The 63,456-nt window shown below is 40.8% G+C and overlaps 2 protein-coding genes across 2 annotated transcripts; one reads left to right on the top strand and one right to left on the bottom strand.

Moving 5' to 3' along the window:
- The first annotated feature begins 5,875 nt into the window (after positions 1 to 5,875).
- On the top strand, positions 5,876 to 6,490 carry LOC134629831 (exosome complex component RRP45-like). The gene is made up of 3 exons (XM_063477342.1): positions 5,876 to 6,089; positions 6,192 to 6,267; positions 6,367 to 6,490. The coding sequence occupies exons 1-3, from the start codon at positions 5,876 to 5,878 to the stop codon at positions 6,488 to 6,490; spliced, it is 414 nt and encodes a 137-aa protein (XP_063333412.1).
- Positions 6,491 to 20,844: 14,354 nt separating this feature from the next.
- LOC134629830 (high affinity choline transporter 1-like) lies at positions 20,845 to 29,676 on the bottom strand. Its single transcript, XM_063477341.1, has 8 exons — positions 29,493 to 29,676; positions 29,260 to 29,373; positions 27,982 to 28,137; positions 24,322 to 24,470; positions 23,256 to 23,399; positions 22,913 to 23,066; positions 22,566 to 22,783; positions 20,845 to 21,387 (listed from the first exon to the last, which is right to left on the bottom strand). The coding sequence occupies exons 1-8, from the start codon at positions 29,674 to 29,676 to the stop codon at positions 20,845 to 20,847; spliced, it is 1,662 nt and encodes a 553-aa protein (XP_063333411.1).
- Positions 29,677 to 63,456: the final 33,780 nt, after the last annotated feature.

The following is a 63,456-nucleotide window of genomic DNA, read 5'->3' as shown; positions in this document are numbered from 1 at the left end:
GTTCCACCTCTGACACCTCAGACACTTCACACCTCCTCTATTCACCCTGCTCACTCCTCCCCACCCCCAACAACAGCATCCAATACACAATCAACACAAGGCTCCAGCCTGTCTCTCTCAACCACCCAGGTTAGGAGGGAACTGAGGAGGATTAATGGCAAGAAGGCAGCAGGCCCAGATGGCATCAGCTCGAGGGTCGTCAGGTCCTGCGCGGACCAACTGTGTGGGGTGATGGAGCACCTCTTCAACCTGAGCCTGAGGCTGGGAAGAGTCCCACAGCTGTGGAAAACCTCCTGTGTTGTACCAGTGCCAAAGACTTCACGCCCCAAGGACCTCAACAGCTACAGGCCGGTGGCTCTGACATCCCACCTGATGAAGACCCTGGAGCGGCTGGTCCTGGCTCAGCTTCGGCGCCTTGTGAGCTCATCACTGGACCCACTTCAGTTTGCCTACCAGCCTGGCATTGGAGCGGATGATGCCGTCATTCACCTCCTACATCGCTCCCTCGCTCACCTGGAGACCGCTGGAAGCACTGTGAGAATCATGTTCTTTGATTTCTCCAGTGCCTTCAACACTATTCTTCCCTCGGTTCTGAAGGACAAGCTGGAGAACTCAGGAGTGGACCATCACCTCACTACCTGGATTTTGGACTACCTCACCGACCGACCACAGTATGTGAGGACTCAGGGCTGTGTGTCGGACAGGGTCGTCTGCAGTACGGGGGCCCAACAGGGAACGGTTCTGGCTCCGTTCCAGTGCTTCCTGCAGAAGTTCTCTGATGACTCTGCTATAGTCGGCCTCATCACTGATGGGGACGACAAGGAGTACAGAGGACTGACTCAGGACTTTGTGGACTGGTGCCAGCTGAACTACCTCCAGATCAATGCCAGTAAAACCAAGGAGCTGGTGGTAGACTTCCGCAGGCACAAACATCCTCCACTGCAACCACTGAACATCCAAGGTATGGACATTGAGGCTGTGGACAGCTACAGGTACCTTGGTGTTCATCTGAACAGCAAACTGGACTGGACTCATAACTCAGACGCCCTCTACAGGAAAGGGCAGAGCAGACTGTACCTGCTGCGGAGACTCAGGTCGTTTGGAGTGGAGGGCCCACTCCTGAAGACCTTCTATGACTCTGTGGTGGCCTCAGCCATCTTTTATGGTGTGGTCTGCTGGGGCGGCAGCATCTCTTCTGGGGACAGGAAGAGACTGAACAGGCTTATCCGAAGGGCCAGCTCTGTTCTAGGATGCCCTCTGGACCCAGTGGAGGTGGTGAGTGACAGGAGAATGGTGGCTAAGCTGTCATCCCTGTTGGACAACATCTCCCACCCCATGCATGAGACTGTGACAGCACTGAGCAGCTCCTTCAGTGGGAGACTGCGGCACCCACGGTGTGGGACGGAGAGATTTCGCAGGTCTTTCCTCCCCACTGCTGTCAGACTCCACAACAAAGACTTTAACTGATCAAACACACACATCCACAAATGTGCAATAACACTAATGTGCAATAATCTTTCTGGCACCGTTGTATTTTTCACTCTGTTGTATATAGCATTTTTATCTTATTGTATATTTTATTCTATTTTATTCTAGTGTATATAGTATTCTATTTTATTCTATTCTGTACAGTTGTGTATTGTATTTATTCTTATTTTATTTTATTCTAATTTTTGCTTCATAACTTTTGCACTGTCCACTTCCTGCTGTGACAAAACAAATTTCCCACGTGTGGGACTAATAAAGGTTATTTTATCTTATCTTATCTTATCTGTCAGTACTGAAATCCAGGCTTTCAAGGAGGGCAAATTCTTTCCCTTCCATAGCAGGAGAATCAGTCTATTTTCACACATTAGGCCATAGGACAAGAGAGAGGTCTGTGCACTCTCAAGTTTTTTAGATTGTTCCAACAGTCCAATAAAAATCAAAATAGAGTCAGGGTCTAACTGCACATCAAAAAGTTTGGAAAAAAACAAAAAACCTTCTAGCTTAGTACACCATTACCAGTGGCGGTTTTTGATAAGGGCGACATGAGTTGTTGCTCAGGGCGGCATCGTGGTGGGGGCAGCATCTGGCATCGGCAAAACAAAAGTTGCTTGCACCCGTGCTGCCCCAGCATCATGCCAGAGCATTTAGGGGATTGCACAGGCACTGAACAGTGTTCTACTGCCCATTTGCGAGGAGTAAGGGCGGCATCTATTTATGAGGTGCGCCTGCTGCTTGCTGCACAGGGAGGAGAGGTGTGGGGGATTCTCTGGCTGGCTGGAGCGGCACCTAATAACCAGCTCGCAAAATAAAACTAATAAAAACAAAACCAACAAACTAGGGCTGTCAACTTTAACGCGATAAATTTTTTTTAATCAATTATATGGGCAGAACTCTGATGGCAGAACGTTCTGCCCATACAATTAATCCATCTGGAGCGCAGAATGACTCAAAATTCCTGAAATGTCTCTGTCAATGCATTTCGGGCTGTTTGTCCATTCTGCGCTCCAGATGGGTTGATTGCGTTAAAAATTGTAATAGCGTTAATCGTGATGACAGCGTTGACAGCCCTACAACAAACACAAAAACAGAAGACATCATGATATAGACTTATAATATGCACCGATGTGTGCGAGGGCCCTCGGTGCGCCTGCTTGCTGCTGCTGCTGCTTACACGGAACCTGTTGAAAGGGGAGAGGGCGTGTTGCTTCCAAATAGTGCACATTTCATTCATAATATTGTCAGTCCAAGCCCATTATGTGTTAATTATCTTTCCTGAGTTGTGTGAAATCTCAGAAAAAAAACCCCTCTACAAACCTAATCTGTGCACTGAAGTGTAGGTCTGTTAGGTTATGTTGTGGGGTTGGGTGTTGATACTGGAGTGCAAAATTACTAATGGAAGATGGACAAGAAAAGGTCAAAGCCATCAGGTCCTCAGTTTAGAAAAAAAGAGGAAAGAATCCATTTGGATACTCTCTCTCACTATGTAAAATATTTATCTGGTTAAATTCAGTATGGTTTTTGTCTCACAGTTTTCACAATAAAATATGTCAATGTACAATCCTTAATATGTTTTGTGTGTGTGTGTGTGTCGGGGGGTAGGGGGGCAGGGGACGACAGAGGGAGTGTGTGGGCACCAAACAGGCTAGGACCACCCCTGGCTGTATGCATTTTGTCCATTCCTAAGTTGTGAGTCTTCACCAGCCAAATATATGAATCACTCAGACTAATGTAAAATTTTCAGTTTCTTTCTTTATTGAATAAACTCTGGCCAAGGGAACCAGTGAGACAAAATCCAAAATACTGTTTTTAGTTATCAACATTTGAAATGATGAAGGCAATTGAAAAGTAACACAAAATTAGATGCCTTGTGAGTTTTGTCCAAGCGGCCTCCACTTTTGGAAGCACTGGTCTAATGGTTCTCAGACACACCCACGTCAGGGTCGGGGAAAGCCTGTAATCATGGAAAGTGGGTGTTTGTGTCTGTAGACCAACTATTAGTGAGACCGGAGAAGAAGACGACACCATGTGTCTGAGTGAGACCTTTTCTGTCTCGCTCAGACATTATTTAAAGAGCCAACAGCCAACTAAAGCTCGGGGTACAGGGGTCCTGGGATGTGGTAGTTCCTGTATAACCAACTGTTTGCCCGTCTGGAGATTCACTTTCACAAGACGGACACTTCCAAACTTTTAATTGTCGGATAATGAGAGGGTAGCTTGCAGAACGCCAAGCTGCCTTTCTGCTTTCTGTCAACATCCATATATCATGTTACACTAACAGTGGAATAGTTGAACGCTCATTTACATATTAAACACTTCTGAAGGGTTCTTAATTGTGCACCAACTGTTATAATGGGCAGGGAAGACAGTATACTGTATATAAATGTTTCACAGCAGACAGACGCATTTATCTCCTTAAAGTAAAGCTGAACACAATGAAGTTATTTATTAACTCCTCTTTCAGCCTCCAAGAAGAATGAATAAAGTTTTGATTTTGTCACTTACCATGGCTATCAGTACAACATATTCATGCTTAGTTAATATTAAACTGGACCTATTACACACTGTCAAGATTCAAATAAAGCCAGAATCTCAGGTTTAATACTGCTCTGAACACTTTTTTCTGCTTTTGGATTTTGCATGATGTCGCTGAAGGCAGAGATCCCTAATATGGTAATCTTTGGGATCAGATGACCATATGCCCCACCCACCTTCGGTTTTTGTTTTTGTTTTTTTTAAAAAACCATGATTTATTGATTTTTTGGAACAACACAAACAGCAACAAATCAGCACAGCCAAATACAAATAAGAAAAAGAGAAGAAAAAAAAACAAATACAGGTACATGAGTTACAGATGTACATGTCTGGGTCAAAATATGTACAGCGTTTCACGTTTGAAGTCAAGGGAAAGAAAAAAAAGGGGGATAAAAAAAAGAGGGAATACAGACAAAATGTGATCCCCTTTATGTAATAGCACAGCAAGGTCACGAGGTAGGTGATCAAGCAAAGGCCGCCATATCCTACAGAATGCATCACAATTGCCCTTTATGATGGCACTAAGGCGCTCCATTGGCAGCACCTTGAACATTTCTCTGTACCATTGTGTAACAGTAGGGGGCTGTCTCTGAATCCACTGAAACAGTACACATCGCCTCGCTAAATGTAAAAGTTTACCTAACAAAAGCATCTGTACAGAAGACAGAGGGAGCCCTTCTATAGATAGACCCAGAACGAACAGCACAGGGTTCAGTGGGATCGTCTGGTGAAAGATTGAGCGAAGCTCTATAGCAATATTTTTCAAAAATCTAGTAATTAAAGGACATTGCCATATGCAATGGTAGTAGGTCCCCACATCCGTATTGAACTTTACACAAAGAGGAGAAATCTGAGGATGAATTTTATTTAGAAACTCTGGCGTACGCTGCAGTCTATGTAAGATTCTGTAATGGCGTTCCTGGAGTCTGTTACAGGAAAACAATTTCTTGGCAGATCTAAAAGTTTTGGACCATGCTTCTGCACTAAGCTGAACTTCGAGGTCGGTTTCCCACCGAACCCTGGCCTTATCAGTGGTTACAAAATTCAAAGACAATAATTTCCCATAACAAGGAGACATAAATTTCTTTTTTGTGATTATTTCCTCATTAAATTTAAGAAGAAAGCTTTCAATAGGATTCAAAACAGGTTGATTGGCTGGAAATGTAAGGGAATTTACAAAATGCCTTACTTGCAGGAACCCAAAGAAGTGTTTCTGTGGTAAATTATATTTAATTTGAATTTGATTAAAAGCCATAAAACTACCCCTTTCAAACAGATTGCAAATAAATCTTGTATTTTTAGAACACCAATCATCAAATATACTAATGCCAATACCTGGAAGGAAAGCTTTATTCCTAATTAGAGGCTGTAGTGCACTAGAAAAACCTCTTCTTCCAACGTGGGCAGCAATATTATGCCAAACCTTAAGTGTAGGCATCAAAATGAAATTATTTCTGACACCAAGAGGAAGGTCAGCCAGATCAATAGATAAAAGACTAAGAGGCGAACGAGGGTCACAGCACCAAGTATCTACCGGTGGCTCGCCTTGGTATAGAAAGGAATGTAACCACACTGAGATTATTTGTGCATGGCAAGCCCAGTAATAATATAAAGGGTTAGGAAGTGCCTGGCCCCCCTCATCTGTAGGCAGTTGTAAAATCTGTATCTTTAGTCTAGATTTATTCTCATGCAATATAAATTTAGAAAGATATCGCTCAATACCTTCTGTTTAAATCTTTTGTTTACAAGGAGCAGCCAATCAGAAGCTAACAAGCTATAGGCATTTTGTTCTTGTGTTTGATTTTTAGGCTAGGCTATGCTAATGCTGAGAAAAAAATTGATAGCAACAAAGAAAATGTGTTTCACGTCCTCGTTCTTAGTCTCCTTAACCACACATGCTAGGGTGCCATCCCCAGTGGTGCCAGTCCCTGGTGTTGGACAGGTGGGACAGGGGTTGCAGAACAGCTGGGGACTGGAGGAGGATGATGAAGATGACTATGAAGAGGAAAAAAATGACATCAATGGTGACGAGCAAGTGGAAGAAGTGACAAAGATGGACGTGGGCGAAGGTGGTTTATTAATTTATTTGGACAGTTTAATGTAAAAGTGATGTTTGCTGATTAGAGGAAAAGATTAAAATGTGCTTGAACTGAGAGTTTGTTGTCTTACAGGAGATGTGGTTGAGATATCAGACAGTGAAGAGGAGGAGGTGGTCATACTAAACCCAGAGGTGCCAGAAAAACCAAAGTAAGCACAGCTGTTATTTTCTAATGAATACAGTCAACAGACAAAGGGCTATGCACATATTGATGTGGTTGTTCTTAATTCATTTTTTATTGCTCTCAGAAATACAGGCTCCAAGTCTCACCAGAAGGGGGCAGCAGCATCCAAGAAACGGCAGAGAAAACGAGGAAAGGCTGCAGATGGAGATTTGTTCCAAAACGTCAAAACATTTTATTATAAACACTGAGCTGGATTTAAATGAGACTGCAACTCATTAACAAAACATTAACATGCTGTTTCTAACTGTACTGAATACAGATTTTTGGTTATTTGCTTCATGATCAAACCTTTAAACCATTTAAAGCTTCATATGCTCCTGTTCTTCTGCTTCCAGTTGCTCCCATTAGGGGTCACCACAGGTCATCTGCTCCCAATCTCACCTTGTCCTCCTCTGTCACACTAGCCTTCTACATCTCCTCTACTTGTCACTTCCTGGTCATTCCCAATGAAAAACTTAGCATCCTCACCTACACCTCAACTTCCTGTCTACTGTCAGTGCCATCGTCTCCAATCCATACATCACAGCAGGTCTCACTACCATCTTGCCAAACTTACCTTTTACTTTTGCTCCCATCCATCTTCACTTCCTCTGCTCTTTTAATCCTCACTGCATAACCTCCTGCAAATCCTGCTCATGAAAACACTCATAAAACTGAATTAAATAGATATGAAACTGGCATAACACACTTGTTTGTGCAATGAATAAAAGTAGACATGAACAGCAAACCTCAGATAATCAGCACAGGCAGCAATGGGACATACATAGTTTAAATCAGTAAGGAAATTGCACAGATCCTAGAAGAGGATAACCGGCGAGGTGTGAGGTTTAAATCTAAAATATGATTTTACTTACTTTTTAAGGATGATGTAATAATTGTAAGAAATTTATGAAGCTTGCAGCTGACATCTGACAAGATGAAACATGGCACTTTCACTTATTATGTAATTAGTGGGGTGGGATTCTTTTCTCTTTGAGTAACTGGTACATTGTGTGCCTAGGGCTTCTAATTGGGATAGATCACAGCCAACATTTAATACCTCAAACACAGATTCAGACTCAACCCTTTAGTTTTTGTACCCTTGTGCTTACAGACGTGTTTCTGTTATTTTCAAAGCATGACCACAAACCACAAACATTTCAGAGAGGTGCAACCTAAAAGATCCACAAAGGATCCGTTACAAACGTCAAAGCGGACACACCCAGAGGTCCGGTACCCAAGCTCTGGGAATCAGAGCAATTTTGGCTGTGCAAGGTCGCCTAATCAACATTAGGCAGGTAGTTTTAAGGTTACGTCTGATCAATTCAGCATGTGCATAGAAGATTATATAACGATGTATCTGTATGTATTTTTTATCTTAACAAAGTCACCAATCCTGTTTGCTTACTGATGGAGTGATACGTAATCACTAGAAAAACAAAAAAAAGTCTTTTAAGCCCCTGTAAAGCAGACGTGCTGTTCCTGGAAGCCTCTTGGCACCTGATGCAAATACCCTCATGACTCAAATTCTCTTTTCTTGTGCGTCTGCATGCTTTTACCCTTATCGGCTTGATCACCTGTGCAGCATCCTTTGTGTACTAGTTTATTTGATGAATCAGAGGTCAGGATTGTGAAGCAGCTCGGGACTTGTTCCCTAGTGCACCAGTACATGGTGATGAAGGATCTAAAACCCATCGCAGAGCCACACCTCTGCTTTCACTTCAGATGTCTGTGTTTCCAAAGTTATTTCCTCAAAACAGAAACACATGATTAACTGCTAACTCTGTCAGATTTGCTCTGGTAAAGTCCTGTATGACTGTGTAATCCTCTAATTACATTCTTCCTCAATTCTTCATTAAAGCCTACTCAGTTTTTTATGTCTTTTTTCTTCTGGTTGGCTGATAAGATACAGCAACGGTTCCTGTCTTTTTTTTCCCATGCAGACACACAAGGTTTACACACAAATACACGTGCACGGCCTGGTGTCTCAGTCAGTGGAAAAGTCCTGAACAAAGCAGTGACTGTGAATGCTCACCACCCCTCATCGCTGCCATCAGTGGTCTGACACACAAAGCCAAGGTGGCCTAGTGGGTGTATTCAGTGACACACAGGGATACTGTGTTAAATCAAACTCGTAATGTGACCACTCAGTGCACAAGCAGGGTCTATATTACTCCAATAGCAGACACTCCACCAGATTATTTAATAGCCAATATTGTGTTACAGTGCTGTAAGAGGTTAAGTCTCTTAACTTGGCTAGATTTATCACAGGGTTAAGTGTACCTGAGCTCACTCTCTTTGCAGCTTTTTAAATATACATAAAAAAGATGCAAAGTTGCCATGACTCTTCTGCTATTGGCTCTGTATGATGTCAGTGAGAGCAGAGATACTAAGTATGGCCATCGCAGGCACACAGTTCTGGCCGTGAGCGCAGAAGCCCCACCTACCTGCTGTTTGATCATTCTGTTTACGAGGGACAGCCAATAAGAAGAAAGTTGTTTAAAAGTAGAGGCGCTACGAGGAGCTGCATCAAGACCCAGTGTAGGGTAAATAAGGATTATTTTGGACTGTGAATAATGCAAAGCTATTCTAAGCATAAAGATATGGAGTAAAAAGCTCCCATTTTAAGTTGTGAGCTTAGGCAATACTGCAACACATCCACTGAAGCTTCCATCTCTGAATCTGTGGAAGTCCTGTTGTGATAACTTTCATTACATTAAAGATCTTTTCCAGAATTTTAAAACTCTTGAACTTAATTTCATGTTGGTGAACAAGACAAAGTTACAGGTGGGACAAATATGGCAGGTAGGGATGGTGGTAACCAATGATTGTGTGCACTTGGAGTACAGGCACCACCACCTTCACATATGCTTCAGATGTGTTTTTGTAGAGTAGTGCCTTGAAATGACTTCATGGAGGGTAAGCTGAGACATACCATAATTAAACCTGAACCCGCTTTGTAGATTTTTCATCTTTTTGTGGAGAAGGATTCATACAGTATGATGAGGAGCCCAAACACATCTCAAAGCTTCCCAAGAAGACCAGAGAAGACCAAGAATGGCCGACTGTCATTTACTTTCCTTCACAGCCACATAACAAATCCATTTATGGGGGCACTTGAAGACTGAGAAAGCCAAACATTCCTGTCATCACCAGTAGCTCTTGGGAAGTTCGTGCTGTGTTATCAGGTTTTGCATAACATTTGTTGAGTGCTGCTGCCTTGAAAACAAAAGCTGGGGAAACCAAATTTGCATATTATTCACTGCACCTTTTACTCTTAGTTGATATTAGCATTTCTGATGGGAAATGCTGTACTGACTTTAAAACAAATGCAAATTAGAAGCACCTTTTTGCAAGTTTGCAAATGAGTCTCTGCTCATACGCCAGTGTGTTTGCATGGTAAAAAAAAAAGTCATATTTAAAAATTTCTATTAAAACTTGTTGATATAAACTCCCAGTGAGTCATTTTAACACATTCAAAGAAAAATGTTGTTTAGAGCTGGAGTTTCTTTTTTACAGAGATGATCATCATGGATCAGACTTAACCAGTTTGGGAGGAAAGAAGCACAAACTCCACATGCAGTGAAGTGCTGCAGTTTAATGACATGAAGCAGTGGAGGTGGGACCTGCCAGACAGCATGTGTTTAGGCACCTGCTTATCAAAGAGGCCATGCTCTTAACTACAATATCCGTGTGGACGAGTTATAAAAAGTTCACACTACTCTGAGTTGTTATGAAGGGAAAAACTATCCATCGAGGCTAAAACATTTTTTTTGTTGGAGCTGTTGCAAGAAGGATTTTCTCCCCAACATGAAGATGGCATCAGTGTGTTTCTCTGTTATCTGTGAAGACGTTTTCACACTGGCTTCAGGAGCTGAGTGCCAGTTCTTGCATGACTGCAGTGGGAGATTTTTCAGACCCACTGCTGAAGACCAGAACTTTTCTCTGAAGTAATGACATTTGGATAAAAGCAGAAACCAGTTAACACAGAAAAGCTACTTGACACTGATTACTAACTACTACTAACTACATGAAGTGGGCCTTTTGGCAGGCTGTGACACTAAAGCAGCATAAATAACTTTCATTAGATCTTCTAGTGCTAGGTCTTACTTTGTTCGGTTTTAAAGTTAAAAGTCTAATTTTTATGAAGTTTCATGTTCAATCTTTCATGTCCCTAGAAGGAATATCATTTTTTCCAGGAAAAAAATGTCTGCAATGATTCCCCAGCTAGCAGGAAAACAGCTATTATTAACACCTACAGCATCCTTTGCTCTGAAACCTGAGCTCCTTTGTCCTAATTAGAGGAGCGTGTTGATTGCATCCACCTGCTATAGAGAGTGAGACTGAACCAAGACCTCAGCTGAACCTGAAGCTTATTTCTGTGGCAAAGAGGATTTTGCTATAAAGCACAACTTTCACGTCTTAGTAATCCATTTTGACTTGCCTTTTTTAAAAAAAAAAAAATCAATGGAGTTGTGCGACACTGGGTGGAGCTAAACTCAAACACCACCCCTTCCCCTGTTTATATGGACTAAATATAATGCAACCCATGTATTCTTATGGGCACTCCCTCTTTAGTGATTCATTTTAACCCCATCTTGCCCCATCTTTGGTAAATATATATGTAGATGTATATGGTTGATTGTTTTGTATTTTTTGTAGACTCTATTCCAATCATGTCTACAAGGATGAAGAACAGAAGCCAAAAATGTGTCTGTCAAACTATCAAAGTTGTGCTGTTGGAACCTTTCACTCACTTTACTACTCCGTGCGTGGACGTTGTGCCAGAAGCCTCCACTCTGTTAAGCAACAATATCATGGTGGGCAGAATTTGTCTGCAGTGTCCGTCAGTCACTGCTGATTTCTTTGTATAGCCCCATCCCATAATGCTTCCAGCAATTTCGTGGTGTCATTCTGCTGCCAGGCTTTTGGCAAGGGCACTTATCTTCATTTGTTTTTGGTTCAAATGAATGGAACTGGGTTTAGATTGGGCACAGGCACTGCATGAGTGAGGAAGAGATATCTGAGACTTGAGGCTCGGCCTATCAAAGAGCTCCCTTCAACTTTCCAGTCCTTAGCGAAGTCATGAAGGCGATGCGTGTGGAAGTCACTCATCATAGCTGGTGGTGTAGCTGCAAGCTCAAATGGCGTTTGAGTGGCAAACTGTTGGAGCAGCAGCGATGAAATGAAACTTGGTCACATGAGAGCGTTTGCACTTGTGCAGTCTGTATTAATAGTTCTGGTTGGGGTGCTGGTGGCCACAAGTCAAAGTGCAGGACTTTGTGTCAGGGAAGTTACAACATAGACAATTTTCTAGCTGTGCAAACGTGATGGGTCTTGTTCAAAATGATCAGGATCGTTCTGTGTGTTTACATATATACAGCTGTTTATTTCAAATATAGCCTGAATTTACTGGATTTGATAGAAATCCCCAAACTACCACTTGAACTGTTGAATGGATCACTTTTTGGATATCAAAAGAGTGTTTAACCAGCCATAGCTATGCAGAAGAACTCTCACATGTGGGGTCCAGGGCACTTCAATGCTGACATCATAAAAGAGCTATTAATGTTTTCGAATTGATCTATAAGAGTAGCTGTGTGTATAACTGAGGTATACTTCCATGTCACAAGCAGTCTGCTCCAGCAGATTTACATGGCTCTTGGGTTAAAGCCCTAAAAGAGCCAGTTTCACTAAACCATAATTGGTTCTTGAAACAACAGCTTTGACCATGTTTCCAGCTAATTCACCATTCATTCTTATAACAACAAGTCAAACAGACACTTTCAGGCAGTTGGTGACAGTGTGACGTGTAAAGCTTATGAGGCTTCAGTCTTTTAAGACCTTTACTGTTCTTCCCTTAAGGCATCTGGTCTGACTTTTACCAAACAAAAGGTAAAATAAACTGAAGTTTATTTATTTAACAGAAATTAGCAAATATTCCTCTGACACTGACACTAAAGAGAATTTTTCTAAACAACACACAGAAAGTCATTCAGTAAAAACGACTCTCTGTATTTAAAACCTCAACGTTAGGATTTGGCCATGGCTTTATGTTTTCAGAGCCAAACATAACCATATTTGCACGAGAGGCTGGAGTATTATACAGGGTGGGCCATTTATATGGATACACTGTAATAACATGGGAATGGTTGGTGATATTAAAGTCCTGTTTGTGGCACATTAGTACATGTGAGGGGGCAAACTCCTCAAGATGGGTGGTGACCATGGTGGCCATTTAGAAGTCGGCCATCTTGGATACAACTTTTGTTTTTTCAATAGGAAGAGGGTCATGTGACACATCAAACTTATTGGTAATGTCACAAGAAAAACAATGGTGTGCTTGGTTTCAATGTAACTTTATTCTTTCATGAGTTATTTACAAGTTTCTCTTTGTTCACAGCCATTGACATGTCGAAGAGGTTAACACGTGAGGAGTGGATCGAAATTGTGTTGATATCTGGTGAACACAGTAACCGGGTCATTGCAGCACATTTGAATGCAAGACACCCTACGAGATCACCCATCTCCCATGCTACAGTTAGCAAACTGCTTGCTAAGTTTTGTGAAACTGGTTCAGTGTTGGATTTGCCAAAATGTGGACGCAAGAAAACTGTCACTAATGAAGAAACATCAGTGGCTGTCCTAGCTTCATTCAGCAAGAGCCCACAGCGTAGCACTCGCCGCATGTCACTGGAGAGTGGCATTAGTCGAACATCCCTTCGGCGGATATTAGCTACTCACAAATGGCACCCTTACAAACTCCAGCTACTGCAGCATCTCAAGGAGGATGACCCAGATCGGCGCACAGAATTTGCAGAATGGGCAAAACAAAAATTGGAACAGGACCCTCAGTTCACGCAGAAGATTTTGTTCAGTGATGAGGCAAACTTTTATGTGAATGGTGAAGTTAACAAACAAAACCACCGCTATTGGTCTGACACTAACCCACATTGGATGGATCCCTCCAAGACTGTTGGAACAACAAAAGTGATGGTTTGGTGTGGTATATGGGCTACAACGATAGTGGGTCCATTCTTCATCAATGGAAACCTCAAGGCCACTGGATATTTGAAATTGCTACATGATGATGTGTTTCCCTCTTTATGCACTGAAGCTGGCACGTTCCCTGAGTTTTTCCAGCAAGATGGTGCACCACCACATTATGGGTGCCAGGTCCGAGCATTCCTAGATGAACAGTATCCTGGAAAGTGGATTGGTTGTCGTGGGCCAGTTGAATGGCCCCCAAGGTCTCCCGATCTGACCCCCTTAGACTTTTGTCTTTGGGGTCATCTGAAGGCAATTGTCTATGGTGTGAAGATACGAGATGTGCAGCACCTGAAACTACAGATACTGGATGCCTGTGCTGGCATTTCTCCTGCGGTGTTGCTATCAGTGTGTGAAGAGTGGGAGAAGAGGGTTGCATTGACAATCCAACACAATGGGCAGCACATTGAACACATTTTATAAGTGGTCAGAAACTTGTAAATAACTCATGAAAGAATAAAGTTACGTTGAAACCAAGTACACCATTGTTTTTCTTGTGACATTACCAATAAGTTTGATGTGTCACATGGCCCTCTTCCTATTGAAAAAACAAAAGTTGTATCCAAGATGGCCGACTTCTAAACGGCCACCATGGTCACCACATATCTTGAGGAGTTTGCCCCCTCACATGTACTAATGTGCCACAAACAGGACCAACCATTCCCATGTTATTACGGTGTATCCATATAAATGGCCCACCCTGTATTATCAGGTAACAAGCTAGCTTGGTTAGTAAGCTGCATTCATAAACTGAACATATGCAAAGCAGACGTGCAGATCTGATAATTGGTGCTAATAAAATCGAGATTCACTCAGCAAAAATTAAAAGCACAGACATGACCAAGAGGCTAAGTTCAGGGATTTGAACTAGCAGAGGTGAGGCCTCCCAGACGTCAGTCAGCTGCAGCTAACTGCCAGTCAGTCACACATGTAACCTTAGCAGTATTACCTTCAACAGACATTTTTTTCAGGGAGTGTCATACATGTGCATGTCTTCATGAGTGCATGCACATACAATTTGCACTTGTCTGTGCAGCGCCCGACCAAACCGGTTGTTAGTAAAACTTGAGTGGATGTGTCAGTTTCACATGTTCTTATCCATAGTGGTTAATGTTCACACAAAACTGAAGCATACCAATACACTTGGACACACACTTATTTTTCAGTATGCATGCGTTAATGATACCACAAATTTTGAAAAACAAATCTGTGGCATTGGTACTTTGTACAACACTGATGTTTCACTTGAGCACTAGCAAAAAATAGTTCAGCATAACTGTACTGTTCCATTTTTTGTAAGAAAAAATAGTTTCAGTTTATCATGATTCAGATTCAGATGTCTAACCAAAACATGATCTGTAAAGATTACAACTTTCACCAGAGTGGCACGCTTTATCTACTCACTGACAGCTCCTTGTGCGTGTACCAGAGCTCTGATCGCGAGGACGTTTCAATTTCAGAATCATTACAAGCCAACAGTAAACATGCTGCGTATGAACTGGAAACTATTACTTCAAAAATGTATTTAACCTTTACCTCAAAGACTAACGTGGCTAAAAATATTCTAAAAGAAAGAATACCGTACATATATTTGTGATTTAGGCAAGTTGTACTAGAGACCAGGGAGTATGTACCTGTTAAACTTAAACTTCTAACCTCACAGGAATATTATAATTAGACGACCACTAAAGTTCAGATTGGCAGAGGTTGAATCTAAATGTATAAATCGTAATAAAGTCAGTCAAGAGTTGAGAAAGTATTGAATCAGTTTACCTTGCTTTTTGCGAGGTCTGTTCAGCAGCTGCATTGAATTAATGACTATGAATATTGTTTATATTGTTGGTCACTTGAATTAATTAATTATTTACTTAATTACTGCTCTTCATGATTTTAAATATTTAAATTTGTTTTTGACTCGATCGGGGTTTTATCTATTGCTGTTTTTTTTTAACTCTTCTGTGTAAGGTAACCTTGAGTATTTTTGAAAAGGCGCCTAAAATAAAATGCATTATAATTACTTTTATTATTATTGCTACTTGATTTTTATTCCATTACTGTTGAGTTAACATCTGTTGTTTTGTTTCCAGCATGTATCAGCTGTGGCCTGACAATGAAGTATTTAAGCATCTATTTATTCTCAGTTTGTTAGGTCGGGGTTATTACTTGAAGTTGGTTAATATGTTATAATATGACCTCGTTTCATGGGCCTTGTCATCAGACCTTTAAAAAATTGTTCCTTTTCATCTTTTTTGAGTAAAAACTTCAAAAGTAACTGTGCTTTTCATGCTTTAAGAAAAGCCCTGACCCCAGAGGCTGTAGGGCTTAGTGCCTGATCCCGCTGATACACTGTTTGTGTATAAGAGGAATGCACAAACTGTTTGTGTGTTTCAACTTTCTTTCCCTTTTCTGTTACTATTTTATCTTTTGCAAAGCTATTTGCTCAGTGTTATCAAATGACTGTTTAATGCTCACAGCCCTCTGTGGCGAGGCCTTAACGAAATTATTATTTTACATTTATGTCATAACGTCTTCTTTCAACTTGCTCCTCTTGGGTGGTTTTCATCTCCTTCTATCTTTTTCATCTTCATCTTCCTCTGTCATGCTAGCCTCCTGTACATCCTCTCTTACCTCATCCTTAAGCCACTTTTTCTGTCCTCTTCCCCCTCTGCTGGCAGTTTCACCATCAACACCATTTTCCTGGTGTACCCAGCATCTCATAACTAAACATTTTCAAACCATCATCTATATTCAAATCTTATCTTTTTGATCCTCCTTACTTCCAACACAGGTACGAATAACAAAACCCAACGGAAGTATCCTTGGGCAAGACACTGAACCCTGAGTTGCCCCTGATGCATCGATGGATGTGTGAGGGTGTGTGTGAAGGTATAGACAAAAGCACTGTGGATGTGCGTGTGACTGCGTGGTGAGCTTGTACAAAAAATCACAAATCACATCAAAACACTGAAACAAACTTTCTGGGCAGACTTTTGCATCTTAAACAATGATGCTATTCTTTTCTTAGATGTGCTTTACCACTTTGATTTGATTTGATCCCAATAACTGGCAACAACGAGGATGAATGACCTTTTTTGTGGCATTTGCACATTTTTGTGCAGAGATTCTCTGAGAGTCCTGCGTTTTCCTTCTATCAAAACATACACCAGGGTGTTGCTGGATATCGTGGTCCAGGACTCCATCACAAAATGAGTTTTATTACCAGGAAGCAGAGCACAACTAAAGGTATCAAAAGCCTTAAGATGACAAATCCTGCCACTGACAGAGATGATTTACTTCAAAATCTTATCAGCAATTTTTTTTCCCTCTGGCCTGCGGTGCTATTTATACATCTAGATTATTTGTTGTGAGTTGCCCAGTAATGGAAATATCAGCTGTAGAACATTTGGCCTCTCTTCAGTCAGTGTCACTGTTGCTGCGTAACTCCCACGATAAACGAGGGACCACTGTATAGCGTGAAATCACAACAACAGCTGCCTCGGGATGCTTTATGTTGTAAGGTAAAGATCCTACAATAATACAAAGAAAAATACAGTCTTTGCTGTGATTTCTCCTTCACCGATACATATAGAAGCTGTTGGGTGTTGATTCTTTCTTGGATTATAATCATCTCTTGGTCTTATCTACGTTTATGAAAAGATTATTTTCATGAAACCAGGCCACAGTCCTGCCAGTTCTCTTCTGTGTGCCGTCTCCTGTTTGTCAGTGATCAGCCCAATCTCTGTAGTGTCCTCTGCAAACTTTATAATGCTGGTGTTGGTCTGGGAGGCCAGACAGTCAGAAGAGGCCAGACAGTTCTGGTTCTTGATGTCTGGTTTCTAACTCTGGCTGCTTGCAGTCTGTCTGACAGGAAGTTCAGCATCCAGTAAAAATGCACGAGTGGATAAAAGAGTGCATGAATGAAGAATGAGGAAAATAAATAACTGTCTGGGAAATAAGAGAAAGGATAGAAGACACCATTGACTTAAACTGCAACATAAATAGAACAGATGGAATATGGAAGATGGAACAGATGTAATTTAATATACACTCACTAGCCACTATTAAGTACACGTTGCTAATGGGTTGAATCCCTTTTCACCTTCAGAACTGCTTTAAATCTTCATGGCACAGATTCAGCAAGGTGCTGGTTTTGGTCCATATTTACACGATAGCATCACACATGGCATGTTAGACACTGCTGCTGAAACAAGGCTGCATTGATCACCACATACACAGTTTCAGCCATATTATTATGTTCATAAAATAATTATGAAATAAAGCATAAGAAAAGTGAAATTTAAATCCATTATATTAAAAAAAAAAAAAAAGCAACTGAAATCTACAAAACTGAGCCCCCCAAACAATCCAGATGAATAAAAAGCATTAAAGGCAAGAAGAAAATATGTATATTAGATGCTTGGTTGAAGTGTCCCTGTAAGATTTTGCCAGCAGACTTAAAAGCGTCTTTGAGCAGTCTAACATACATGAATCATTTTGTTTTGATTAGACCGTTCTGTTTCTGTTCTACATAACTGAATGTGCCGTCACACAAACTGTAAAATTATATTGTCAAGTATGAAAAGAGGACTGGAGTCAAATTCAATCTAAAGCTCCGAGACAGAAATTCTTTGACAAAACAACTGAAAAAAATAAGCGCTGTTCATTTTCTAATATTGAGGCATAACTTCTGAAATTGTGAGATACACATTGCATGTTTGCGTTGTAACTGTGCGAGCAGTTCAGGGAAGACATTCAGTGTAATGGCTCTGAATGGTTGGTATACAAACTCTTATTAAGAGTCACAGTGAACATCTACACACATGCACTCATGTTTTTTTTAACTGTGGACCTGTTGTATTCTGATTTTACCGCCTGTGTGCTTTCACATCATTAAACAGTGCAGTTGTCTAAATGTTTGCAAAATCTAACTGATATTTACTTGCTGGGAGGAGTTAACCGTTCAGGACATGTGTTGGAGAGCGGCATGTGTGTGTGTGTTGCTTCTGGCACAAAGATGAGTCAGACAGTAATTTGGTTTCATCCTTTATTCTGACAGAACATCACCCCATGGGGATTTACATTAACTGATGACAAAGTCGGACCTTGCCAAGTGGCAAGAAGAGAACAGTCTTCACAAAAGTTCAGTATACAACAACTCAGTAAATGACAGTCGACATGCATGATAGTATAAAACCAAATACATGTTTAGAGGACAAAATACAATATAGAACTCACACTGTAATACAAACACAACTGTCCCTCACTTTTAGAGCTGTCTGACCAGCCCGCAACGGAAATGAAAGCTTTAATTGCACAAATGACAAACGTACGCAGGATTTTTAAAACGTTCTTTTTGTAAGGCTGTGCCACCCTTCACTGGACCGGAGACAGCCTCCCGAGGACGGCTGCTGAGTTTCCTTTCAGATCACGTCGTGTGGACGTAATCTGAGGCTGTCGGGACAGGAGTGCTCATGTAGGCACGTACAGTTTCTCCACACGTGTTCACAATCAGTGCTCTCGAAAGTTTACCAACACCTGTTGAAATTCTATATTTATATTCATGTTCTGCAAAATCAAAGGTGAATTTATATATTATTTTGCTAACTTGAGATAAAGTTTTCTACTCTGCACATAAGCGAACAACTGATAAAAAATAGAAAGTGTAGAAATACAAATTATGATCAGAATTTACAGCACAAGAGTATAATACAAGTAGGAATCACAATCGCACGTATAAAAAGACACATGCATCATATCCTGCATGTCCTTATCTGTCTTTGCTTTTTTTCTTCTTTTTGACGGCTCGTTCACATTCACACTGTTGGATAGAAGCCAAAAAATGTAACATTTTGTATACTTGAAAAACAACAATACCACTATGAGGTATAAGAGCAGTGACTAGAGTATATGAAAGTTTTAGTCTGTGAATTACACAATCAACAATTTAGTAAAACAGGTTTCCAGTGACATTAAAGGCAACAGCATGGCAGAGGAAGGCTTCCTGATACTACCAGGCATCTAGTGCAATAAAACGCACATAAGGAAAAAGAAAAGAACCAACAAAAAACATTACACAGTCTTAAAAATCAAATCATTAATAAAAGGGAGTAGAATTTGTACTGCTGTAAAACTTTCAATTCTCTGAATCTTAGCTGCAAACATTTGCACTGCCTCAGAGAAAAAATGATCCCACAGTAAATTACAGCTTTGCATACAGTTACAAAAAACTACAGTACATTAAAAACAAAAAAAGGGAAAGGCACTTCTCCCGTACTCTTGGAGAAAAAAAAAACGTGAGAAAGAGGAATGAGCGAGGAGGAAAACGAGGGAGATGTTGGGCGACCTCTCTGCGCAGTCATGGAATAAACTGCTACACTCAGTTATTTTGTGAAATGCATTTCAGCGAAGCGGGTGTACAGTTTCATCTCCCCCTGTTTTTCTTTACAGCAAAACTCATCATTCAGCAGACAAGGAGGGGGGAGGAAAAAATGGGACGTTTAAAAAGCACGAGATAGTGTCGGTGTCACTTCCATCAGTGTTTCTGTTGCCATTTTATGAATTTTATTATTTCTCACACATCATCACCTCCAGCATTGCACTGCAGCCGAGCTTATCAGCTGACTTAAAATTAACCTAACTAGCAAGATGAGGAGAGTTGCTATTGCTGCATTATTAGACTTGAGGCAGCCTTAGTGAATAAAGGAAGGAGATGATGATGAAATGAACTGTCTAAACATCTTTCGCATATGCAGCCGTGCAAAACGTTCACTCGTTCTTTGTTCTCAGGGTGACACTTCTTTGTTCTATGTCAAAGAGCCGCGTCCTGCTGACAATCAGAGGAAAGGTAGCAGCACCCGGTGCACAGCGCTGCGAAGCAGATCATATGATTATGTGACATGTTAATAAAAAACAACATACTATTTGTGTGTTGTTATAATCGTCAACATTCTGGAGGACTGATTATTCCTTTTGTGCAAAGTCTCTTTTTTTGTGCAAGTGTCTTTTTACCACAGTGCTGGTGGTCGTTAGGAAAGGAAAATTCAGGTCTGGGCAGCAGCTCAACCTGTCAAAGTGTGCTTGTGAAAGTGAACTACTGTAAGCTTGTAGCAAAAAAAGAAAAAATGAAATGGTTTTAATGAACTGTATGTAATTTGTTTCCATTTTAAGTGATGACTAATGATTTAAATAGAATGCAGCACAAACTGCAACATTTTATTCTGGGTCTGTGTGAATGTTATTATTGTGGCTATTTATACGACACAGGCTTATGGCTTTAGCCAGGGAGCCTATTTTTTTATTTATTTTTTTACTGTATTTGCTTTAGAAGACAACAGCTCATAGGTCGGGTACCAGAGAGCTCAGCTCATATCTGCTGCTGTTGTGTCAGCAGTGCTGTACAAACTGTATAAACCACCAGCCTTTGCTGCTGTTCCCCCTCTGTGAAATCGTGCCCAGCCGGCAGACAAACATGCCTCCAGCCGGCGCCCACCCTTTCTCCCCGTCGTTGTGAGACTTCTCAGCAGCTGGTGGTGTCCAGCAGCTGCTTGGCCACGGCAGCCCCTTCCTTTTCAGAGTTGGTCCTCTTAACATGTGTAACCTTGGCTGTTGCTCTCTGCCTGCGTTTGACATTAAACACATCCCACTTCTCCGGCAGCAGGCCCTTGTTGAAAATGATGGATGCCAACAATGAAACAAGGAGAATAGACATTAGAGAGATGAGCATGATGGCGGTACGGAAGGGAAAGTACTGGGTTAGCTTTCCCTCCTTGTCCAGCCGGCAGCCGGGGAACTGGATGGCTGGTGGGAGGCCAATGAGGGGCTCGCCGCTCAGGATCCTCATGACGAGCCCCATTATGTAGCCCACGATGGCGCCGTAACCGTTGGAGACCTTGAAGAAGAGGATGCAGACCAGCTGAGGGAACATTATGGTGTAGGACATGTCCACGCCGACAAGCCAGAACACCAGGACGCTACTGTCCAGGAAGGTGAGGCCGGTGCCAGCCAGACCCACGACCACCACGGAGATACGGATGACCCACTGCATCTCACAGTCTGAAGCCTGAAGGAGCAGAGGAAATGACAAGACAGACAAACAGAGTTAAATAATACATTACATAAACATACAGCTTGTTGAGCCCTCCAAGGTGAGAGATCCACTTACAAAGACGCTGTATATCTAAGCCACAGTACGAGACGCCAGCAGTGAACAGTCTCACTGTATGAAACACTGGGTGTAGTTGAAATAATGAAACAGGTCGTTGCTTTCAAATAATTCTTTCTGCACAGTTAAGAACTTTTTTTCATGCTGTCTGTTTCTTTAAATGCTAATGTAAATGAAGGGATTATTACGGCTTAAGTACAGATCTCTGGCTGCACATTGTGTTCCATGCCTTTTCAAAGGAAATTGATGATTAATCCTGGTGAATCATCATTTGCATCTCCGCAGTATGCCAGAAAATGAAATCTCTTATGAAGTGAAATTGCCACTGGCACATAAAAAACAATGTTTTACGTCAACCAGTAACAGTGTTTTATCTACACTGACCGTTATAGTGATGACAGTGCAAGATTGGGGGATGTTTTTACCATCTGAGAAGCATAAATGAAGACAGTTTGCTGAATTAAAGTCGGGGAATTCAGCAAAACCAAAAGATGGTGAGCACTACAGCTGCTGATCTATGACTAACAAGATGGCATTGTCAGTTGAATTGATGGAGCCTCCTTATTGGATGATTCATCAGCATTTTCGCAGTTGTCCATACCACTGGGATGATTCATTTAGGAACAAAATGTTCTTGAGCAGCAGACGCTGACACGCCTTTTCTGGAAGATCATATTTGATCCCTAACGGATCTTTTCCTTCACATAAACAAAAATGGCATTGTATTACACCTGAAGGTGGCAGCACAATGGACCTTCAGACTAGGATCAAGTAGTAATAGGACACTGCAAACTGGTGCTGTGGTGTCGTCTCACAGTAAGAAGGTTCTAAGTTTAAATATCCCCACCACCTCTGTGCAAGGGTGAGGTTTCCTGCATAGTACAAAACCACATGCTTGTTCGGTAAACTGTCCACGGTTGATATGATGCTACGATGGCTCCAGTTCCCATGTCCTGGAGTTAAGATAGCTAGTTAAAAGAAAAGGATGCAGAGACATTATAATGCTGCTTCAATGCAACAGAGCAGAACACACTGCTGCTTTTACAGTCCGATTAGTGCTGCTAAAAAACACTCACCTGCTTCCTGATGATGTTCTTGTAGATATTTGAGGAGAACAACGAGGCAGAGGATAGCAGGGCCGAGTCCATGGAGGACATGACAGCGGCAGCTACGGCCCCAATGCCAATGACAGAGATGTAGGGGGGTGTGAGGTACTGCAGAGCGATGGGGAGGATGGATCCTGCCTGGTCGCGCTCGTACGGGGTGGGCAATCCATAAGAGGTTGAGTTCCAATCTAGCAGGAAGCAGGGGAAATCAAATTACCCCATTAAGGAGATGGACACAATCATATCAGTAAGAAATTTGTGCTAAGGCGAAAAGCTGATGAAGGAATTTTCCACAGGTGTAAGTTTAGAGGCTTTACCTGTAGATGCAGCCACGGCCCCGATCAGGACTGAGGGGATACCGAGCACCAGGCAGCAGGCCGAAGAGGCGAAGCAGGTCACTTGAGCCTGGGTGTAAGATGAGGAGGACAGGATCCTTTGGTAGAACGCCTGGTAGGCCAAACCGCCCAGAGCCTGGCACAAACACACACAGTTCAGACACGATGACAGGAATCGGCTTGGATTGTGAAACAGGACAAGATCAATCCTGCAGTGAAGCCACTGCTGTTATTCTTGGCCAAGTTTAATTTAACTCGTTTGCTTTGCTGAAAAACAATGTTGAGTACCATTTCCACGTGTGGCTTTTATAACATTCACACTCACCAGCAGCATGAAGTCATCGAACCACTTGCCCGCCTCATCGAGCTCCACGGTGCCGACCCAAGGAGCCTGGAAAGTTGCGTTGTATGCCGTCAGCGAGATGTCCACAGAGTGAGGGTTGGTCATCATGAAAGGGACGCACACCCACTGTTTACACAAGCAAGAACACAGATGATCTGATTATTAGCTCAGCAGGGAATATTTTTCATCAAACACTGAGGAAATGAGGCTTTAACGTCAACTCATTTTATTCTGAGTGAAATACAGTCAACTAAAAACAGTCAATTCATTTGCTGTTCTGGACATTCTTAATCACATAAAATCTTCTCTGTCTGCAAACTTAAATGGTTTAACGTCTAAGTCAACACAGATGGGAAGTTCTTTGTAGAATGGAAAATTCTGTAACCTCTGAAAACGCCACTGGCAGCAGAAGATCATGTGATATTAAGATCAAAGAACAGATATTAAATGGCTTGTGATGGAAACCTACTCATCAGTTTCTAAACTTTTAAGCTTAATCAGCATTTAGGGAAAAGGTTTCAGGTCAATTTTTGCTCATTTCCAGCTGTAGAATTGCTCGAGTAACAACTAGCATGCCGGTGCCACGAGGGCTGCCGGTTGTCCTTAAGTTGCCGTTGGGAACAAATGTGGAGATCTACCATTGCAAAGGTAGACAATAACAACTTCTGGGGGTGTGACGTGGAGTCTTAGCGTGCAGACAGAGCCTTGACAAACATGGGGCTTCCCAACAGTGGTACATGAACACTCCTACATAAGAGCCTTTTAGAAGTTGACAGCTGTAACATCAACAATCTTATTTGCTTATCTGGATGGCAGCCATTTTGAAAACCGAGTGATGGAAATTTCAAATAAGCTACTGAAACCAGAGCCTGGTTTAATAGCACCAGTTTGCATTGTTAATAAGCTACCTGTTGACTCTATATTGAAATTTTATCCTTCTATATTCTTTCATGCAGCAGAGCGAGTAACCTGATAGGATACATGCTTGAATAATATTTGTCTCTCAGCAGGAGCCCCTGCGTTGCCATATCAGTAGACGGTTACGCACCAGGCTGATGAAGATGAGGATCAGCTGGATGACGTCTGTGTAAGCCACAGAGTAGAGCCCCCCCAGCAGTGTGTAGACTATGGCCACCACTGAGGAGATGATGATGGAGTAGACATAGGGCAGGTCCAGGATCACACTCATGGTTCCACCTGGAACAACAGAGCAGAGCGATGAGCATCGGAGGACTGACGGACACTCGGGTACAGATGAGTGTATCTATGTTTACATGCAGCTTCTCACTTTCGTTGTTTAATTAGATGGTTTTAGGTTCTCAGTCTCTCTTTAAATACGTTCTCTCACACACCACATCCACTCTTATTTTAAGTTCTAATGAGAAACATTGTCTGGTTATACTGTTCACATATAGAGATACAGTATTAACACATTACTCATAAGAGCAACATTACATGTGTAGCCGTTTAACTCAGTTACGCTTAAGCATGGGTGACTTTGGTTTAAACCTTATGTTAAGCAACGCTACAACATAAAAGTGATGATGACAAAACTAACAAAAACCATAGAGGAACACAAAAGAAAGCAGCCTATTGATTGTGACTCCACTATGTTCAGTTTCACCCTCTTGTTTGGGCGAGTTAGCACCCTTTGTAATATTGATGTTTCATTTAAAAGAAAAACATTAAAGACAGAGGTGTGGAGAAGTGTGTCCTAGTGTGAAACAAGTGTAAAAAAAAAGGAATGAAACAAGTTAATTTAAATAGGTGAGTAAAAAAAAAAAGAAGACATCTTGTTACTCAAACAAGACAAGCAAAAACATCACTACCTTCACCGTCTCTTCTGCCACATTGCCAGGGTCCCCCCAGCCGCAGCCTGCAGCCACACCACAACAATGCCCTTAAACAGAGAAGTGTCAGATCGGCACCATCGCTTGCCACTCACCACCCCGCTGACCTTTCACCCCACCCACATTACAGCTACCTGACCACCCCTTCTTTACCACCCCGTCTCAACTTCCCCACTAGCTTTGCATCATTATGAACTGACACATGAACGCTTTAGATTGACCTTTAACCCTATTTGTGTATTTTTTTGTAATATGATCCATTTCTCTGACTTTATCAGGTTCTTATTGGAAAATGTAAACAACTGGACTAGGTGTCAGCTATCTAAGACTTTGTGGCCCTGCAAAGGAAGGTTTGTTATACAGGTGTTCATTTTTTTTTTGCACTTAGGCTTCATTTAACGTTTTGGCGTTAACTCTGAAACTGTCTGACACTTCTGCGATGGGTGGGACATGATGCATCACAGTCACTGCATCGTAAATAATTCCTGGATGGCCTGTTTTCCAGATATAGTATCAGAGCTCTTATGCGTTCTGTGCTGAACTGTGCCTTTCCCCTCAATGCTAAATTTAGGAATAGGAAAGGTGGAATGAGATCCAGGGGCCTCTGGGGCTTAATGAACAACACCAGGGATGGACAGGGGCAAAGAGCATCCCAAACACCCCCCAGGTTGTTATTAGATCCTTGTCCCACTTACAAACCTCAAACATGTGTGCATGCACACACGCACACACACACACACACACACACGCACACACACACGCGCACACACACACACACACAGGCACCCCCCTTCCAAACTGTCCTGTTCCACATTTCTTCTTGGCAGAAATTGGACCGTGACAGTGCCGTTGATACTCCACTGCTAAGTGACAGCACATCGAAAGCATTTTTTTAGTTAAGCACCCACCCACCCACACACACACACACACACACACACATACACAGAGGCACACGCTCAAGCATAAAGCAGTTCGGTTTATGCTATACATACACACATACAGTCACTCAGCAACATCGCCCTGGTGGGTCAAGCACTCTCTGGAGTATCAGGTGTTTGTGTGTGCGCATGTGATGCGTGCACATCAGGGAGGTTTGCATAACATTTCCAAAAAAAACACTGGTGGACGTTGTTACACTGACATGTTAAGGAGGGGTGTCCCCTGATTCTATATCAGTTTGTACGTTTGGACAAAAAAAATAAAAAGTCCCAGGAGCATTCCCGCCTTCCCACCAGTCCTTTTATGGAGCACTGGCACAGCTTAAAGTGACTCAAACAAATCTCATTAGATTTCACTGCTTCTCTTTAAATCTTTAAACTACACACAGGCATTAAACTTTAATGCAGCATGTAACATTTACCCGTCAGTCACAACTGGCACAAACTTTGGAAAATGTCTCTAATGACACAGCAATCTGATTGTAATAATTGATCACCTTTCACAATCAAAAGGCTGCTCGATGTCTAACCCCCTTTTTCAAATAACACTGGAAAAGAAAACAACGTTAAAAAACACAAAGGAAAACATTATACACACACAAAGGCGCACACACACACACATACTTTTGCCTCTTCGCAAACACCCATGCACATACACACTTGCGTTCACCATCTCAGCACGTACCACACACACATACACACGACACCATCAAAACAGTATTAACAATGTTACCAAACAAGCAGGTTAAATAAGTCACACCATTCCCATTACTTTACGAACATTTCAAAGTAAATTCAATCCATCATAAAACTTTGTATGTGAACTTTTACTCTTTAAAAAAAACAAAAAAAAAAAACAAAACAAAGAGACCCTACCAGCAGGAGTGGTGAGATTTTAGATCATATAACTGATAGAAATAGAATTGTTACCTAAACATGAGTGATAATACAAAGATCCACATTAATCTTCAAATAAGTCAGGTGAACACTGTGTAACAACAATAACCCAGAGCTGCAATTATTTTTAGTCACTCATCCTCATTGTGCCTATAATAAGGGACAACATTTGTCTTTGCAGAGCTGCTAGGATGACCTCACAGCCGTGCACGAGAGCAGCGTGCTTGGTTCGCTCTACAACGTTTCGTTTTTTTCGTCTTTTTGACACGGACTATTAGCAACACTGGTGTTTACATTTTTTAGGTTTTTTAGGCCTTTATTTACAGCCAGCAATCAGGATGTTTACAAATGTTGCTAGCAGATACCTGTTGTAGCTAATTATTCAAGCTAAATGAGTCTGACTTTAAACTGAGTTGTATAGCTAACTAGATTACAACTAGCATGCATGCTGGTGCTAAAGTAGCATAAATAAACTGAGAAATGTTCTGTTCAGATATTGCAGGGTATAAATAGCTGGTCCTTCTAAAAAAGGCATAGTTGTTTTAAAAATGTAAAGCTTATCTACTTGTTTGACTTTTGAGATGCTAACGTATCGTCTTCTGTTAACTTTAAAACAATTGCGAACCTCAAAATCGAACCAAGAGCAGGACAAAGTGATAACATTACTCTACTCAAAGTAGTGTACCTTATAATTCTATTTTTTGTGTGTTTTTTGTGTTTTTCACCCATTCTTTAAACTTCTTTAAGCTACGTTAACACCTGGTGAAGAAGTTACAAGCCAGCGACTGTTTACAAAGTCGGCTGTTCACTGATAACTTTTGTTTGCAGTTTTCTTATAGTATTGTTTTCTTCACCTGCTTCCTTCCTCTGAATTATTTACAGCATTCAAGCTGTTTGCCAAAAAAGCATCCACTATCAGTATCCTGCTGTTTTTTCTTTTTTTACCATGTACTCTATTGGTTGCACAATTATGTGCGTACACATTATGTTGCCAGACCTTTTATAAAGTGTGAAGTAACTTACCCAGGCTGACAAGTGTGCGTGCCACCCACAGCACGTCTGCAACCAGTGCAGGAAAGATCAGTGCACTTGCAAGGACATTCCCATACTTCTTTTGGAAAGGATCCATCATTGTCACATACTTGTTCTCTCTCATTGGCTTGGCAAAGAAAAAGCCACCTGCAGGAGGAAAGGGATTTAGCAACACATCTGATTACCTCCTTGAAAATGTTATCAAGTTTAGGATACATCGTTTACATATATCTTTCATTAACGAGAGAGAAAGGAAGCGATTTAGTGGCCGAGTGAAAGAATGAACGCTTTTGAACAATAGAAAAAAACAAGTTCTCCCTCCAGATAGCATAATAAACACCTTCAGACAAACCCATGGGGCCATAAGGCCAACAATGGGGCATGTTGTATTTCCTGATAAGAGGCTCCAGTTCACATTACTCTCACGATCTGTGGGCTATTGTGAAAGAGGTGCCCGAGTGCCGATGACTAAACATGTCACAAATGTTTATGGATGCCGGATGCCCTGCCGGGTTTGTCAATTTGGTGAATTCACAAGAAGGCAACCCAAGCTTAGGGGTAAACTCATCTGTTTGCACCTGTTGCCTCCAGTTAAAACTGATTTACCACAGTACTATTTTTAACATGAGCGACACTTTTATTGGTGCAGTCAAACGGGGTCTGCGGGAAAGGGAGTTGCGCGGACGGCGGTCAGTAACACTTCTGCTGCAGACAGACACTCATTTTATTAATGCATTTTACACACTGTGGATAACTTAAGGTGATTATGGTAAAAATACTAAACCTATAGCTGCTCACATCTCTATCATATTTCCATAGTTCTCTCATAGTTTTCAGTTTAGCATTCTTTGAGTGCCCTGACTTCCTCTAATAATAGCACCTCTCGTACCCAAAGGTCATTGTACCACAGGACCTTCATTAGCTCCTCCTGGGTGTAAAATGAAGCATACAAATGTTAAACTTTCTTCTTCCAAACACTGGAGGGGGCTAAGCTCTGCTGTTAGGCTCATTAAAGCTGACATCAACTTTTTGTTTCTATTTAAAAGTCCACCCCTGGAAAGTGAGGATAACAAGCACCAATCCGACCTGCACAGTTGCATCCAATTAAATGAAGCCTGAACTAAAATCATGTAAAAAACACCTGTATGACCAAACGGACACGCTTCTATTCTAATCAACCCAGAGCGTGCTTTGGGTGCTTTGTACTTGCATTGCACACGTCCTGCTATGGCTCTCTTTGTTCTTGTTTTATAAGTGGGTTCCACTCACCTAAGAAGAAGGTCAGGACATATGGCACAGGCATGAGTGCCCAAACTGCACCTAGTGTTGGGTTGTATGTTGCTTCAGCTATACCCAGGATGAAGCCTCCACCAACCCATGTAGCTGCAGACGAAGAAAAACAACTCACTTGTCTTATTCATGTACCACTTTCAAAGATCAAAATTTAGTGCACTATACAAAAGACTCAGTGTATATATATTCACACCATCTGTCTGCCTTACCAGTAAGTGTGAAGATACCAACTAGTAAGTTGATATTGCGTCCAGCCAGTAGAGTTATCTCCATGCCGTCTCCTGTGCATTTTTTCTCCTCCTTTTTGGAACGCAAGGATGCCCAGATGCCCGTGCCCAAGATGAGCAGGTAAAACAGCGCCATCACCACCAGGCCTGGTATATTGAGAGCCATCTTGAACTACTTTTGTGTCCTGTAGAGAGACATCAGAGGCTGGTGAAAAACTAAGTCACCAACAGCTTCAAAAGGAAACATGCAGATGCTGCTTGCAGGTCTTTTAATGGTAAAATACAAATAAATCACATCTAATTCTCTCTTTTTTTTGTGTAGATAAATATTTGCAGGACTGTAGCGCAAGGAAGATGGGGGAGGAGCCATGTTTGCATACATTTAAAAGTCACCTGAGAAGAATCTGATAAAAACGTGCATTCATAATGTGCAGGAAGAAATTAAGCACAATGAAAAGAAAACAGAAGGATATGTTTGTATTAATGAAACCTGAGCAAAGTGCAAAGAAACTATGTGCCTCTTTAAAAAAGCAAAAAAAAAGTTAGAGTTTAAAAAAACCAAAAAGATAAGAAAGGAGCAGTAGCATCTGAGGGCCTGGCTCTTGGTGCAAAAGGGGGGGGAGGGGTAATAAGAGGCAAGGAAGGATGAAGGATGAAGAGAGGTCAAAGGGGTCTCACCATAACACTCGGCAGCACTGATGAAGATGGTGGACAGGTGTTGTCCCCCGTCTTCAGTGGTTGAGTAGCCTGAATTTCAACCCCAAACATTGGGATGTGAACACATCTGAGAGCCACATTAATACGTACGTGTGTGTGTGTGTGTGTGTGTGTGTGTGTGTGTGTGTGTGTGTGTGTGTGTGTGTGTGTGTGTGTGCAGTTACTGTGAGCGGGCATTGCACCGAAGCCTTCTTTGAAAAAAATTAAAAACTGACTCTCACTCATGGACGTGCTAGACTAAAGTTTTATTATTGAACACATCACAGTAAAGCAGTAATGTTTCTTATTATAAACCAACTCCTTTATTTTAAACACAGCCAGTTCATTGGTTAAAAGTTTTTCATTCAGAAATAATTGGTTTAAAAAAAAAAAAAAGAAGCCTATATACACACGATACATACACACATATGTAAGAGGGAAAAAAAAGAATTTTGGTGGGAGTTAAAGCTGAAAAAATAATTTCTTTTAGGAAAATGTGTTTACGTGGAAGCATGGAAGGAATGAGCGAGGTGGAGACGGGCTGTGTGGGCTACTGGCTCGCTGCCAGAGTCAACTAAAGCCTCAAAAGCGCACTGACACAGCCCATGTGTTTTATTCCTCCTGTTGTTCGAGTGTGCGTGTGTGTGTTTGTACACACTGTTATTGCCTATACATAGCAAACATAGCTGGGTTCAAACTGCATCATTGCTACATTAAAGTGCTCATGTTTTCTATGCAAAGCTGTAAAGGTTTAAAGAGAACAGAGGGCTGCAAACACAACCCTGAAGAGAGTCGGTCCCTCTGTACTGTGTGAGGAATACCAGGCTAGAAATACAACTCTTTCTAGTACTTTGAATGAAAATGTGAAGTGTGAAGAATAACAAATGTCTTATGAGTTCTTCTGATATGCATTAATGTGTGTATACAGAAATAGACACCACCTGTGGCTGTATGACTAACATTCAGCATGCAATAAACTTAAAACATCTGCACCATAACTGTCAGTGCAGTTTGTTTTAGGTACTGAGCAGCATCTCAATTTGCTTAGAACTCTGTCCTTGGACATGTATGGGGTTTTATATGACTGTTGTCATATTGGGTGAAATGGGATATGGGAAGATTTATACTAGTTAATCCTTTTCCTTAAAAAGCCAATTTTAACTGACCAGACTATTTTCTCGACCGGCTCTTTTCCTCTCAATCAGAGCATGCAAGACATTTCACAGAGGTGTGAGGTTTGGAGTCCCTCTTTCTGAATATATGTTTACTGACCTACTTTAGAGTTGAAAAGCATCCCAGTATGTCTGCCTTGCTTACTACACAGACTTTCGTTGCCCTCTGAATATCGTGCCCCTACGGACTTGGCCAGTGACGTGGATCGTCTGCCTTTTCTTAGCAAGACTGGCCACTCTCATGTTACAGACCTCTCTGGTCCAAATGCAAAAGCAAAAATTTATTATTTCACATATTTACACTTTTCACATTGACATCATTCACTCTGTTTCCTTTTTTTTTGTTCACTGTTGAAAGCATGGACACAACACCAGCTGACTTTAGCTCGTATTTGATTGTGGATCACACTAAAATGATGTCCAACTGAAAGGATGCCAAGATATGTGTGCTGTAGGCAACTCCCAACCAGGCAACTAAACTCTGTTAAGTAAGAGGCAACAAAAAACCAGCTGGCTGTCTTTTAATAACTCCTGACAGGTCAGCTTACGCAGCACACAGTCACATGCATTTCTTTCATTTTGCTGTCATAATATGTAACTAAAGCTCTAATAATAGCTGCTGAGCAGCATCCAGTGCCCATATGTCAGATGCTACTTGCATGTTTAGGGTCTGTATCCATACATGGACCAAGTAGATACTGTTGGTCTGCAATTCATTTGCTGGCTTAATTTAATTTCACATTAACTTGACATGTGTTTCCAGTCCGCTTTGCTTAAGTAGTGGACTTGGAGCATGGTTTAAGTGCAATGTGCCACTTTTGGTGCAAACAGGGACTACTTATTCTTATTTGTACATCTTCCAGGAGCTCTGGAGTGAAGTAATAGCTGTCTAATAGTTGGAAATGCAAAACTTTTCCAACAACAGCAATTCCCTTGAAGCAAGCTGTAGGAAATTGTTGCATTTCCTTGCACTGAAGCCCAGGTTCACTAAAGCCTGGACTTTAGAGTAGCTACTCTGCAGAAGATAAAGAAAAAAACCTCTAAAACTTGAGTTTTAGGAACCACATTGGTCCTTAGATCCTCTGGGGCAGATAAAGAAAAAAAAAAAAGCGGTACCACCTCCAACGATTACTAAAACCATGAAATTATTACTATAGGAAAAGTACTAGAGGAACATGTTAGAACATGCTAGAGGCCCGAGATGAAGAATACTGAAGAAACCTTTTGCTAAACAAATGGTCTGCCAACAGGATTTACGGCTGATATTTGTGAAGTTGCGTGTGACCTTTCTTGGTACACAAATGACACTTAATGTTAAAACTGTGTGTTTCAAAAAAGATGTCTTGATATGAGAAGACATTTATTAGGCAGCTGTAAGTAACAGTTTATTTATACTAAGATTTTGAGAGTCCTCTCGCCAAAGCAACCTATAATCAACTTTTATCATCAGATGTTTGCTATATATAGAGCTAAAAGCCATACAAGGCTAAAACTGGCCTTTGCTGTTCAACTCATGAGCGAAGAAGCTCTGTATGACATTAACACTCAGTTACTCAATCATAAAGCTAAACTAATTCATATGTATGACTAAAAAAGGGGTTGGGGGGGGGGATTAGCATTGTTGCCCCACAGCCAGAAGGTCCTGAGTTCAATTCCACCATCAGGCCAGGGACTTTCTGTGTGGAGTTTGCATGTTCTCCTCGTGTTTGCGTGGGTTCTCTCCGGGTACTACTGCTTCCTCCCATAGTGGGGACTAAATTGCCCATGAGTGTGAATGGTTGTTTTTTTAATGTGTTAGCCCTGTGACAGACTGGTGATCTATCCAGGGTGTACCCTGCCTCTCACTCCCTGCCACCCTGAAAAGGATAAGCGGAAGAGAATGGATGGATGAACTTAAAAAAAAACAAAAAAAATTAAAAATTAAATCCTTCAGACTGCAAACTGGTCTCTCTGTCACTATTATCGTATTACATAGGCTAAACATTCATTTATCATTGGCTTGAATACTTTCAAGGCAAGGTCTATAGAGAAGCCTATTACTTTCATGCCTCATTGGGAAACCACTCTAATGACCCTTTTCACACAATGAACGGCATTCATCATTTTATATCGGCATCGAGCCCTTCTGCTATAAATGTCACGTCAGCAGGCTGCCGACTCATCACTGGTAATTTTCCATTACTGTTGCTACCTGGTCTAAGTGTGAATACAGCGCAGACATGAGTGTTACTGTAAGGTGACCTTGAGGGTCTGAAAGGCGACTATAAATAAAATGTATTATTATTATTATTATTATTATTATTAGGGCCTGTAGCTATCAGTGCAGTGTATCTATACACACATTAATCTGTTATTAGTTTACATATACAACACAATCACATTTTCAAAGTTGGATATACTTTGTAGTCGTGTTTTCTCTTCTTTATGGTGCAAACCAAAAGCAGAAAAGAAATCCACTTACAAGTCACCAAAAATTCCCATTTGATTATTGTCAGCTTACAGAAATACAGAAAGAAGCGTTAAACAGATGAACTGCTGTGCTGCTGAACAGCCGTTTGATATGTCGTCAGTTATTACACTCATTTTTCCAAGCAAACAGCAACCAAACCTGAAAAACCTGTTGCGTTTTAAAAACACAAATTTCCGTTCAACGTTATTTTATGTCTAATTTCAACTAAATTAAAATGACACAACCTATTCGGTTTGAAAATATCTTAAGATCTAACAAACTGACGAGCAAACTTTTTAAATTTAGCTGTCACACAGCAGAAAACAACAACAACAAACATTTAACACTCACAGCAGATTTACTGCAGGTCGGGCATCTCACGATACATCAGCGCTTTGCCGTGAGCTAAATGCAGCGGGTTCAGCTGACAGAGAGCAGACCTGTTGCTGCCTTTTTTCGCTTTCTGTTTTTACGTTTTGTTTGGGGTTTTTTTTTTTTGGTCCAACATTGTTTTACATTCTCATGTGCAGACGCCTGTCACGGTGGCATTTTTCGCATGCCTCCGCCTTCCGCCCCCATCGCAGACACCAGTACACGCATCTAATTTGTCAGCCTCTCAGTACTTTTCCGTCACACTGGCTCTCCAGCGCGCTCTGGGTTTGCAGCCTTGCGCTTCTACGTCCCCACCCCCGTGTGACTTTGTGATGCTGAGCGAGAGAGTGCTTACGGATATTACCGGGTAAAATTATTTATCTTAAAAGCGGATACAGCGCTTAGAATGCAGCTGCAAAGTAATATCAGAACACAGACGTGGCATGAGGCTCAAGAGTCAATCCTCAGCGAGGACAACTTTGACTGAGAGAATTAGGAACAACTTGGATGATTAAAGGCTTAGAGGAAGAGAAGACAGGGAAGACCAAATAAGTAAAACTGAACGTCGTGCGGACTGCCTAAAGCAGCCCACACACATCGTTATTACAGTATAAATCCCCATAACACTTTCTTCTATGAAACACCACATCAGCATTAAAAGTTAATTCAAAGTCATCACACTCTGATACTACACTAGAACCCGGCATCGTTCCAGTTTCTGCCACTTCTCTATTTCGCGATCAAACACACTAGAAAATTGCAGCTTAGAGATATGCTTCATCAGTCACACAAAACAAACCAGAGCGCCAATTTGGCTCTGCAGCGGAGGTCCTCGGTGCTATTTCTAGGCACCGGCATGCACTCCACTAAGTGTGTCCCAACTTGACTGAGTTTGAACAACTTTACAAACAGTCTGCACGCGGACTGGACATGGACACAATAACATGTGGAATTTTAGGGAATGTCAAAAAAGTCTTCAGAAAGTAACACAAGGTGGCAACAAAGAAAAACAAATACACATGCGAGCATATTCAGTGACTGAATACATACCTGAAGTGCACAGTACGACTCAGTTCTTAGTGATGAAGAGGGAACAGAGGCGTTTCTCACAGGCCAGGTGTTAAACCCAGTCCAGGATGACACTAGTCCACAGTGCTGAGGGAATGAGAGACTACCAGAAAATGTAACGAAAGTTCTTTTAAATGAAAGAAAGCAAAAATCTGTTTGAAAAAAAGAAGCTGAGAAGAAAGAGGTGAGTCAGAGATGATGTTCAAAGAGAGGCTAGGGCCACCGCAGAAGGATGGAAGTCTAGAACCAGCAGCCAGACTTCCCCTGATTTTAAAGCTCACGGGGTGGGAGGGGTTAGGCACAACACAAATGAGAGGGAAGCTGCCGCTAGTGCTACCTGATTGGCGACTTGGCCCCCTGGTTCTGTCTGCAGCCAATTAGCAGTGCTCAGAATCTAGGGGCAGAGCAGACCCCTCCTTAGCTTTGGCCCACATGAGGATGGTTTTGGGCGTGGGTTGGCACTGCCACATCCAGATGCTCATTATGGCTTATTAACCCCCCCACCCCCCAACCCTTCTCAAAAACTTTATCATCTCCCATCCACTTCTCCTTTTCTGTCTCTAACTGTATCTGTCTGCCACCTACCTGCAGCCAAGGCAGCTGTGCAGCCAGCCTGATGCATGCAGTACCAGGATCCTCTCTGTCCTTCAACATGAAGACAAATATAACCTCTGTGTGCTGTTTTTTCCCCTCTCTCTTTGGTTTCATTGGTGTGCTAATGTGTGCCCAGTACTTTCATAAAGTAGTGCTTGTTCTGTCCCATATGTTTTAGTGTATCAAGTAATTAGTAAAAAAAAATGCTGGTGTGTTTTCAGACTGCTTTCACATATTCTTACATCAGTGGTGGAAGCAGAAACAATTTCACATTCAACAAACCTGATATATGTCTGAATTCTTGTCATGTTTTACAGCAGGGGTGGGGGAACTCCAGGCCTCAAGGGCCGGTGTCCTGCAGGTTTTAGATGTGTCCCTGATCCAACACAGCTGACTCAAATGGCTAAATTACGTCCTCAACATGTCTTGAAGTTCTCCAGAGGTCTGGTAATGAACTAACCGTTTGATTCAGATGTGTTGACCCAGGGTGATATCTAAAACTTGCAGGACACCGGCCCTTAAGGCCTGGAGTTCCCCACCCCTGTTTTACAGGAACTCTGCAGAAAGGGTGATGGCAGCTAGTCATCTTTCTCCAGAGTAAACAAATATATTATGTGGAAACCTCCCTCACATGAATATGAACTTTTTAAAATCACAACTGTGCCATTATAGCCTAATGAAGATGTCTGTATGAGCATAGATTGTTAAACTACAAAATAGCATCCTTTTTTCACACCTAATGAAAAGAGAAAAAAAACCCTTCCTCATTGAGGAAGCGAAAAAAAAATCTAATTTTTTACTAGAGGAAGTTTCAGTAAAACTACGTTTTTTGTCCTTCTTTGCTTTGTCACTCTTGGATTCAAATCAACAAAGACCAGCTGTGCAGGTCTGAGGTGACACTGTGCCTTTACGAGTCTTCCCCCTTCCATCCTGGAAGTTCAGTAACTCTCTGAATGTGTTGCTGCATGCAAATGCACAGTCACCCCACCTTGATACTGCCTTACATGCCGGTTTAGATCAGACTTTACTGATCCCCCACAGGGCAAATTAAATTTTTCCCCTGGCTCAAGGAAGGAAAGAGACAGAGAGAACACTGTATGCACCCACCACTTAAATATGACATGCAGCAGTAATATACACATAGTTTGTAGATTATTGTGAAGGAAACTTAATACACTGTTTCTGATCACAAAGACTTTGCACTTCAGACTCATTTAAACCCTTTTCATTCATAATCGAGATCCACAATCCACAGATCTGTTGCTCGTATTTTATTTTGTAAGATTTATTTTCTGCTTTTTAGGCCTTTATTTAACATGACAGTGTAGAACAGATATGAGGGTGGGGGTAGAGAGCCAGAGTGGATGAATGACACAGCAAATGTCCTGAGGCAGACTCAAACACAGGCTGCTATAGTTCACACCAAAACTTTGCTTTTATTTTTAACATTCAGTTCTTGCTAACCAGGTAGCCACAGCTCTTCTTGTCCTGTGTTTTCCTACTGGCAGGTATAACACAGGGTGCTGTTGTCCTGTCCTGGAGTCTCTAGCACCTAACTCTGCCATCTCAGACCACAGCTGGACATGGTAATACTCGTGCTCTGGAGTGCATACACCACCTTCTGCTCAGTTACAAATCCATTTTTTGTAGAGTTTAAAATCAGAGTATTGGTATACTCTCACTCTCTTAACCTTTAATTTATAGACCTTCACTTCTGTGGGCCTGAAGTGATCATCCATCCATCTATGATCTAACAGATGTCCTTTTCCAGTTCCTCCTTGGGGATTCCCAGGCCAGATGAGATTATGAGATATAATCTTTTAAGTGAGTTTTGAGTCTACCCTGTGGTCTTGCCAGAGTTAGGCATGCCTAGAAGACCTCCAAAGGGAAGTGCTCAGGAGGCATTTTAGCCAAATGCCCAAACCTCCTCAATTGGCTCCTTTCAAAATAGAGGAGGAGCAGTTCCCAAGTTCCCTCCGGATATCAGAGGTCCTTACCCTATCTCAAAGGCTGTCCTTTAACCCTTTCCTTATTTCAACCTCTGAAATGGGGAAATTTCAGTAAGATAGTGAATGCAAGCAGCTAAAATGAGGAAACTTATTTTAGCCACTTGTTTTCACTATCATAATCTTTCATTTATTACCCAGATCACATGCTATTTTTTTTGGTCAAGGCCTGACCACCGCTTGCTTTCAAGCTTCCCTTGAAACTGGATCTGGGGTTGTCACTTTTCCAGTAAGGGTATCCAGCACTAGGGATCGGTACCGGTATCGGTTCTGACATAAACGGTAGTAACCAGACAGAAAAGCAGCGCACATTTTGGTGCTTTATTTCGGTGCTTTTTTTTCCCTGAGATGTCATACACTTTGGATTCTAGCCAATCATTTTACCTTTCCAAGGATAGTAGGCGGGCCCAGGTACGTACGTTCTTTTAGAGCAGAGCTACAGATTAAAAATGCGCAAGGCGAAGCGGTCAAAAGTCTGGCTGTACGTCACAGCAAAAGATGCAAACTCAGCAGCCTGCAACAAGTGCTTTAAGGTGATACTGTGCAAAGGAGGTAACACCTCGAATCTGATGAAACACCTGGCAACGCATAGCGTTTTTTTAAAAGCCGAGAAATGCACTGTATTTGATAGCTTGCTGCGAGACCTCACACCGAGCACATCTACTCTGGTTGTGGTGCCTGTTATCGGACCCGGAGTTAGCAACATCCCCCAAGAACCCGAAGAGTAGAGTCCTGGCCCCTAGCCCTGCCAGTGTAGCAGAAATGATGACGGATGATGATGGCAGCAGCAGCCGTTCTTCTCTGCGTGAGGAGCTTAATGTTGTTCGTGTGTAATTTACGTTGAGTAGGCTAACCACGTTATTAAATTAATGCACGTAAGGTGAACTAGCAGTTACATGCGGCTGTCTTCTTGTTTGATAGAGTGATACCATATATGCCCTATAGCTGCAGAAAAGGCTAACATTGTTAGAAAAAAAACAGCTAAACATGAGAGGTTTTAGGACAAAGTTTGTGTTTTCCATTGTTTAAGCACCGGTTCGAGCACCATTTAAGCACCGGCACCGTTTCAAAAGTACCGGTTTGGCACCGGTATCGGATAAAACCTAAACGATACCCATCCCTATCCAGCACCAAAACTTTCTACTTCATTAGTTTTTTTAATTTTTAAATTTCATGTCTGTTTCCTCCCCCGAGAATAATCTGCGTCAGGAGAATCTACCAGGACCCATTGGCCCAGACAACACAGCTCCCACATCACATGGACATGTAAATCCCTCCACCATGATAAGGTGGCGATTCACTGTGGGGAGGGGGGATAGGGGGGACAAATTGCCACTCCTCCAAGCTCACCCCTGCAACCCCGAGTATGATGGCTCCATTGTGTTAAAGGCACTGCAGAGGAAAATAAACATGATCCTTGCTGTGTTGTCAGGGCGCTAATGGTGTGAAATGAATCTGTGTCTGGTTGATATGGAAACAGCAGGGAGTACAAGTTTGATGTGGTTGAATATGAAAATCCTTTCAATCCGTTGCACCGCTTACAACCGCAAAGCTCTCCAGAGAGTAGTGCGGTGCTCTGAACGGATAATTGGAGGTGAGCTTCCCTCCCTCCAAGACATCTACAGGAAGCGGTGCCTGAGGAAAGCGGGGAGGATCATCAAGGACTCCAGTCACCCCAGCCATAAACTCTTCAGACTACTTCCATCGGGAAGGAGGTTCTACAGCATCCGGTCCCGTACCAGCAGACTGAGAGACAGCTTTTTCCATCAGGCCATCAGACTGCTGAACACGTCATAGACACCTCACCTTCACTACTGGAACTTCAACATTATGCACTCCATACTGTACATTAATGCCACTGTTTTGCACATGTCAACTACCAACCTCTGTATATTTATATATTTTATTTTATTGTTTACTCTATTTAATTTGTAAAATATGTATACACACACACACACACACACACACACACACACACACACACACGTAGAAAAACATATTTAGTATACACATCCAGTAATGCATATACTCTTATATATTGTACATATATTTATTACTCTCAGATTTAGCCTTTCTTATATTTTGCTTGTCTATGTTATTGTATTTTTTGCACAACTCTGTTGCTTGTGAAGCTCGCACACAAGAATTTCACTCTCATGTACTGTACCAGTGTACCTGCACATGTGATGTGACAATAAAAGTGATTTGATTTGATTTATTGTTTCATCAGGTGAGAACTTAGAGCCATCAGTATGAATTTGGAGTTGGGCTCCCTGGAGTACACAGTCTACTGTATTGCAGCAACCTTCAGGTAGTTTTCCGTAGGACTGGAACTTTCTGTAGACAAAAGAAATGGAATTAAATTTTTGAGTCGCAGTAATGGCGAGCAAACAGCTGCTAGTTTACCTGCTGTTGACAGTGAGTAAATACCTAAACTATTAGGGGACAGACTGAAGTGTTTCTAGGGCTAAGTCACGGCTGTCAACCTTTGTGCAAACTGTGATTTAATGATTTAAACGCAAAATCATGTATGCATATATAGACTGTACCTACAAATGAGCAATGCAGTAAATGCAACGCCAATGTGCCTTATACATGAATTCTTTTAATAGCCAGCAGGGGGCGACTCCTGTTGTAATGAGCATTGTATAGAGATCTGTGGGAAAATGGACCATGGCTTCCTCGCTCTATGCATTAGGTTTTCTATAGATTATGACCCCCATTAGAGCTGTAATAAAGGAGGGTAAACATTCTCATTGGCAAACATGAGTGTACATTTTCCTTCAGTTTCAGTTGCCTCACCATTCACACTGGGTAAGTCCACCATTCATGGACAGTATATTGTTGAGACTGACCTTCTTGCAGACACAAGCCTCTAGCCCAGCTGTGAGGTGCATGACCTGAATAATGAGAGAATCAGTTTGAACATTAACATTAAGGTACATGACTTTTGACCTTTTTTGGTTTTAGGCTCCAGACCTCCTGCAACACTGAAATGGGTAAGCAGTTAAGAAAATGGATTTAGGTTTCAGGAAACAACAGCATATCAGAGGTTCTCACCCTATCTTTAAGAAATTACTCTCAAGGCTTCAGAGCTGCTCCTTTATAAATGTTAAACTGGCTTTTACCTTCTGCACACAAAACAGTCAGAAGATCCCCATTTCCCATTTTTCAGCACTAACACTGATCCACCAACATCACAGTGAGTCTAAAAGACAGTTAGCGTGCCTTTGTGTGTGCCTTTACTTGCCAGAGGCACACACACAGCCTTCTCCCTATCACCAAGCACCTTTCATGTACATGTTGACCTTGAACTCATTCATGTTGCTCTACAATTTCACACCCCTTACAAACATGTCAAAGATAGAGCTTTACATGGTAAAGACCCAACAGCAATACTGGTAAGCCGCGGAAAGGTTAGCTTGTTGCATGTAGGAATTTATTACACATTTACAACATCATAGCAAAGCATAGCAGCAAAATCCATCATTGAACTTATTTAAAGTAAGTGTTGCCTTTATTTACACATGCAGCACTAACTTCATTAATCACTAATAATAAACTGTCTCCATGATGATAAGAAAACTTTATACTTTTACGCTTTATCAAGTCTTGGGCATAGTACACATTATTGAGTACTGTAGATTTTTTCCATCAGCACTGTGGGTATGATTGAAGTCTTGAGGACCATTAACGTAAGAATGAGCCTTGTCTGAATGTCACCTTAAAAAAGGTTGAATTTTACTTTGGATGCCACTCCTGATGCAATCCCAAAGGGATTTGTGTCTCCTCCTTGGACCACTTGAAGCCACTCTAAACCCTTTTCCTCATGTTTTTACTTAAATATTGTCCTCTTCAGACCTCCCATACTTGTTGCACTAAATGCTCTTTCAGGTTTCGTTTGTGGCTGTCTGTCTTCCTTGCTTTCCACACTGAAGGAAATGCTGGGCAGAAGCAATAGGCCAATTTCCAAAGCAGGAACTATCTGGTGGTTTTTAGGCAGTCTGCATGTGTATGTGTTTAACCTCCCTTGTAACTACTCTGTAGGTCCTTAAACTTGGAGAACAGTAACATTTCAGAAGGAAGATGAAGGACAGCAACACAAATGAAAATAAAAATAAAAGTCAGGAATGGTTTGATGAGCCTCTGATGCTACTGATGACATCCAGACAGATTTGTGTCAGAAAAAGAGCAAGAAGCACAAGGATGAGCTAAAAGGTGATTGGGGAGAGGCGACAGAGTCAGAGAAAACACAGCAGAGAATCAGAGAAATAAAACATTCATTTTTTTGACCAGCTACATTTGAAAGCACTAATAAATACCTCCACACAGTCTGTCCACTCGTGGCTGTTTGGCAGAACAGGTGTAACACAGACTTGCAGCTCTTCAGGTTCTAGGCTCTGCCTGGAGGCTGAGTTGTAACCAGGTTGCTATGTTTTAAAAAAAGGGCGCTGTAGCTGTAGCTAAACACAGACAGGCAATGTCTGAAGGAATCTTTTAGCTCCCTAAAAACACATTTCTAAGAGAGCAAGCTCTGGATAACCTGGATTGAGTTTAACATGTGCTTCCACACACCAACACAGTCTCACAGATCAACACCTCCTCCCACGTCCCCTCTCCTCAAGATGCCTATCTGTGTTCAGCAGTCAGTCATTTAAAGATTGAGAACAAGGCTGCACGCCCAGTCTTGTTCTATAGAAACAGTGTAACAGACACTTATTTGTGCACTGCAGGAAGACTACATCACATTACATCTATCTTGTAACAGCAGGCAAAGTATGTGCACAATGCAACACAGAGCTACAGCTTCAGATGGTTTTGCAAATTAGGTGATAAATATGTGATCAAGCCACAAGTTAAAACTCAAAAGGAAATATGATGAAAGTATAAAGTAAAGTAAAAAATATCACAGATCACAGACATATAACTCAGGCATTCAAATATAAATAAAGGATCATGCCGTACATAGTATCTTGGAGCTTTGATCTTTATTAAGTCTTATATATTGTAACAACTATTTAGAGGGCAATTTAACATCATAGCCATTACCTCTATTAAAATGAGTGGCCTCCGGTTATATTTATTCATTTAGGTTTAGCTTTTGTCCAAAGCACAGTTCAAATGACATACAGTGTGAACTGTAGATCAAAGAGGAGCTCGACAGCAAAACATGCAGAAAATTATTTTCAGTTATGAAAAAAAAGAGTACAGAATTTGGGAACTTTTTGCTTGTTATGTGATTTTTAAGAGATGTTTTTCAAAAAGATTTTTTATAAATTCAAATTTGGTTGATTTTTTAAAAAATATATTTTGTTTATTTCATCATCCCCCGGTAGATATGATGTTCTATGTTTGCATTTGTTTCACGTCACCTGTGCACAGTCACCAAAATTTGCGTCCGTGAGGGAATTTTGTTTGAGTCATTACTTAATATTGACTGAAGAATCAGAAAGAGGGCTGCAGGCCAGGCTTTACTGATCCAAGGTTACAATCATAATGTGATAAGATGCTTCCCTCAATAAATTTTACATAAAAACAGAGATAACATTACAATTGTGCTATACAAGATAACTACATATAACCAAAAAGTGATCACAATTAAAGGAACAGTTCATAGTCTATTGATCTCTAATAGATTCCTGTTAAAACACCACTTCAATCATCTAACAAAGCGGAAATAAAAGCATAAAGTCCATATTAAAGAGGGCTTTTATACATAGATTTTTTTCTTCAACACTGATAAAAATTAGGTTAGAAGAATGAGCTCACACTGGAGGCTGTGTATATATATATAAAAAAATAAACAAACTAGCATAGACTCTTCTAAATAATTCCAGTAAATGTCATCATATCGGGTTTGTTTGAACTTTTAGCACTACCATTAGCAGCTAACTGCAATCTCCACTGAAGTGCTGCAGTAACTGACAGCCTGAGATGAGCATTTTTTCAGGCAGTGCCTGGAGCCGTCACTGCTTGTTTTTCTTTTTCTCTCTCTCCTCATGTTTACCCTGGTTTTATTTTATTTAAATCACCGTGATGTCAGATCACCAAGCACACATGAGGTCACTTACAGTAAGGATCTGCTATTAAAAGACAGGACAAGACAAACTGATAAATATATTGAACAGGACATTTGTTTTTATGGAAACTTACTCTGAAAAGAGTCATTATCATTATTTTTTATGTGAAAGTTTGAGGTATTTTCTTTATTTCTAGGTTAGTAGGCTGAATTTAGTTTGACACCTCTGCTGTACATAATTACACTTCAGTGATAGTCCATTACAGTTTTGTTAATTTCTACATGTGATCAGAAGCCCCAATCAAAAACACATTATTATGATATATATATATTTTTTAAATCAGATTTCACTGCTTTCTTGTTTTATCTGTATAATTCTGAACTGGCTGATATCAAATTCTTCACGAAATTAGTTCCTATGCACAATCTAAAATGGGTTGTAGTGTTAGATTACCTTCACTTTTTATCACACAGGTGCAGAAAACAATTAATATGTCATTCACTTATTTATTTATTGTTCCTATTATGCTTTTGGTGTATATGCAGAGGAATTTTAAACATCTGCACAACCTACACACTGTCCTGTTATTTGTGGGAATTGACTAATTTGCAAATCCCAGCAAAGTCCCAGTTTCCTGAGTTGGTTAAAAAATTATAACAATGTAATTTCATTGCAACTTTGAAGGAGGGGGGGTGGGGTGAGGGTCCTTTTGAGTGTGCATGAATTTCTTTTTGTCTGTGTTGCCACAGACCCTCTTATTAAGTGATTAAACTTATGCAGAAGCACATGCCGAATAAGTACACATCCATGTGGGTTACTCCTGTTGCAGAGCTCTGACATCCTGCTGTAACCATCAGTCAGTGCTACATATTTTGTCATACGATGAAAAGAACACGTAAACATGCTTTTTCTTCAGATGTCCTGAACACCCGCTGCATGGGCACGCTTTCAGAAGTCAGGAATGATGGCCTCACTCCATGTGCGAGTGCCTGGAAGTGATTACTGTTCCAGCATACTCAAGTTTTGCAAGTGCGCCAAGAAGGAATGAAGAGGAAAACAAGTTCCCCCTGTGTGTTCCCTTCTCTATATTTCTGTCTCAGTTCTTTCTGTACGACACAGATTACTTCCTGGACGTTCCCTGTGCTGTGGTAAACAGCTCTCCGTCTTTTTTGGGTCAGGTTTAACATGTGTTTGCCTGGAAGTTGATTGTTTATGAGTAATGCAAAACCAGAACGACATGTGACAAATGTTGCCTCTGCAGACTTTTAGTTTCTTCGAGGCTCATCTTTACATAATATATCCTAATCTTGATTATACTGACTAACTTCAGTGTTGCAGACCGTTTATATGACATAAAATTGTGCAAAATATTGCACTTTTAATATTTAGATCTCAATTTCTAACCAGGATATCATGCTGATGCGACCCCATAGTAACAGGATTACATCAGCATGTTTACTTTTGAAACAAAGGGGTTATCATACTGAACCCTTTTTAATTTTATGCTGTGTGGTCAAATGTTTGTGCATGTTGGAGGTATTTATTTGTTATTTGCTGTGATTTGTGTTAACACAGAACGCTTTTCTTAAAAGTAATGGGGTACATTACTTAATTACTTCCAGGAAAGAGTGATTGCTTTTGTGTTTTTCTGTGAAATGACCTGAAATGCACTGTCTCATAATTACTATTTAACAATATAAACCTATAGGCTACAGTTCCACATACCAACACAAATCCCTATCCTAATGAGGACACACATTCAATCTTTCTCTTAGTGTTCAGGTATGAACACAAAGCCAGCAGCACAAAGCAAAGATGAAAACCAGTGCTTTAAAGCGATCGCCACAGTGATTCTACTTTGGATGGATACGGTTGGTGAAGGTGAGTCAGCTCTCTTTATTTAAATACTTGTAGTGCATTTTCTTCTCTCGAAAAGAGATGCTAGCTATACACAGCAGAAACACACACACTTGCATGTGACCTGTACTTGATGTATACAATTATTGCTTATTATCTTAATTATCGCTTATTATTATCTTATTGCTTGTCCTGATAACTGGAGAAACTGCGTTGTCATCCATCTCTTCTTTTCGTAAAGGTTTTATACCCATCAAGCCCCGCTGAACTGAAATGTACTAAACTGAAAAGGAAAGCAAAGCAAAGCAGGAGGTTGTGTCTGTGATTTGACAGCTGTAAAGGAGCTGATCCTTGTCTGTCAGTTTGGTTAACATGTAAGGAATAGCCTATCAAAACAGATTTATGAGATGTGTCAGGCCGCAGAAGATGTTTTAAACCATTAAAAAATGTATTGCCAAAACAAACAACAGATTGTATGAGAAGTTACGTCAGGATATTGGGATTTTTGGGGGGGCTTTTAGCTCTTTTTCTTGTTGGGTTGCTGCTGTATGTGTTTTTGATTAAGTGTGTGGGGGAAAGACTGCACTAAGCAGCAGCACTACTACAAACATGTAATAAAATGAGTGATTCCTGTGGTTCGAAATGCTCCAGATACTCTATTAAAAAGAGTATGTAGAGTAAATAGCCTCAATGTACAAAAACAACAGTTAAAATGGACAGATATAAGTAATGTAACTTTTACAGTTATTTATGCTGTAAGTGTGAAAGCAAACATGCACATAAGAAAAATCTCCAAAATGTGTAAAATGTAGCATTAGTTTTATAACTGGCTACATAAAAGGTATCTTCTGGTATGCCTCCTCCCCAGCTGCTCAACTGAGCAGTTTCAGTAATGCTTGAACTCTTGCTTCACATTCATTTAGTTTATTCATTTGTGTGATTTCAAATTTCCCAGCTGAGGAAGTTGGGCACACATGAGAGTCTCATTTACTTATTTCGCTTTCTGCTGATTAAGACTACACTCTCCCACTATCATCCTTCATACTGGGATTAAATGTACAGTTCGGTCCGTACACTTTTGGACAGATCTTTTTGTAATTTTGCCTCTGCACACAGTGTACTTTAAATCAAACAAATGTGGGTTTAATTCCAAGGGTTCTGTGTTGCAGTATCTTTTTAAGAATTACAGACACTGTATGCTTTGGGTCAGGTGACGTGCCATCCAAACAGTTTTGGCTGAATCTTAGCAAAGCCTAAAGTCCTGTACACTTCAGAATTCATCCTGCTACTTCTATCAGACGTTTCATCACCAATAAATACTGGTGGCCCACTTCCACTGGCAGTCATAGATGCCCATGCACAACACTGTCTCCACCATGTTTGATGGGGATCATCTCTTCTTCTCCTTCTCTATACTTTTCTCTGCCCATCACTCTGATACAAGTTAATCTTTCTTTCATCGTCCACAGGCTTTTTCCCCAGAATTGTGCCGGCTCTCTTAGATGTTTTCTGGGAAAGACTAATCTAGCCTTACTGTGCTTGAGTGTAACCAGTGATTTGCATCTTATTGTAAACCCCAGTATTTCCATATGAAAAGTTGTCTCTTGACTGTAGACTTTCACAATGATAGACCTACCGCCTCTTTGAGAGTTATTGACACTACTAGCAGTTGTAAACGTTTTTATTTTTTTTCTTAAAGAAAGGGAAGAAATGTGCAAACATCCACTTCAGGTCCTGCTTATACAGGCCTTGAGATCTGACAGTGACCTCCTGGCAACCCCAGGTTACTATGAAAAAAATTCTCAAACCAATTCCCTGCTAGCACTCCTCAAACTTTGAAACTTTGAAATGTAAGCTGCAAGAAGGAAATAGAGAGTGTTCACCTTCAAAGTAAAAGTTGCATCTTTTGAAACATGTTGATTTACAGCAGTAAGGCTGTAAACCAACATCAATCTGCTCCTCTTTTTTCTTCCCTTTCACAACCCTCTTTCAGTCTGGTTCAGCTGGAGGTCTTCCTGTTAAAAGGGAGATCTTCCTCCTCCCTGTCACCAAGTGCATGACCTCGTCTGTTCCTTGGAGGTCTCTTTCTAAGACTGTTGGGTCTTTATGATATAAATCATATGTAGATGTTGTGCACCGGCATCATATATGTAAAACTGAATTTAATGGAATTTTATGGCCAGAACCATGAAGTGAAACTAGTTTATTGAATATTATGGTTCATTTTGTAGACATGGTCGTTTGCTCCATCAATCGGGATAATATTACAGTCAAAAAAGTAATACATTAGATTTGGAAATACAACAATGTGGTCATGATACCATTGCATACATAAAATAAAACAAACAGATATACAAACATAAATACTACAAAAAAATTTAAGTAGTTTCCATTGGAGTAAATGTCGTTGGGACCACACTTTGCTTTGACGACTCAATAAACTTCTCTCAGGTATAGACAAAACTAGACAGTGTAAAGTTATCATGAGTCATGTAACCACAATGACTGTATAAAGAGAAAAATTTAAGATGTTGCACAAACTGTTTTTGTTAACAGCCACAACGATGCTTTTGGTCTGTCAGTGAGTCATCATGGCAAAATAACATCCTGGAGAAAAGAGTGTATTTCTATGTCTGTCATGTCTGTGCAAGATACAGGTGTGTCTTAAAGATGTGCATGAAGAATGAGTTCAAACAAAGCTTTGTTGCAATCACATAATCCTTGGTGAGATCAATCCAAAGATGCAGGCAATGCTAAAATGTTAAATCCAACTCAATTCGGGGTTGGATTAGTCAAGATCTTGTATGTAAATTGTGGATTTTGTGACTTGTGAAAATTACAAAGGGTTTAAGTTATTAAAGCTTCATGTTCTTTGGAGCGTGCAGACATTCTCATGTCTCAGGACTTGATAGGCTTGATAAGACTCCAAGTCTTGAGACATCTATGTGCTGGTATTCAATCACGGTCATAGTGCCACATAGTCCCAAAATCCATATTAGGTGATAAAAATCATATAAAGTACATGAAATTTGTTTTGTGGTGGACAGTCACATGACATATATTTCTCCAACACCACCTAGTGGGCACAGGAAGTGACAAGAAACTCTTAAGTGGAACAGCCAATTAGAATTCAGGGCTTTTGAGCTCCACAAATGCAATCTAAGCTTTATTGAACTGCAAATCAAATTATTTATTAGAAAGAATCTGGTACTAAATTGTTTTCATTTTAAAATGCTTGCACTTTGTAAATTGAACAGTTTATATATTATCTAGTTTTCTATCATTTCAGATTATATATCACTATATCGTAGAGTTCACCACCAGCAGCAGCACAGACTGACCCACTGAACAGTGTTGAAAAATGTTTCCTCCAGTTACCATGCTTATGCTTGGACTGTCTCAGATAACTTCATAAAGAAGAATGTTGTAAGGAAAAGTGATGCAACCATCGAGTGAGAGTACTGAATGGAGAGATTCAGTTTGATTCTCATCCAAATAAAACTGATGGAGGGGGATGGGTCACGTGAAGAAGAGGGGTGAACAAGTAGCTGGGATTAAGACAACAGTGCAGTCAGCGGTGACCATTATCAAGTGATACTGGAAGAAACCTGTCAGAGTTCAGCTCACTGAGCTGCCTGTAGCAACAGCACTTTGTGTTTCTGTTCATCTCAAAGATGGACATCTAAACAGTGCAGGCATTATATTCAGCCTGATCAAATGACACCAGTGTGTGACTGGACTGGTTTCTCAACAGCACGTGCTGTGATCCCTGAGTTACATGACCAAAACCTTTATTACCAAAGCTTAGCAAAAAGTTTACATTAGAAATTAAATTGCTGGGAGACTTTAAAGTCAGTTTCAGGGTGTTTGTTTTTCTGTCTGATGTTATCTGGCATTGTCTCAGACCTTTCTAGCTCTGCCACTCTTGCAAATCTTAAGAGTTCAGGTATCTGGCTCCAACTATATGACCCCATATGTTACTGCATTGATTAGATCCTGCAAGAGAAAATATAGAAGGACTGAATGATCTCTTCATTCAAGGGTAGTTTGGATATACAGAAGAAAGCTTTAGGATGACTTCAAATTTCTCTGAAAAACAGGAATTTCCAATCTGTGCATCTCAGGCATTTCATGTCATTAATTAGCTGGACATGTGCTGCGGCGATTGTGAAGTGGAGGCTGCAGCTGCTGAGGGTGCACTACGTGCTGAATCTTTGGATGGCCGACAAAACGGATTTTCTGATGTTTTCAGCTAAATCGCTGGACATGCTGGTAGGCAAGAAGTGAAGCAGTTCATGGCGGTGAGAAGTGACTAACAGGGGACAGCAGACACAACCTGACCACTACCGGCACACGGAGGTTTTCGTAAAGCTTTTATTTTGGTATTTTATTTTGGCAAATGTATTTAATTTCCATGTTAGCTAAATATTTAGTTTCCTGTGACATTTACATTTAACATTTAGATTTAAATATAATATTTAGATTTAACTTTTAGATTTAGATTTATAGTATTTAGATTTAACATTTAAAATTGTTTTAAATATAAAAAGTTACAAATATTTTACTAAATGTAAAAAATGACTCGAAAAAACAAGTTTTTGTAAGGTTTTGAGCTAAATGTGGAAAAATGTTGCAGTTAATTTCAGCATGTTTCACTTCACAAACTGCGCCCCATATGCAACAGCAACACGTAACATAAATCACAAAATCTATGCAGCAAAGCAGCTTCACTAAATAAAACTGGCTTAGAGCATTTTTATAGGAACATGATGTATGTTGACTTTTGAGGTTAAAGTTATTCAGTTTGTAGTTTTAACATTTTTGCCTCACTTGTAATCCGTTTCACTGCCTCTTTCGCTATCAATAAATTTATTATGAAACACAAAATCATGTACAAAAAAAAAGGAAAAGCTGTTATTTTATTACTGAGACAGTACTGAAATACCCCAGAGGAAATTTTCCTCCATAAATGAGATGGTGCACCTTCTTCAAGTGCGGTTAGTAAGCCTGCTTTAGTCTCAGAGAGCTTTATAACCAACTTCCACCTAAGACTAGTTGGCTGCAAACAGCACTTGTGTCGCATAAACTATGTGTGAAGACGTGAATGGAAAGAAAGTGTGAGGGGCCTGGACTGGAATAGGAAACTGAGTGCTAAAAAGCTTTTTGTACCTTTGATATTCTTTCATGCTTCGTTTACTTTGTGTTGAATTAAGGTTCTCTTTTGAGTCAATCATTTGCTGATCCTTCATTTAGTGTCATTGCTGTAGAGCAACAAACTGGCTTTTTCAGGACTAATGGTCCATTTCCTTTGCACAGAGAAAGGGAATCATTTTAGAAATGAACAGTTGAGTGCAATAGTCTAAGACACATAAGTGCATCTCCGCAGCCTCTGATTGGTTTTATTTCCACAATCCTCCCCTCTGTGTAACCAAAGAGCTACCCAAACTGACACAAACACAGGTACAGTCAGGTCCATAAATATTGGGACATCGACACAATTCTAACATTTTTGGCTCTATACACCACCACAATGGATTCCAAATGAAATGAACAAGATGTGCTTTAACTGCAGACTGCCAGCTTTTATTTGAGGGCATTTACATCCAAATCAGGTGAACGGTATAGGAATTATGACAGTTTGTATATGTGCCTCCCACTTCTTAAGGGACCAAAAGTAATGGGACAATTGGCTTCTCAGCTGTTCCATGGCCAGGTGTGTGTTATTCCCTCATTACCCCAATTACAATGAACAAATAAAAGGTCCAGAGTTCATTTCAAGTGTGCTGTTTGCTTTTTGAACCTGTTGCTGTCAACTGCCAGGATGAGATCCAAAGAGCTGTCACTACCAGTGAAGCAAGCCATCATTAGGCTGAAAAAACAAAACAAACCCATCAGAGAGATTGCAAAAACATCAGGCGTGGCCAAAACAACGGTTTAGAACATTCCCAAAAAGAAGGAACGCACTGGTGAGCTCAGCAACACCAAAAGACTAGGAAGACCACAGAACACAACTGTGGTGGATGACCAAAGAATCCTTTCCCTGGTGAAGAAAACACCCTTCACAACAGTTGGCCAGATCAAGAACACTCTCTAGGAGGCAGGTGTATGTGCGTCAGAGTCAACAATCAAGAGAAGACTCCACCAGTGTGAATACAGAGGGTTCACCACAAGATGTAAACCTTTGGTGAGCCCCAAAAACAGGCAGGCCAGATTAGAGTTTGCCAAACGACATCTGAAAAAGCCGTCGCAGTTCTGGAACAACATCCTATGGACAGATGAGACCAACATCAACTTGTACCAGAGTGATGGGAAGAGAAGAGTATGGAGAAGGAAATGAACTGCTCATGATCCTAAGCATACCACCTCATCAGTGAAGCATTGTGGTGGAAGTGTCATGGCGTGGGCATGTATGGCTGCCAGTGGAACTTGTTCTCTTGTATTTATTGATGATGTGACTGCTGACAAAAGCAGCACAATGAATTCTGAAGTGTTTCGGGCAATATTATCTGCTCATATTCAGACAAATGCTTCAAAACTCATTGGACGGCGCTTCACAGTGCAGGTGGACAACAACCCAAAGCATACTGCAAAAGCAACCAAAGAGTTTTTGAAGGGAAAGAAGTGGACTGTTTTGCAATGGCCAAGTCAATCACCTGACCTGAATCCGATTGAGCATGTATTTCACTTGCTGAAGACAAAACTGAAGGGAAAATACCCCAAGAACAAGCAGGAACTGAAGACTGCTGCAGTAGAGGCCTGGCAGAGCATCACCAGGGATGAAACCCGACGTCTGGTGATGTCTATGTGTTCCAGACTTCAGGCTGTGATTGACTGTAAAGGATTTGCAACCAAGTATTAAAAAATGAATGTTTGATTTATGGTTCTTATTCTGTCCCATTACTTTTGGTCCCTCAAGAAGTGGGAGGCACATTTACAAACTGTTGTAATTCCTACACCGTTCACCTGATTTGGATGTAAATACCCTCAAATAAAAGCTGACACTCTGCAGTTAAAGCATGTCTTGTTCGTTTCATTTGGAATCCATTGTGGTTGTGTATAGAGCCAAAAATGTTAGAATTGTGTCGATGTCCCAATATTTATGGACCTGACTGTACGTGAATCTGGCTTATTCTGAATGAAAGGGAACTAATGCCGCTGAAGTCGGCTGCCAAAACTAACTTCATGGCTTCCTACTTAAAATCACCTGCTGTTTCATTAATGAACAAAAATATATTTTTTGGAGTCACTCCACTGACACTGTCTGATTCTTCTTGAAAAAGTCCTAAACATATTCAATCTAGTAATCCTTACTTGGTTCAGTTCAGATGACATTTACTTTTCACAGCTAACTGTTATTTATCCGGGTCTGTGTTTTACATGGTACCGGCACGGTCATGTCAAGAAAGCTATTTATGATTACAATCTCCTTGGCATGAAAACTGGAAACCAAAACAACAAAAACAGTGAGCACCCTGATATAGATTACCTTTGAATTTGACAGGAAATTTACAGGTACGGCATACGTCATTGTGCCTCCAACTGCCAAATATTGGCATGCTGGATAATAACTTTCCTTTTTGCATGCCATTTAAAAGTATGGAAAGGGATTCCAATCCACTCCAGTCAGGTTGGTGCAACCATCAACGGCCATTCAAAAACTTTTGTGCTACAAGAAAGTTGGGGGATTACAAAAGTAAAAAAAAAAAAAAGATGGATCTGTGTTTCAGGCTTGCACATGTTCTCCCTGTGGCTGTGTGGGTTTTTTTTCCAAATGGTAAACCCTGAAAAGCCTAACTGCCAAAAGCGCTCCACAAATGAGTCAAGCATAAAGTCCCATGTTGATATGCCAAACATTATAGCGTTAAGTGTGAAGCAAGAACACTGTTTTGGTCTCTATAAACTGATAAATCTTATTGTAGGGTCTTACAATATAAAGCACTTTGAGGCAACTGTTGTTGTAATTTGGCGCTATATAAATAAAACTGAATTGATTTTCCCATCCATTGTCCTTAAATTTCCAAAGACATGCATTTTGGGTTAACTGGTTAATCGTAACTTTGGCTATGAACAGTTTTCTGTCTTTATGGGATGGCCTGTGATGGACTGGCAGCCTGTCCAGAGTGTAGCTCTCTTCCTGCTCAGCGACAGTCTGAAAAGGCTCACTAAATATTACCATATTTAATTTCCTGTGTCATCATATTGTCCAAAAGGAAATTCAAGTGGAAAGGTCACTGCTTTCACAGAGTGGAGAGAATCAAATTGTTTATTTGGTTTACAGTTATATCACTTAAAGCCATAATACTGGATCAAAGCTCTGCGCCCGTCTCTCTCTCTCTGTCTCGTTCAGTGTCGGGTTTTTTTGTTTTTTTTTTAAAATTTGGACCTTTGTGTGTTCTTGCTCTGTGTAAATAATAATAATAATGGATTGCATTCATATAGCGCTTTCGAGACCCTCAAAGCGCTTTACAATTCCACTATTCATTCACTCTCACATTCACACACTGGTGGAGGCAAGCTACAGTTGTAGCCACAGCTGCCCTGGGGCAGACTGACAGAAGCGAGGATGCCATATCGCGCCATCGGCCCCTCTGGCCAACACCAGTAGGTGAAGTGTCTTGCCCAAGGACACAACGACCGAGACTGTCCGCGCCGGGGCTCGAGCCGGCAACCGTCCGATTACAAGACAAACTGCTAACTCTTGAGCCACGATCGCCCCCATGTGTGCTTGCCCCTTTTATCATCATGATTATTGACAAAGTACTAGTCTTTTTTGTTTGAGTTCAATTTCAATTCAATTTTACCTATATAATGCCAAAGCACAACAACAGTGGCCTCAAGGTGCTTTATATTAAAGGGTAAAGACCCTACGATAATACAGAGAAACTCCAAGAATCAAACAATTTCCTCAGACAATGAGCAAGCACTTTATTGACAGTGGGAAGAAAAAACTCCTGGAAAAAAACCTTTAACAGGAAGAAATCTGCAGCAGAACCAGGCGTAAGGAGGGGCGGCCATCTGCCATGACCGGTTGCAGGTGAGGGGAGGGAGATGAGACGAAAAACATACTATTTAAGTCCAATTGCTAAAATATACAGGGAACATAAAGGTTGAGGGTATGTTGCGGCTTTCAGTCACAATGAAAGAGACAAAAAGTACCTTAAACTGCTTGTAAGAAGACTAAAAGACTAAACAGGGACGCTCAAATCAAAAAGGCATGGCGCAGCTGTTAAGCTCCTAATCAGGAAGGAGCATCTCGACCTTCTCTGTTGTGCCCCTGAATCATTTGTGAGATTTTTTTTCTCGACTTTCCCTCAGTTTGTCCTCCAATTAGGTTTTCTCCACAAAAAGGTTAAACTGACTCCCAAGCATTTCTGATAAAGTGTGGGTGACACGAAGTCCTGCAGCACTGTACTTGTTATGTTATAGAAGGTCGATCACATCCCTTTGATGTCCAGATTAATTTTAGTAATGGACCATGGTTGACAATGGTCGAGGAACCTTCCAGGACCGGTGACAGTACTTTTCCAGAGGACTTAGGTTAATAGGTGATGATTTTGAGGTTAGTTGTGCAACATAAGTTAGCATGGCACTGTATCCTGGTTAGACGTGAACCACAAGTGGATATGCCCAAATCCTCCTTTGTTACAGGCTGCTGCTCTCAAGCACATCTTTGTACATCAGGTTTTAAAAATCACTTTGCAAATGGTTTTGCCTCCCATACTTACCACCAGACAGACATATGACAAATGCATAGGGAACTGTAATCTCTCATTCTAATGGGAAACAAAAGGTGCTGCAGGAAGTTTACTGGAAATCCAACAACACGAAGAAGTAAAAAGACAAGAAGTGTAACAATTGACAGGTGAACTCAATCAGATACAAAACATGTGGGAAGTGAAAAAGGGAGGAAGTAAAACACAGAAGACACAAAGAGGAAAACTCACACAAGAGAAGAGGGAGTAAAATAAAGTTGTAAGGTTGGACTCACGTTTCCTTTTGGACGCCAAAATTTCCTGATTGCTTTCACCTGCTGCTAATCTTTTCCTCTTGTGTTCTGTCCTCACATGGGGTAATCTGTCTTGAGTGTGTATAGAGTTTTAGGCGCCCTTTTGGCAAGAATGTTTCCTTTTTGATCCTGTCTTTGTTCCTGCATTTGGGTCACTGTTCCACCTGTTTCACCTTATCTTATTTTCTCATATTGGTGAAACTCACAGATGTGACTAAAAAAAAATTCTAACACGCCTATCTTTTTGCCTGGATGTCATCAGGTGTTTTGAATGGTTTTTATTCATTACACACTGAGAAATAAAATTCCCTACTATCATGCGTGTCACTCATTTTATTTCTGACCCAGAGTGGTGCCCTTCGTTGTCCAGTTTGAGCAATATTATATAGTCTGAATCCAGCATTGGGGAAACCAAATTTTTTTAAACCCATTTCATCAGAGGCAAAGCCCTAACTACTGGATTCTGTTCACCTTTCACTTTTTATAAATGCATTTATATATATATATATATATATATATATATATATATATATATATATATATATAAAAAGCTAAAACTGTCTTCAGACAATCAAAAAATAGAAAACTTCAGCAACCTTGTCCCAAATATGCAGATTCTGCATACTTGCACAGATATAGAGATTGCTCCAACATCATCTAAAATGTGCAAAAACTAGAATTCACTGGATTTGACCCACACTGCAAGGGAATGAAGAAAGAATAAAATATACTTGAAATGACATATATTATATGAGTAACTCCTATCAAATTGTCTGCCTTATCTTTACTATTTCCCCTCACTAGCTACCTTCAGTGGAAGTTTTACATGTTAAATTTAGCCCCTTCCCAACCAATCTGACGTCAGAGAAATGTCATTATCCGGAGATATGTTGAAAGCCAAGGCAGCTGTAACCACTAAACAGGTAATGTCCTCTTTGTTTCAAACCATGTTGTCACATACAACTAAACACCTAACGTGATTCTCTGAACATGTGAGAGTGCTTGCTGTGTGTATGTGTAAACAGTGCAGAGCAGCTTCTCGTTATCCCTGTAGTGATATGATAACTGTTTGTGTTTGACGCACTTCAGCTATCAGCACTTTCTGTGTCCTTGGGAGATTTACAGCTAACCCAATGAACCTAAACAACTGGCTACAGTATCCCATCCTATGTGCTCAGTCATCTGAATTTACTTATCAGCACAGCAGTCTCATCACACTGTCCAGGTCACTCAGCCCTCTGCTGAACCTTAATGTGTCAGGAAGCATTTCCGCCATCTAAATATACTTCTCTTTAAAATCATTATAGAGCAGAAACTACAGTAAATGTTGCTCATAAAGTAATTTCCTCTTAAGATGCATACAGGTCTTAGTATAGCTGACTCACAGCTCGCTTTTTGCCTTTCTTGCAGACTTCCTCTGGCTACACAAAATATGGCTAGTTGCCCAGCAATTCACCACAGGGTGGTAGCCTCTGTTAGATACTGTTGTTAAAGTCAGTGAAGAGAGTCGACTTTAAGTAAGGTTCGAAAATAAATAAAAAGGAACAACCAGTACCAACTGGCCACACATAGCCTGTGTAATTATACATAATTCGCTGCACAAGGCTGGCATAGTAGCTCCTGGTAACCAGGCAACAGAGGTAGGAAAAAGTGGGCCAAACATCATGACCACAGATAATGAAGGCATTCAAATAAACAGGAACAGGAAACCAGTCCAACAAACTTTTCTCTTCGAACTTCCAAGTGTATAAAACTAGAAATATACAGAAGTAAACAGAGAGACATGAACCCTGTAAAACTGAAGTTAGTTTGACTAGAAAATTCACTGAGATCTCAGAATTCTTGTGTTTCGACCTAGGCTTACTTTAGCACTCAAAAATCAACAGTACAATTTCAACAATCACCCACAACATCGAAACCATCTGTAGGTTTCCCTCTGGGGGCAGTCTTATTGTCGCAGCCAGGTGGGCCGGTGTGTTTGCGGTGTGGACCCAAAAGCAGACATGGGAGAGGGAATGAGGTATAACAACAGGCAAGCCTTTTATTGAGTCTGATATCCAAAACAGAAAACATGGCAAGGCAATCTCCAAAGGTTGAATCTGTCCCCTGACATTGTGTGAGACAGTGGTATGAGACATCTATGGATCAGATTTGCTAAGGTGCTCTTGAGCAATCTCATTTCTCGGGCTATTTGTCACGTTCTTTGCTTCGTTTCTGAGCATATATTGTAAATAAAAGTGACTGTATCCATTTATTAGTGAAATATCACAGGAAATCTCAACCTGAGCGACACTGGATGCTCATAAGGTAAAACAAACTCACCCAAAACCAAACCCTCCCACATCCCCTGTTGTCTCAAGGCAGTTTGTATTGTAGGGTTAAGACCATACAATAAAGAGAAAACCTCAACAATCAAATGACAACCTATAAGTAAACATTTTGTGGCAGTGGGAAGGAAAAACTCCCGTTAAAAGGAAGAAACCTCTGACCGAACTAGGCTTATGGAGGGGTGCCCATCTCCCATGACTGGTTGGGGGAGAGGGGAGGAAGACAGGACAAAAGACACACTTTGGAAGAGAGCAAAGATTAAAATGAATTACTAAAAATTAAATGCAGAGTGATGTATAAACACATGGTGAGTGAAAAAGAAATGTTCAGTGCCTCATGGGAAGCCCCCCAGTACATACGCAGCATAACAATTCTACTTTAAATGCTCAAGGAACCACTAATAAGCCGGCAATTTGAGAGTGCAATTTTTGCAGTGTCACAGGATGCAGTATCTGCTGTGGGAGGCCACTGAGAAAGTGGGGATATGCTTTTGTGTCAAAGAATGAAGGCCAACATCCAGCACATCCCTGCTGCACCATAATAAGACGATCAGTGTTATCTACTTGTAAGTGGTTTGGTAATGCTCTGTCTTGTAGGTGTAATAGTTTGAAGAACTTCAATTTATAACTGTTAGTGTCCATATTTGTGTAATAATCAGTGTCTAATAGGGTCTCTCTGTCATGCTAGTAATTGTGCATAGAGGCATTTGGTGTGTATTTGTTGTTGAAGCACAACTGGCACAATTTTCCACTTCAACACTGGCTTAATTTCCAGGTTTTCCTGTCGCAGATGTATAGATGAGTCTTCAGTTTTCATCCCTTGCAGATGCTTTCAAGGAGCCACAACATGGCTAGCAATTAATAACCAGTTGAGGCTTCAATGTATTGCAGCTGCACCCTGGCTTTTATAGAGAGCGGTCATTGTTTGGTTGCTGTGTATTGCAACCAAACCAGGGAAATGTAGAGGCATCAGAGCCCAGCAAGCACACTCAGTGGGGAATCTCTCTACTTTAATCAGGTGTAGGCTTTGTTGTGCTTCATTTCTATTGGATGTGATAGTTCAGCAGTTGTAAATGTTTTTGAAAAGTTTTACCAAATCGCAGAATTATTCTTGTTTTATTCAGGCAAAAGTCAAATATCAGTTTTTGCTGGGGGAGGTTTTGTGAATCTCTGGTATGCTCATTGGTAACAGGAGACTTACTTTATTTGTTAAGTGTCTCTTATCAGGACAAGGTTGCTCATTCAGTCCACACAGTTGTGGTGCTGTGACTCAAAATATATATATTTTTGTTTTGTTTTAAAATTATTTTTATAAACTGAGTTAAACAATGCCTAAAGCGTAAAGGGTTAAGTCACTCACACGCCCACGCTCTCCCTGAATGGCATTCTTGGCAACCTCTTTGAACCATACAAGTGAAAGTGAATTCATTTATGTCAAACATAAATGCAAGCACGCCTAACACAAAAACACCAACACTGATCTGTCAAGTAATTTATTTGGAAAGGTCTTTTCAAGATGTAATGACAGACGTATGGGCTCAAATTGTGGTCATAAATATTTTGTACTTGCAAATCAGGATTTGTATGTGTAAAAAGAATTTGTGTGTGCTTAAAAAAGATTTGTGTGTGGACTTAGCCAAAAAATGCGTGTGAAACTGCACTCAAGTTCAAGTATGAATTTTGACCCTATTTTTCTTCCTTTCATCTGATTGGCCAATGTCATGTCAATCACAAATTTAACAATCCAGTCAGAGAACAGATGGGTTTGGCTATTGGAGGGGTGCTTTATGGAGCTTCAGGTCCTGAGGGAATAAATGCCCTTTTACATGCCAGCCCAGCGTTTTCCTTCATCACCACGAAGGAAAACAGTCTGTGGTGGTCCACAGAGTTTGGTGATTTTTGTGTCACAGATTTACGTGCAGGACCTCCAGAGCCTTTTCAACAGCGCTGCGGACCTAGGGGCGGCAGTGTTGTGGAAATGACACAGTCTTCACTAGTGGGGATATCTCCAAAAAGTTAATTCTGTTCATCTGGACGTAGCGTTTTGTGGGAGAAACGTTTCGTCACTCATCCAAGTGACTTCTTCAGTCACTTGGAGATTTACTTTCCTGGATGATTGAGAATGCATCAAGACTAGTGGGGATAGTTACAAAGCTTTCTTCGTTATAAATTAGCGATACATGTTTTTATTGAACATTTGAAGATAAAAAAACAGAAACTCTTGTAGAGGACATAAAGTCAGAGATAGAAACGACAAGGAGCAGGTGCATCTAGTACAGGTAGAGCTGCCGCAAAACCCCACAGAGCTCAGCAGCCAGCGCAACAAATTCTGGATCCTTGGCTTTTAGTTAGCAGTTAGCATTAGCAGCACATGCTGCGTCTGATGTGAAAGGACCTTTATGCTTCGCACTCACAGCAATGGTCCCGGGTCAGCCCTGACTTTCTATTAAACTAATCCTAAAGTAATAATGGTATTTCTAACCACTGATATACCACAACTTTATCCTTTCAACAGCTACTGAAAGTCAGGGGACCTAGCATCTATCGGATATTTATATAGAGATCCTCCAGCTACAAACTGTATTACCCTTCAAGGACCTGCAGTTCAAAAAAGTGCCCCTCCGACAGCCCTAACCCTAACCTTAACAAGCACTTTAATGACGTTACATAGTGTTTTCCAAAGCAATTTAATTAAAACGAATGTACATGTGTAGATTCATTCCAAACGGTTCTCATGTTTCCTCTTTTTCTGATCTGGTAATATAGGTACGTGTTGGGTGCCCGGAAGCGTAATATACCGACAATTTGTCACCTAGCATAAAATGTTACGCTTTGGGAGTGAGAACATGTTGCAGAGCGACAACCACCTCAAAAGTGGTTAGTGGTCACGTGTCTGCAAAACCTCAATAGCTCTTTGAAGAGTGTCCGCTCTTAACATGTCAAATATGTAACAGACACAGATTTTGTCATGATGGCTACTCATGCTGGAACATGAGCTCCGACTCATTCACTACAGGTGTATGTTATGAACAGTAGCAGGGCCAAACTCAGTTTATGACCCTTCACATAACATGGCAAATTTGACAGCTGAACATTCATAGAACCCCAGGATACAGATTTTCAAATATGCCTAACTAGCTAACTTAAAATACATTAAAGTAAAAAAGAACTATATTCTTTTTGAGCAGCAGGAAAGATCTTAGGTTTTTCTGAAATACTCAGTGCCATCTCTTCTGATATTTTTATTATATGCATCCAGATTCTTGCAGATTGCCTGCTGTTGTGGTGTGAAAACATTTTAGTTCACTGAAAAACAAACCAAAATCAGACCTTTTTAGAAAAAAACTGAGTGAACAGATGTGATTTGCTTACAAAAACTAAAATAGACATATAGAGGATATGTGTTTGGTGCATATGCAAATTCAGCTTAGGATGTCTACATGTTTGTGAGGTTAACTGTTGGGTGTGATAACATCTGTTCTGAACTTAAAACTTTCCACTCACAAATAACCTGACTTAAGCTCACTATATAATAGAGGAGTTTAAAATGAATTATAAAGGATTAATGTCTAACACTGTTTATATCTAACTCAGAGCTTTGAGTCATAGATTATAACCATTTGCAAAAACTACAACTAGGCTGCTTTTGAGATGATTTCATATAGTGGTGCTGGTGGAAATTTACAGAAGAAAAAGAGCGGAAACAGAAGAAGGCTGGCCTTATGTGTGCACAAAAGAATAGAGTGAACAAAACAAGCAGGAGGTGAACATGACGCTGGTTGAAGAAACAGAGCGATCTAACCTACAGGTAATTGACAGTATTTGCATTTTCGTTGAGATGAGAAAAAGAACAACTTAAGACAGCGCTGAGTTTTAGCACCACCTAACACCACAACTTGACAGTAAAATCATTATGATTTCATTGCAACACTGAACGTTTGCCTCTAAAATGTAAATCCTCTTTGTCAGTGTTTATTTAACGCATCATTCTTCGCTGGATATAAAAGGATTAAGTGTTAGGAAGCGCTGTGTGGCAGGCAGGAGTTGGACCCAAAATGCAGGCTCTCAGACTTGAGGGATGAACTCAAAATCACAGCTTTATTGGCTGGCAAGGAAGATGCATACAAAACAAAACTACACTGGGAAATCTAAGTTCAAGGAAACACAGGGAGAGAGTAACACACAGCAATGAGGGACGATGTGACACTGACACAGAGAAACACAGGGCTTAAATACACTGGGGAAATCAGAACTGACAAGACAAGGAACCAAAGTAGGATACACTCACATGAGACACAGACCTTCAAAGTAAAATAGGAAGTATAACACTGAGACGCGAACTTGACACGGTGGAGACAGAGCAACTAAGAAACACAGAGACATAAACCATAAGGCAGAGAACTCTAAGAACCAAAAGACTAGAGATGATAAATAATACACAAAGGGAAATCCTGGAACACAAGAAACTAGACTCAAGGGAGTAACAAAAGACCAACCAAAAGAACATAATTCACAATACAGAGTGACAAAAAACACAGGAAACTCAAAACATGCGAAGACACAGACCAAGAAACACGGAGTTTACACAGAACAGAGGGGGCACAGAGAAACATGAGGGGCAAGGGATCAAAACTAGAAACCAGAGAATAAATCAATCAATAAATACAAAAATCACAAAGAAATAAAAATGCTGGGTCAGGAGACCCAGGACCCTGACATTAAGTGGACTTTGCAAAGGCTAACAACCAAAGTCTCCTTCCTGGTTATACGTGTAGTGACTCAGCTGCATGGTGGTAAAAAGAAAGAGGGTAAAACAAGCAATAATAAAAACTTTGCTTTATTTGAGGAACAATGTTCGGATACAAAATATGTGCAGCTCAAATCCTGCGAAATGATCAGAATGCTGCTGTTTGCTTACAAGGTGTACCATGCCGGCAGCGTTTCACTTCAGCGATGGTGACACACCCACATACTGCTCGTAAAATGTTGTTTTGGTGCCAATCAGCAGTGTGCGCTTTGAAAAGGCTGTAATATCATTGAAATGCAAAAACCTCAACTTGACATCACATGCACACTCAGCAGTAGAGTCCTGTTTTTATACATTTTAGTTCATTTAGAGGTTGCAAGCTACCTGACATTTTGATGTCAAGGACAAAAAGCTCCTTATTTGAAACCTGTTTCTATATGCAGATACAGGGCAGGCCTGGTTTTCAGTGAGGGAGATGTGATAAGCCTTTATTCATACAGACATCAGTGTCTTCACTGTATCCCGTGGCATTTTATGCACGCTCTGCTCAAAGGTAAAAACAAAAACACATCCTTGTTCCTGATGTGAAACAACAACTTGCTTTTGTTATACATGCTTTCCCTGCTTGTTTG

This window comes from Pelmatolapia mariae, linkage group LG6 (genome assembly GCF_036321145.2).
Source record: "Pelmatolapia mariae isolate MD_Pm_ZW linkage group LG6, Pm_UMD_F_2, whole genome shotgun sequence".
Lineage (NCBI taxonomy): Eukaryota > Metazoa > Chordata > Actinopteri > Cichliformes > Cichlidae > Pelmatolapia > Pelmatolapia mariae.
Note: the sequence above shows the minus strand (reverse complement) of the source record. Positions and strands in the feature narration are given on the sequence as shown.

Coding starts and splice junctions, on each gene's coding strand:
- LOC134629831 (XM_063477342.1), top strand. CDS start 5,876: ATGTGTTTCACGTCCTCGTTCTTAGTCTCCTTAACCACACATGCTAGG. Junction 6,090..6,191: donor AAAGATGGACGTGGGCGAAG/GTGGTTTATTAA, acceptor GTTGTCTTACAG/GAGATGTGGTTGAGATATCA. Junction 6,268..6,366: donor GAGGTGCCAGAAAAACCAAA/GTAAGCACAGCT, acceptor TATTGCTCTCAG/AAATACAGGCTCCAAGTCTC.
- LOC134629830 (XM_063477341.1), bottom strand. CDS start 29,676: ATGGCTCTCAATATACCAGGCCTGGTGGTGATGGCGCTGTTTTACCTG. Junction 29,374..29,492: donor TGGTATCTTCACACTTACTG/GTAAGGCAGACA, acceptor CTTCGTCTGCAG/CTACATGGGTTGGTGGAGGC. Junction 23,067..23,255: donor TCGATGACTTCATGCTGCTG/GTGAGTGTGAAT, acceptor TGTTTGTGCCAG/GCTCTGGGCGGTTTGGCCTA.